Source organism: Juglans microcarpa x Juglans regia, chromosome 7D (genome assembly GCF_004785595.1).
Source record: "Juglans microcarpa x Juglans regia isolate MS1-56 chromosome 7D, Jm3101_v1.0, whole genome shotgun sequence".
NCBI classification, from domain to species: Eukaryota; Viridiplantae; Streptophyta; class Magnoliopsida; order Fagales; family Juglandaceae; genus Juglans; species Juglans microcarpa x Juglans regia.
In genome coordinates, this window is record NC_054606.1 from 8316740 (window position 1) to 8388499 (window position 71760).

The 71760-nt window shown below is 37.1% G+C and overlaps 7 protein-coding genes and 1 pseudogene across 12 annotated transcripts in view; 3 read left to right on the top strand and 5 right to left on the bottom strand.

The window, feature by feature from the left end:
• Positions 1-2847: 2847 nt before the first annotated feature.
• On the top strand, positions 2848-4841 carry LOC121239745 (annotated as a pseudogene).
• A 1008-nt stretch (positions 4842-5849) lies between these two features.
• LOC121239744 lies at positions 5850-8806 on the top strand. Its single transcript, XM_041137050.1, has 9 exons — positions 5850-5944; positions 6737-6811; positions 6895-6960; positions 7121-7218; positions 7337-7374; positions 7453-7540; positions 7668-7982; positions 8337-8402; positions 8485-8806. The coding sequence occupies exons 2-9, from the start codon at positions 6751-6753 to the stop codon at positions 8638-8640; spliced, it is 888 nt and encodes a 295-aa protein (XP_040992984.1). The 5' UTR covers positions 5850-5944; positions 6737-6750; the 3' UTR covers positions 8641-8806.
• Positions 8807-10452: 1646 nt separating this feature from the next.
• On the bottom strand, positions 10453-14166 carry LOC121239770 (ubiquitin fusion degradation protein 1 homolog). Of its 6 annotated transcripts, none has more exons than XM_041137087.1 (10): positions 14033-14166; positions 13625-13676; positions 13184-13295; positions 12814-12838; positions 12054-12086; positions 11804-11925; positions 11580-11710; positions 11234-11457; positions 10899-11143; positions 10453-10797 (listed from the first exon to the last, which is right to left on the bottom strand). In XM_041137087.1, the coding sequence occupies exons 3-10, from the start codon at positions 13262-13264 to the stop codon at positions 10702-10704; spliced, it is 957 nt and encodes a 318-aa protein (XP_040993021.1). In that variant the 5' UTR covers positions 13265-13295; positions 13625-13676; positions 14033-14166; the 3' UTR covers positions 10453-10701. The 6 variants fall into 6 exon arrangements, with proteins under 6 accessions (XP_040993021.1, XP_040993019.1, XP_040993022.1 ...); XM_041137085.1 differs by having other exon boundaries at positions 13184-13300; XM_041137088.1 differs by having other exon boundaries at positions 13184-13255; positions 14033-14159.
• Positions 14167-14427: 261 nt separating this feature from the next.
• On the top strand, positions 14428-18932 carry LOC121238826. The gene is made up of 5 exons (XM_041135872.1): positions 14428-14588; positions 14805-14905; positions 17346-17427; positions 17532-17605; positions 18565-18932. The coding sequence occupies exons 1-5, from the start codon at positions 14547-14549 to the stop codon at positions 18818-18820; spliced, it is 555 nt and encodes a 184-aa protein (XP_040991806.1). The 5' UTR covers positions 14428-14546; the 3' UTR covers positions 18821-18932.
• A 613-nt stretch (positions 18933-19545) lies between these two features.
• Positions 19546-22381, bottom strand: LOC121238825 (scarecrow-like protein 14). Its single transcript, XM_041135871.1, has one exon. The coding sequence runs from the start codon at positions 21919-21921 to the stop codon at positions 19804-19806; it is 2118 nt and encodes a 705-aa protein (XP_040991805.1). The 5' UTR covers positions 21922-22381; the 3' UTR covers positions 19546-19803.
• An 11467-nt stretch (positions 22382-33848) lies between these two features.
• On the bottom strand, positions 33849-36071 carry LOC121238097 (scarecrow-like protein 9). The gene is made up of 2 exons (XM_041134953.1): positions 35525-36071; positions 33849-35373 (listed from the first exon to the last, which is right to left on the bottom strand). Exons 1-2 carry the CDS (start codon positions 36069-36071, stop codon positions 33902-33904), a joined length of 2019 nt encoding a protein of 672 aa, XP_040990887.1. The 3' UTR covers positions 33849-33901.
• A 29778-nt stretch (positions 36072-65849) lies between these two features.
• Positions 65850-68592, bottom strand: LOC121238066 (scarecrow-like protein 34). The gene has a single exon (XM_041134923.1). It carries the CDS (start codon positions 68373-68375, stop codon positions 66090-66092), a length of 2286 nt encoding a protein of 761 aa, XP_040990857.1. The 5' UTR covers positions 68376-68592; the 3' UTR covers positions 65850-66089.
• A 2022-nt stretch (positions 68593-70614) lies between these two features.
• LOC121239559 (scarecrow-like protein 33) overlaps positions 70615-71760 on the bottom strand; it is a 2874-nt gene continuing 1728 nt past the window's right edge. The window contains 1 exon segment of the mRNA XM_041136824.1: positions 70615-71760. This exon segment is cut by the window's right edge and continues 1118 nt beyond it. Coding sequence (XP_040992758.1) covers positions 70858-71760 — 903 coding nt within the window. The 3' untranslated portion in view covers positions 70615-70857.

The following is a 71760-nucleotide window of genomic DNA, read 5'->3' on the forward strand; positions in this document are numbered from 1 at the left end:
TATTAACAATGCGCACACACACACACACACATATAGGTTCTGCGGCGGAAACCCTATTAGGTTCAATTATTGGGTTATTCGCTCAAGCGAGTGTTGTGCAAGTATTGAGCAAACTTTCTGTCTGAACCTCGTTCAAGCCAACTGACAAGTGAGTGTCGATCAAACTCTTTGTTTGATATTTGCTTGAGCTAACTGTCAAGTGAGTGTCAAGCAAACTTTCTGTCTGAACTTTATTCGAGTGATATGTCGAGCGAAGGAAAATAAGGAAATTCCAAAGAAGTATGAGCAACTTTCGGAGTAAAAGAGTACAACTATTTGCCTTGAAGCCTTAAAATGGTTATTGTTTTGGACATGTTTCGTACGTACCAGAAGGATTCTTCAGACAGCTAAGAGGTGGACCAAAGGACCTACAAACATACAAATAAAGAAGGGAGCTCAGGGGTGGTTAGGTGACCCTCCGATGCTTAAGTTAGTTTTTCCCTTTAGGAAGTGTTTTCATTGTGCCTCATGCTTCGGGCAGGTGAATATGTTAGGGGGCGTAATACCCTAAAGGAAACAATTAATGCGGCGTTGAGCTCTGACTCATGTCTTGGTGCCCCCCTAGTCAAGTTCGACGAGTCCCTCTCTCTCTTTGTAGGGAGAGCCATGGTTGTTCTTTCGGCACGCATTCCCACAGCTACTACTTCACGACCACCATTTTGGTTGAATCTTAACCTGCTGCAGTGACGCCCATCTTTCTTTCCTCAGTGCAAGAGTCATGGTTACTCCTCCCACACGCTTCCTAGCGACTGTTTTCTACGGACTTGAGGAGTCAGCGTCCCCTCGGCCTGTCTTGGTGGCGCCCACCTTCCAAGTGAATGGTGGTTATAACTTCTCCCACACGCTTCCTGGTAACCACGTGCTGGTGATGATTCAAGGCGGTTGACAGGTCGGCATATGTCACCCTTGGCCACCTTTGTCGGCTTCTCATTACTCTTGGGCTGGGCCGAACAAGCCCCTCACTTAGTGGGACAAGCCCACCACAAGTCGTTATTTTCTCTTTGCCAGACCGATGGGTCTCCTTTAGATCGTGGTGTCTCAGACTCTTGGGCTGGACCTTTTTACCCTCTCCAATTATTCTTTGAACCTTTTTCAATCATTGGATTGGGAATTTCAAATTCAGACATTGTTGTTTCTTGTTAAATGTTGGTTATTGAAATGTGAAACAATGTAGAAGTGTCATCTCAACTCTTGAGACATTTTTTCAGAGCTTCTGTGTGTTCCCAGGCACTAACTAACATTTAATAGATTTCTGTGTTTTAATTTTTCCTTGTTATGATTATACATTTTAAATTATGTTGCTTAGAGTCGTGCTGCTGAAAAGGAGGATGTGTGTGTAAACTGAAAGTAGCACGTCCTTTGTGGTAGCAATATGTTGGAGTTTTAGATGCCATTGGTGGGTTTTTCATTTGTTTTCTTTTAGAGAGTTTTAACATTGCAATGGTGGATGCTGTGAATTCTGGGTAGTTTTAATATTCTGGCTTACTTTCAACTCACCCTTGAATGATTTCTCTAGTTCAGCCAGTACAGATCATGGTATGGCAGGTTCTACTTTTGAATGAAAAGTCTAGTTTACTGCTCTGTACTTCTAGCTGCCATGGAATGTTTTGGTGGGGGTGGACTGAGGTGAGGCTTTTCTAATCCTGTGGTCTAAACTGTATTAAGGGCTTAAGGCTAAGGATCCAGGCTTTATTGTGATTTCATTTCGGGTTCTTACGCAACTGAAACAAAAAAGCATTAGAAAAACCTCCAAACTTCGTGCCTAGTGCACATGGATCAGTACCTGAAGTGGAGGAATGAATCTATCTTACTGCACTGAAGATTAAAGAGATTGCAGATCAAACTTTGCCAAGTAAACCATGTTCTGTATTCCCAATATATGCTACCTCCCTTCCTCAAACTCAAGTATAACTTGGATTGAAAAAAAATAAAAATTATGACTTTTCTTGTGTTAAATTAACCTTGGCATATCCTATGAACTTGTATTCTCTCTATGATGTTTTTATAGGAAAATTCTATATATAGATTACACTCTCGTCCCACTATAATGAGGTGACATTTCCATTAATTAACCTTTAGATTTTTTCTTTAAAAAAATAAAAAATGATCTGAGGGTGATGAGCGTGCCACATGATTTTTTCTTGTCATTGTAAGCTGTTTAAACCCATGGTTTATCTGATCATTTTTTCGTGGTGACTACGAGTTTTGAAGCTTTGTAATTTGTATTATCATGATTTTCATATCCATCGGTTCTTGTTGAGAAGCTTGGTCTTTTGTCATGTGGTATTTGAGAACTAAAAGACCGTTTTGGTAAAAAAAAAAATAAAAAATAAAAAAAAAAAAAGAAAAGAAGCCTCCGATGTTTTATTGACCTTGAATTAGTCGAGCAAACAAGTTTGAGTATTTGATTTGACCCTACTAATGTCAATTCAATCCGCACCATCGCTAGCTGGGCAAATCGACGACCCATTATCATCACGCGGTAAGAGGTAATTGTACGTTAGCTTTTGAAGTTTGAAATCTAAAAATTTGAATAGTCAGACGTTGGTTGCTTTTGATTTTGAGAGCTTTAAAAGGTACTAATTCTAACAATTTAGAAACTCTTTTAAAGAATAAAAAAATATTATGTTTGCTAAATTTATAGAAAGTATTTTTAGTTAAAAAACCTAAAATAAGTTGAAAATTCATCTTTTTAACAATCACGAAATTGAAGCTTCATTAATATTCTCTAATTCCTGTTGCGTTTGCAAATTATTTAACTTTAATCATATTCTTACATTACAGTACTGCACCCTGTTCTTTGAATTGCCCTCTACAGATTACATGGTTCAGAAACTTGGCGTAGAGGAAAAGCAAGTCCCTGAGATGAATCTGTACTGTACAAGAATTATGGAACAACACTGGCGGGTCTAAAGGTATAATATATATGTATATATAGTGATCTTATTCTCCTCTTTTCAAAAAGAAGAAAATTTTCTCAAACAGTTGCATTATTCTATATATTAATTATATTCCCTTTCCAGGCAATTGGTTACAACTTCGATTATGATGACTATCATAGGTACCAACTTGGAAATTTCCACCTTTCCTTTTTACTTCTGTATCCTTTTTGTAAAAATTAAGAACTCCTACCTTTGTTTTTACAATTATTTTCATTTCATTTCATCTCTTCATTATAATTTTTTTAAATTTTCGTATAAAGTAAAATAAATAATTTAACTTTTTTAAATCACAAAATAAAATAATATTAAAAAAAATAATCTAACAATATTTTATTCTATTTTTAATTTTTATCTCAATTTATCTCATCTACAAAAGTAAACGAGAACTAAGTTGTGTTAATCTCAGATATCCCATGATTCCCATTTTGCAGTTTTGTTCATGGGAGATTACCGTATGAAATACTAAAACCTGACCATGTTCTGAGGAGTTCGTTGCTTAGCTTGCCTATTCGGAAAGTTGTAAGTACTTGGCTAATTTCTTTCTGGCCGATACATTAATGAAGAAAAAACTTAGATAGATTATATAGCATGCATTGAGCTTAATTTCCTGTGACAAATGTTTTTGGATTGTTCAAATGTGTAGATTTTCTCAAATGCGAATAAGGCCCATGTCGCCAAAGCTCTCAGCAAGCTTGGATTGGATGAGTGTTTCGACGTGATTCTATGCTTTGAGACTCTGAACCCGACCACCAACGAGAAGATCAACAATGAATGCCGTAATATCATTGACGTTCCTTCTGATCAATCCAAGAATGCTGAGTCGGAGCTTCCGAAGACTCCAATCATCTGCAAACCATTCGAAAATGCATTTGAACTGGCATTCAATAAAGCCAACATCAATCCTCAAAGAACAGTAAGAAATCAAACACTGTATTTTAAATTATAAGGTATTGATCATCAAAGAAAGCTAGGATTGATAAAAGTACCCAAATAAATAGCCAGAAGACATCATATTGTATTGTAAGCATTTTCCTAGTTGACATGCTGGCAAAGTACGTACGTATCAATTTTTTATAGTTTTATAATTGTGGACGTAAAATGTAAAATCTCCATAATTTGAGAATTGCAGAGTGTAGTTTTTCTAAAGGAATTTATTATGCATAAGTTACTATTCACTCTCACATCCCATACCTATAGCTTTTTCATAAGATATAAGATGTCTGGTGTTTTTATAGTGTATGAGCATATTTTTTATAGGGTGTAGGATGATAAATAGTGACTGATGAAAAAAAATTTCTTTCTTAAAAAGATATTTTCCTTAAAAGAATATGTTTCATTGTAATATTGATGCTATCAGCTTCTTGCATGCTTTTCTTCCATTTTCAGCTCTTCTTCGATGACAGTATCCGAAACATACAAACTGGGAAGCTTATGGGCCTTGACACCGTTCTGGTAAGCCATTAATAATTAGTACATCTGAATGTAAACCTGCTAATTACATTATTCTGATCACTATATCGAATGTAATATATGTATGTATATATATAGGTGGGAACATCTCAACGAGTAGATGGTGCAGATTATGCTTTAGAAAGCATGCACAATATTAAAGAAGCATTGCCTGCGCTCTGGGAAGAAGCCATTGATCATGACGATCATCAGTCAGGAAGCATCGTTTATCCAAGAAACATTAAAATCGAGACACCTGTAAAAGCCTAGCATTTGAATACATATATAGTTTGTGTGGATAATATCATCCGAATAAAGTAGTATATCTGTTTAAGCATTTCAGCATATAATATAGCTGTATATGTATCTTTGAATGTGATCATCACGTGGTCGATCGAATTTGTTAATTAATTAAGTTTTTTATTGCTAGTAAATTAACCACGAGATCCTCGCGAAATATAATAGTATTCATTTAGTACTACTAGATCGGTATGAATATTTAATCTTTACTTGGAATTACCAAGTACTGTGTGCCTGAACACGTTGAAACTTCAAATAATATAACTTCTGTAAAGAAATCATGTTCATCATCTTGACGAGAAATTCCATCGATTATATACTCACAAATTTTTATATGATCCGTTATATTTATTTTATAATCAAAGAAATTATTTTACAATCTAATGTACCACAACAAATCATCACATTAGTTCTGTAGGATCTCTTAGTGACCAGGACATTTCTCCTCAAAATATTATATCAGGAAATCTCATACTACAGTAGTTCTAGAGATGTGAGTCTAGCCCAACTGTTGGTGTGAATTCAAGTTTGACTTTAAGATATCGTTTATTTTCACAATTCCTCTCAACTCGTTTTATCTTATTTCATCATTATAATTTTTTTAAATTTTCACACAAAATAAAATAAATAATTTAACTCTTTCAAATCTCAAAATAAAAATAATATTTTAAAAATTTTTAACTTTAATTTTTATTCATCTTATCTCTAAAAATAATCGAGACTAAATTTAAAAATTGAAAAACGTGAAGTAGAATCATTTTATATTTTAATTAGAACAATGTGGTAGGGGAAAGAAAAGAAGAAGAAATCTTGACGTTATTTGAAAATATTTTGCATTTGAATCAGTATTAAAGACGTCATTGCTGATTTTAATTACAAGTAAAAAAAATAAAATTTGAAAACTTTTCTCACCGCGTTGCCTCAGGGCATCAGGCTGTGGGGGGCGTGGCCAAGTTGCCAACCGTGTTCCCCCTGCGGTCTCCAATTTATGCGGAACATATATGGGAAATCAAATGTGAGAAATGACACGACTAAAACTCACGCGGGTATGTGACCTGTCGTACTATAATAGGTCCACGTAATAGTTGGTCAAAAATCTGTTGTTTCTACTTTTCACACAACGCTTCCGTGGCTTCTTATTTAAAGCCATCGACTCCACCACCTTCTTCCTCTCCTCTCTCTCTCTCTCTCATCTGTCGGCCACTTTTGATCTGGTAAATTCTTGCTCTCCTGGGTTTTTTTTTTTTTCTTTTTTCTTTTCAAAAGAATTCGTTTCACTTATTTTCGTAGCAGTTTCCAGTAATGTGGGTTAAATGCCTAGTAGTTTGAACTTTGAACTGCGATCTGTTGTCTGTTTGATGAGTTAATCTGGCTAGTGATTTTGGGTGATATTTTATTTATCAGTGCTTATTTCCTTTCCGTTCATACGTGCGGTTTTCTCTCCTGAAGTAGATGGGTGAATGCTTGGTGTTTTTTGATGATTCGAACCTCCCATGTCTTGTTTTATATAACAGTGCTTTTTAGGTTTTGGGCTGTTGATGCTTGGAGTTTCTGAGCGTTTCAGATGTTGTTTTGGAAGACGTTGTTTAGTTTTCTGAATTTGAGATGTCATTCTTCTCCGTTCGATGTTAGAACATCTGTTCAAATTCTTCTTTTAATGTGGATCTGATTACTTTAGTCAATGTCAAGTCCATGGTTTTCTATTTAATAAATATACAAGCCCAATCTTGCATTTTTGAGTTGTGTGAATTTTGAAGTCTACGTCTTCTTCTTCTTCTTCAGCACACACACATAACTTGTAGAGTTTCCTCTTATTGCTTTTTCTTTTTCTTCGAGCAATGGCTCTTTTTATTATAAACTATTTCTATCTTTCTCTTATTTTCAGCATAATTTTATTTAGGTAATGTAAATGGAGTTAAGATACAAAGTTCGTGCTTCAGTTACATTTGTAACATTATTTGGTTTAGTTCCTACATTAATGCTTATGCGATTTTTTAAATTTGAAGCCTTCGAGAACAGAATGGAAAATGAGGATCAGCTCAAACAAGCTTTGAAGCCAAAATACGAGTGTCTTGTATTCGGTAAGCCTTGATTTACAACTTCCTTTTGGTTCTGAAACCTTACCACGTTGGAAATCATAACAACTAGATATATCTAATTTCAGATCTGGATGACACTCTTTATCCTTTAAGCTCTGGTTTGTCGGCACAAATCACCAAGAACATCCAAGGTAATGCATGACCTTTTTTATTTCAAAGAAGTAATTTTTTAACTCATTCTATCATTTCTATTTATTGTTGGGTTAATTTAGAAAACAGATCAATGATTTTAATTGTTTTATATATAATGAAAATCATATGTTCATAACCCCTCCAAATGGCTTATCATAGAATACATGCTTCAAAAACTTGGCATAGAGGAGAATAAGGTTCCCCAATTATGTGTTGCGTTGTACAAGGATTATGGAACAACACTGGCTGGTCTCAAGGTATTATCTGGTATTCTATTTCACAACTTGTTTCTGAGAATATATATATATATATATATATACACGATTTAGAGCAGTTTGATAACGAATCCACTATGATGATCTTTCTTCTCTTCAGGCTATTGGCTACAACTTTGAATATGATGACTTCCATAGGTACCAACTCCTGGTTTCCACAAACTGTCTTTTGATGTAAAACATTAGTCTTTTCATCTCATGCTTCCTATTTTACAGTTATGTTCATGGGAGATTGCCCTACCATATGCTAAAACCTGACCCTGTTCTGAGGGGTCTTTTGCTTAGCCTGCCTATTCGGAAAGTTGTAAGTTTCTTCCTCTCATTATATACATACAGAGTGCTCCTTTAAATAGGATCCAGGGTTGGGTTGTTTAGAGAGTGGCTAGCGCTGACGCTTTCTCCTCATGTTGATGTATGGTCTTTTTGTATAGATTTTTACGAATTCAGACAAGGCCCATACTGTTAGAGCGCTTAGCAGGCTTGGATTGGAGGACTGCTTTGAAGGGATCATATCCTTTGAAACCCTAAATCCAACCCACAAAAATGGGTTTCCTGTTGAAGCAGATGACAAGGATGGAGACCCAAGACCAAGTAGCATTTCAAGCACTGAAGCTTTTGACATCAATGAGTATTTGAGCCATCCTAATGCTAGTTTGGAACTTCCAAGGACCCCAGTTGTCTGCAAACCATTTGAACAGGCATATGATGAAGTTTTCAAGACGGCCAACATCGACCCTCAAAGAACAGTAAGAATATTAATCCACTTTCGTGGACAATGGTGGTGCCAGATTGAATCTGCCGCTGCATTAGCCCTTTTTTCTTTTCTTTTTTTGGCATCTTTCTGGCCATAAGTGGTTATCTGATAAAGTAAATATTATGAAGCATTAATACTTTCTGTATATGTCCTGTATACTTGGGCTTTTACCTGTTCTTTTGATCAATAAAATCTTACTTGCGGATAAAAAAAAAAACTTTCTGACCAAAAGCAGCCTACCTGATAATGATTTTCACCATTTTTTTCTCACCATGATCTATAACTCTGCTGCATATTTTGTTCGGCCATTTTTTTTTATTAACATTATATCTTCTTGGTTTTGCAGTTATTTTTTGATGATAGCCTTCATAATATACAAGCTGGGAAACGCGTGGGCCTTCACACTGTGTTGGTAAATTCCTCTATCGGGGTTATTGTGACAGTGCTTGTGCATAGAATATGATTCTAATCTAATTTTATGTAAATGGCTGTAGGTGGGCACTCCTCACCGCACTCAAGGCGTGGATTATGCACTGGAGAGCATACATAACATTAGAGAAGCATTGCCAGAGCTCTGGGAAGCTGAAGAGAAGTCTGAGAGCGTTAGCTATTCTGGAAAGGTTGCAATTGAGACATATGTGCAGGCTTAGCTTGTATGTCCTTGCAATAAGGTTGGGTATTTCCATCTAGGCAATGTCCTTGGTACCTTTTTTTTTTTTAATGTACTATTTTATGCTACAGCCCTTTCCAAAGCAACTTTGCCACTGTACTATCGAAACTCCAACTACACATTTATCTCGGTTACTTTTGGTTGCTGTAACACTTCTTTGTCTGGTAGTGGACTATTTTTAACATGTCTCTCATTCTATACATCTCCATCCCCAAACCATGTTACCCTTGACAATCTGACTTTACTTGGCAAATACATTTCAATATGGTAAGATGGGAAAAATACAGTTTGCACCCCGACTGCAGGATGTTTTATACGTGTCATCTCGACCTATCGAGACTAACACATTACATCTTTCTTTTACATAAAAAAAGAGGTCGACACTTCAATTTTTTGATAAAACATTAGATACTAAATTATCAAAAGGTGGTAATATATATGCACTCTCCGTTAAGATTCAGTTGTTAAAATTGTGTCATGATCCCTGTTTTATGAATGTTTTATCCATCTATGGCATGTGTTAGACGAGAGTGATGGCTAAGTTTGAGTCAATAGTTTGTCAATTTTAATAGATTGGAGTGTTCAGGTGTAAAACACTTTATAGTTTGAGGGTGTAAATTCTATCATTATTTTTTTTCCTGATACGATTGTAGCGAAGAGAGTATACGATGACTGAAACATAAACACACTGAACTGCATATGCGTTGACACTCAGTAGAAAGCTGCAAATCTGATGACAAAGTGAGAGAACATTGTAATGTATTTTGTATTCATCCTTCTGTAGTTTAGGTGTTCTCCAGCTATGTGGTAACTACACTTTGGTAGACGATCTATTAAGACAAATATTTGTTCAATATATAAAGATTTCATAAAAGTAAGGTCACAAATTAAGGTAGCTTATTTTGATACATTAGATTGCAAAAAAGTCTTTGAAATATATATATGTAGATCCAACGTATTACATCTAGTGGCGTCGTTTTATGAACTTGTTTTTGTGAAATCTATTCGTGAACCGAACACTTCTTATCTATTAATGCTGATCTATCAATTCTACCGCCACAAAGAATATATCGAAACCGATTGATTTGGGATATCTTGGCATAGTTCCAATTACAGGGTCTTTACTTAATGCTCCCCTCACATTCTCCTGAAATTCATATCCATTAGCAGAATGCGTTCCAGTTCAAATATTTGCACTGGGGTTAGCACTATTATAAGTAATATCCACAAGCAGGTCAATCAGGCAGCCATGGCCCTTGCCCATGGGGGTTGTAGTTGCAAACTTACTAACGATGATGCTCGGATGCGAAAACTCTTCTTGAACAAATTCAAGTGACAGACGTGTTGTAAATTGCATAGTAAGGTTCTAAAGAAACTAACGAACAGATGGTATTATCATTTTATTACTCTGCTTGAAAAAGAAGTCTTTTACGTACTGCCCATATATACATTTATACAAGAAAAGGAAAGAAACAAGTGGAAGTTTCGGTGCAAAGTTCATAAATCTCGTTTAGGAAACGTTGTGCCGTTGGAGAGCTGTTTGGTTGGTGCTCTGCCTGCTTTGGAAGGTTGGTGCCTTTGAGTGATGTGCTTGGTCTTGGTTTGGAAACATGGTGACGTTGGAGCCTCTTGGTTGACCAGATTTTATTGCAATGTTATTTTCAGTAGAAATTATGTGCGACACTGCGAAGCTGAAGTCGTGTTCAATTACTAGTGACTCCTCGTATATCTGTCAGCTTTGGTTTGTGCATTAGGGAAAGTAAAGAATCCTCACCATGTTAAAGACATTCAATTAGTCAAAATCAATAAATGCTTAATATAAAATAACCTCTAGTCTTCTATACAATATGCACATAATATTTGAATCGTCAGAGTCCATCTCAACTCCAGAGCAATAAATTTTTGTTCATATGAACACGAGTCATGAAAAGAAGCAAATGCAGGAGACCTACTGGGTTAGGAATTTAGGATATTCCATTTCCAAACTGGCCAGATTTTATCTCTTATCTGTGGAGACAAGTGTGGAAAAGCTTCATTACGATTAGCCTTTCAGAGAATACTTTTTCCCTGTGAATGCTTGAAACTTTGGCTCTTCCACCTTTTGAGGCTGCTCTTGACTGTTGTTCTCTGGGGCAACCTGACATTACAGAAGTCAAAATGAAAGAGATCAGGTTTAGCCCCAGTTTCGCAATAAATAAGCAACAAATAGATATGAAATAAAATAAGGGCTAGACATACTTTTGGTGCTGCTTTTTGTGGTTGGTTGACATTTGAACCAAACACAAGCTTTCCAGCAGGTTGTTGCGAGGCAGGCTTAGATGACTTAGAATCCTCGGTACCATTGTGAGCCTCTGGTTGATGTTGCTTAAGCTTGGGAGAAGCAGCTGGTGCAACCGGTTGGGTTGAGGGTTTCCCATCCAAACGTCTGCCAAAACCGGTGAATGGGCTGAACTTGGGTATCTTTCTGGCTGGCTCTTCTTGATCTGCCATTGCATTAGAAAAAAATGAGTAAGAAATGCTGATCAAACCTTGTGTGCAAACATCAAAAAAGGGAGAAAAAGGAGGCAAAGAACCTTCTATGCGTGTCTTTTTCAACGGAGCTGATGGTGCCGGTTTTTCAGGTTCTTTATAATCAAGAGGAGGGGCAAAGTCAACCTCGCAGTCAGTTTCAATAATACTGACTGCGGAAGAGGGTTTTGTTTCAACTATATCAATGTAATACTTCTTATTGTTATAAGCAACCATGATAGTATCACCAGTGGTCAAACAAGAGTAGCTCCTTAAAGAAGTTTCCAAGCTGCAAATGAACATAGGGATAAGATAACCAAGATATAAATATACGTACTAGTGTGCATATGTGAGTGTAGAGATCAAGGCCATAGCTAAGGCACAGATGAAAGTGGAAATTAATCAACTAACATTGCTTTGGGGTTGGAGATATCTAAGAAGTCCTTGGTGTGTGGCTGCAGCTTCACATATGTTCCCTTTGCTAGGCTGGCATTCTTCACTTGCACTATCTGTCCCTCTTGCAGGAGCATGTTTTCCATCATCTAACAGTATAAAAAGAAAAGGTCGTAGTAAGAAGCAAATCCTGAGTAGAACCACAGAACTTTTTCAAAGAATAAAAGAGATAAAAGGCATACCCAGTATGGTAAATATATCAGTCCTTCATCAGCAACAAATTCTAGGACTCCACAATGAGTAACTCGTCCAGCAGAAAGATTGCTAAGCTCAAATAACATAGGGTATTCTATGCGTAAATATGCTGGAAGAAAAAAAATCAAATGTTGACGTTTCCTGGATAAAAGGCAGACTCCCTCAAAGGCAAACCCAGCTTACATCAGCAGAAGGAAATAAAAAGAAGGCAAAGTTTGAAATAGTTTTTTCACTTACATAGGCGATCAAGAGCTGAGGGAGGCATAATTACTGGAAGCAAAAAGAAATCCCATTAGTAATTTTTAAGCCTTAAGAACTACCACAACTTCGAGTCTGTGTATTAAACCCATAGGGGTTGGCTCAAGTGGTAAAAGCCTTGGGCTTAGGGGTATGCTCCCCTAGGTCTAAGGTTCAAATCCCCTTAGGTGCAAACAATCTTTAGGGCCATCGAACTGGAGGATTTTTCCCTCGAATTACCCAAGATGCACTTGCAGAAAACTCATTTCCGAGGGCCTATGTGTTGGCATTGTCCCATATCGGTTGTGGAAGGGGTTGGTGGTCAGTTTATAAGTGTGAGAGAAAGCCTCACCTCTTGAGCTAGCTTTTGAGGTTGAGAGAGGTCCAAGACCACCCAACACTGGTATCAGAGCCTAGGTATACTAACAATTTCAGGACCAACAGTCTATGGGAGAAACGGATTGTCGCTGTTCCGACCCAGGGCCCAATGTGTAAAGGGGAGATTGTTGTGGTTGTCCTACATCGGTTGTGGAAGGGGTTGGTGGTCAATTTATAAGTATGAGGGAAAACATCACCTCTTGAGCTAGCTTTTGAGGTTGAGAGAGGTCCAAGACCACCCAACACTATGCACCCCCGGGATTAGTCAGGACGCTGTTCCGAACACCCGGTGCCAATAAAAAAACAACAACTTTGAGTGTGTGTGTGTGTGTGTGTATAGACTAGGGATATCATCACAGAATTGGGCAAGAAGTAGACGTACTTTTATCACCCTTTTCCAGATGTGACTGCAAAAATTCAGAAAATAAGAAGTCTGGAATCAGAAACTTAGAAACAATCAAGGGACTGACAAAAGAGTATCTGCACCAACTAATGTCACAATTCTCAAACTAATTATGGATACAAACCGGTATTTTCTTCTGTTGTATGTCTTATTATAAATATTACACGGTGAACAATGCAAGTTGGCTAGCTTACAAATCAAATTACCTATTTCAACAGATTCTATAATTGGAATATAATGTTGTATATTTGGTTCAAGTCCAACGGCGATGATTCTACCATTTCCTGCTTGAACAACGGAATTTCTTATAGAAAAGTAAATAAACTTTGTCAAGAGGTAATTCTCAAACCTTATCAATGAAAGAGAGAGGGTAACAACGATAACTCTGTTGAAATGTTGAACTACGGACGTCTTGGAAAGCCTTTAACATCAGAACAACTGATCAGATTTGAAATCAAAACCTGAGCTAGAAGCAACATATAAAATCGAGAAGTTAGAGAGAGAAGATATATAAGCCAATCAATTGCCACCTACCAACTGTTGCTATTACCAAACCATCCCAAAGCAGAAATCTATCTTGTTCCACACAAGACATATATGCAAAGGGTTACTATTTTCTTTTCCTTTGTTTGCATTAATGCTAATCGGTTGGATTGACCAATATACAATGAATAAAATAAAATCCATTTCGGATTCCATCATGTTTTTTTTTTTTTTTCTTCTCTTTCTTCAAGAGATCAATCCAGCAAACATAAATCAAACAGAATACAAGCATGGGTAATTTAGATACCATCATTACTGGGCCTGAGAAGTTCCCAAGCCACTATAATACTTCCTTGAGCCTGAAAAATCCAAAAAAAAAAAAACCAAAAAATTAGACAATGACAAACACAAAACGCAATTTAAATAATAACCAATCCGAACCAAAACTAATAGAAGACATAAAAGTTTAAGCTCGTGATGAAGATCCCATCAACCATATAAGATCCATTCCATTGCCAATCCAATCCCATACAAAAAGGAAAACTTACCCACGAAAAAAAATTAAGATTAAAAGTGAAAACAGAAAACCCAGAAAGACAGTGTAGCGTACAGAAGTAAAAGCTAATTATATCCGATTGTTTCAATATATAAGAAAACAAAGTTGGGGTTTAGATCAGAAAAAGGATAAAAAAAAAAAAAAAAAGCTGCTTAGAACCTTTGAGAATGTGATGGACAGTCGAGGTATTGGAAGATTTTGCCAAATTGCAGGCTCACCAATGCAGGCTGAGTGCGGTGAAATCCGGTTGCGGTTTGAAAAGGTGGCTCTGGCATTTTATAGTCAAAGAGGACTGTCTAGAAAACTTGGGCCAAGTGTCTATTGGTTGGCCCAGTAAAGTTAAGGTCGGGCCGACTGCTACGTTTTCTTCACGCCCATTAGAGGTATTAGTTTAAATCTTAGATTGGGCCAATCAGAGGTGAATAAAACCAACTGTGGGCCGCCTGTAGTGCACACTCATGAATTAATGTATAGTTTCCAGTTGGGTCGAAATGGGCCTAAACTAGACCCTATACAGCCTAATAGTACTTCATTAAGGGAGAATCCTCCTCACCTTCCCTCCGTTTCATAATGTTTCTTTCTTGCGCCGGGAGAGGACCGGGGGACACAGAGACGGAGAGAGGTTGGTTAAAGTTTTTCTTTGAGCTTTAGTGGTTGAAACCCGGGCGCTTAAATGGCCAAGCGGGAGCTTTCTAGCACTCTGAGGAACCTGAAGGTGACACAAAAATACAAACTCTCTCTTATTTCCATTATTGATAGTTCGTACTAGCTTCTGTGTGCAAAATCTAGATATATTCGTTTGAGATTTGAACTAGGGTTTTCTTGAATTTCTACGGTAATGATGTAATTTTTGGCATATCTGCTACAAATTTCGAGCCCGTAAGCTTGCGTTATCTTACGGGGCTATTATCTTCTTCTTTTGAATATATAGTTCATGCAAAGGGCGGCTTCGAGAGAGGAAAATAAGAAGAAAGAGGAAGAGTTCAAATCTGAAGGGAATTTCTGTTCTCCTAGTACCATTAATCGAAAGTGGTATTTTTTTCTTTTGTACATATTTTCCCTTTCAATTACTATGAAGGCTACAAAGTTGTAGTGTTATTTCGTTTCTTGAAATTTTATTCACGTGTAGTTTCCGAGTTTTTTAAGTTAATATGCGACTGCCCTCCGGCATACCCTAGCATGAGTGTAAAAGTAGAATTATTGATTGATTACTTGATTTCTTGGCTGTGTAATATTACGTGGTTACTTTGACGGTTGCTTGATATCGAGTGGTTACTCTGAAGACTGATATTCGAGCAACTTTTGGCTCCTGTGCATAAGCTATCTCTTTGGAGTATGATTTATTTATTTATTATTTTGTAATTTACTCTCAGTAGGAAAGAACCGTTTGCTTCAAGTTGGAAGCCCTTTGTCTAACGACTCCAGGGCCTTCACAATTTGTATTTGATGCAATTCAGATATATGTAACCCTAAAGCAGAGGTCAAAGTCATTGTACGTGTCAAGCTGCTCCCCTTAATGTTGTTCTTTAGGATTCTTGTTTCGTGTACCACTAATGAAGCAATTATTGATTAATGTCTGATAAAGAGAATACTTATCCAAAGGAGCAGAGAGATAAAGCCACCAACCAATGGCATAATTAACATTGTGGCTTGGAAACGGGGAAACGCGGGGTGATAGTGGTGGAATGGTGCTGTATTTGTAACAAAGTGATGAGACTATGGATCATCTTCTACTACATTGCGAGATTGTTGTATTTGGAATTGTTTATTATATTTTGTATGAGAATTTGAGAAATTTGTAATGATTAGATGAGATCTACCAAACCAAACAAGGTCTAACAACTTGAGCTAAGATGTTTTTGGAACAAGAGGTAGTTAGAATGTTAAGATGATTTGGTCTTGCTGGACCCAAAATAAGCTTTCTGGATCATCAGTTGAAAAAGAAGAGAGTCAGGAGAAGTAGTTGGTGAGGGAGGAGGGATGATTCTATCAATGTAGCCATAATTCTTGACCACATCGTAGGGTACAAATTGAGCTTTTCCACGGGATATGTTGCGGGCTGAGACATGTTAGATTGTGAGATTGGAGAATTAGTATAGGATGAGTTGTTGAAGGCCATACAAAGGATGTGAATCAACTTCATGCTCTGCTACCATTAACAAACCAGCATATGAGTGTAGATGGAATTTAATTGGATAGTCTTTACATCTTTGTGGGTTTGATAAGAGCATTGCTTTTCAGTTAAATCTCCTCAGCAGTTTTAGCTTATGTCAGTTCAGCATTACCTGTTTTATCCTTTTGTTGTTAGATACACACCATGAGCGTCTATGTATCCCATCTCCATCACCACTAGTTCTCAAGAGTTTGCTATAGCTATTTTTGTCGATAAAATTATAATGGCATGTCACTAATTTAGCCATCAAGCAGGAGAATGGGGAAACAGGTAAAAATGAGCATGTTCTCATTTTTCAATCCCCAGTTTTTTGCCACAAAAAGACACTTGGTAGTTATTTGCCAACAAGAAATTCTCTTGTATATAATTAGACAACAACGCTGGTGTATGAATTTACTTCACCATCTGGAATTTGTTGCACAAATGTACTTATCAGCATTAGAACCAATTGTAGCCTTTTGAATAAGAGTTCTTGTTTTTCTAAATAAAAAGGGTAGGAGGGCGCAACCGAAGGTGGCTTCCCTACTTGGGCGTGACTATAGTAGCACCCTACCCACTAGGAACCAGATAAAGAGGGGCCTAGACAGCGGGAAACCGTAGGCGCTTCCTTGAGTCAAGTTTGAGCCCTAGATTAGACTCTAGCCTCACTAGGGAATTTAGTGAATCCTTATGTGGCTAATACCGATAGTCTAAGTTGAATGCATATTTGTATTCAAACCCAGGGCCTAGTACATGTCAAACCACTTGGTAGTAACCCAAGGACGTGACACCACCCTCGGTGATTCTTGAAGTAGAGTTCACATGTGCTATATTGGTTGCGCTCTTTGTGGCTGGTGTAGAATGACAATAGGAATTGGTTCCTTGATGTTGGTCTAATATGATCTCCCTTGAAAGCCTTTTAAAGTCAATTTTACAGTGATATTCTTGAAATCATCTGCAAATATATTACAGCACTGCTAATATATATATGGCCATGTGTATCTAGTAACCATCTCATGTTACAGAAAAGAGAGATCAGATTACTGTTAAAAAATGGTTGGAGATTGTTACACAAAAGATTTTTTTTAATCGACAAAACAATAGTAATGAAGAAAATAATTTATCAGTAACATGTACAATAGTTATCAGTAAAGTAGGTGCCTATTGTGCATTTGAGTAGCTTCATATTGTACAAATATCATCTTGATGTTGTTCAATATTATATTTCTGGGTATAGTAGAATTGGTGTGAACCTTTCTGACATGCTTTTGTCCATGTTTTGACTTTGTTTTTCATGGATGGCTGTCTGCATACTTGCAGTGTGGTTATAATGGAAGGTGATCCTCATCCTGGCGCAATTAAAGGCCGCATGTCATTTCAAAGTTTTAATCCTTCTATTGATGTGAGTATAAGGGTCAAGTGACCTGAAAAATTTTCCAGTGATTATCCACCTACTGTACTGCCCTTTGGCTTCTGTTCTCCTCATGCAACACCTTGTCATGGTAGAAACTGACTGAAGCAGCTGAAAACACAGTGTCTGCCACTTCTTTTGACGGTAAAAGTGGAGGACTATCTTTTCGGTGGGTTGACTTTCCAAAGTATCCCATGTCCTATTTTTGCCTAGCTCCTAACACATGTTGTAGATGATATATTGAGCTGCTTTTAAACTACCCATTTTTTAACTTGAGAGATTATTTTCATGAAAAATGATAATATGAATATTGGAATTTTCTACGGTAGGGCCACACTGAAAAGAAACTGAACTTACCAATAAAAAGTAATTTATAGAAAGCATAGCCACAGCTAAGATGGAACACAATAGTTCTTACTTGAGAAGGAGGGCATACGGCTTTGTTGAGCGAATTTGGGATTGTTGATTGATTTTGATAAAATATTTGAATGACTGGGTGAAGTGAATTATCAGACAACCCTTTATAGTGGGAAATTTTTTTCAATACGAAATAATAGCTTTTGTTTGCAATGGAGCTGGAAATTGTGGCATATGCGGTTTTTTCCCCCTTGAGACTGCTCAGCTTGTTGTATTTTAGGAATTTTAGTTTTCTGCATATTATCTGTCTGTTTTTTGTAAAATCACATTTAAAGTTTACAGGTTTGTAGGTCTGAAAATAATTAAGGATGTGTCTCTTTTTACCACATCTTTATTCACATGCAGAATGCAGTACCTTCTAACAATGATACAGGGAAAATCTTGGTGCTGGTTATTTTACCTACAGACTAGTTAAGTTGAGAAATTTGTGAATTGAACATGAAAAATTAAACATGGGTAAGAGAATATGAGGGATCTTTATATAAAATTTTAAGACCATGTGGCCAATGGGTTTTGGACTCAAATGGCGGTTCCAATTCCTGTAATGGAGGGTTAACTTGTGCGTTCAGAATCCAGTTGTGTGCATTTAACTTACCACACGTGTACACAACTAGGTGCTTGCCCGCATTCACAGAGGAAAACGTTTTTTCTGATATATTCTTTTGTACTGATGAGACATCTAATATTTTTCCTTCTGTTTGCATTTTACAGAGAAGATGAATCCTCAACTGATGGAGCAGGGTGCTCAAACATTGAAAAATCTAATTGCAAGGCTAATGGAGATCTTAAAAGAAAGCAACCTGAAGTAGTGTATGACACAAAAAACCCGAATAAATTACCAAAAGATGTTCAAGGTAGTCAACAATCATCGCCAAATAACAGTAAAGGCTCCTTCAAGAAGCCAAAGGATAAAAAACTTGATTGGAGCGTTCTTAGACCGTCGAGGGGTCGAAACAAAAAAGGGTGATTATATTAGATGATTGATATACACAATTGTGTCAATTTCCCTTGGATTTGCTTTGACGTCCGAAAACTTGAATCTATAGTCTCTTATTGTGTTATTGATCCTAGTTTTGTTAGCCAGTTAATAGTTTTAGAAAGTATGATTTCGTTTATGATTGCCTTTCGACTAAATCGGCTAGCTAGAGTCCTGCACTCAAGAGAGCAAGTGATCTGAACTCCATAACTAGAGGAAGCTGGGCAGACTTATAGAGCATACCCGGAATGAAGAATCGAAGGCTCTTGTCAGGCCTTTCTGGGATCTAGTGTGTAATGTTTAGGTAATAATTTCATTTAATAATTCTAGTCTTTCGCTAATGGCTACAGTAAAATATTTAGATAGAGATGAATTTTACCTGTTTGCCTTTTCTATTATTTCTTAATTGCCTCTTTAGTGCTTAAATCTTATCACCCTCTAGCCCACCCCGCCCCTCCCGCCCCTAGGCGGTGCCGCGGTAGTATATAATTTTGATTTTGTTTAGGATTAAGACACTCTAGTGGGTGGCTTTTCAAATATGGCTTTGGGGCAATTTCTAGTTTTCTTGGGATTTTGACCAAATGAACTTGGCTGCTACTTGACTCAATATAGATGGCAGCCTGGTTTGTCGAGAGATAAGCAGCAACTATACTTATCAATGCTGTGTTCTTTATGCTAATAGAACATGTTTACAAATAAATCTTCTGTATTCAACGTTTAAAATCAAAATTTATATATTCAAACATGGGAAATTAAAGAAAGGTTGGTTTATGAACAATGAACCATACCACGATCAAACTCGAACTCTAAAGTGACTGTAATTGCTACGCAATAAAACTCCCTAGTCATATCTTACCTTCTCAGGGAGCTAATCAAATTATCGAACACCAGTGCTTTTACATCCAAATCTAATCTGAAGTGGCTATGCCACTAGACAATCAAAACCTTGCCTCAACATTTACTAGTCTGAACTTCTAAGCAGGTCTCCAACAAGAAAGAGCATAGATAACCCGCCCCTTCCACCCCTGCAGCATCCAGTGTCCATCCACGTCCACCACAAAATCCTTATGATACTCCAATTTCACTGTCCGCTTCACTCTCTGCAAGACGTCCTGGTCCAAGGGAAGCTGCCTTAAGCCGGCCCTCAGATTCCGGACCTGCCACTGCTTGTATGTCTCTGGCCTTTCAACCCTTTCCAAACCTTCACACGCTATGACATTCATGGCATCCCTTCCAAATATCTCTTTCTCAAACATGAACCTCTGCTCATCTTCACGGGCAACGTTAGCATCAAACATATCAAACAATGCAGAGAAGTGGAAGAGCGCCTCCCGGAACCGTGTGGCGAAGAAGGGTGCATTGTACGTTCCATTAACAACCCCATGGACGAACAAATCTGGGTTTATTCTCTTGATCAAGTTTAGAACAGTGTCCCGAGGACTGTTTATTGCCAATGTTTCATCCGGCAGGTTCCTCAACCGGTACAAACAGTTAACAATCACTAATTCATCCCTGTCAATCTTGAGATCCTCAAGTTGAATGGTTTCCCATTTTTGTGCAATGACACTGTATTCAAAAGGGACATTGAATCTCTTGCAATAGTTTTCCAAGCGACGCCCTGTCTCTTCGACCCTTTCCGCAGGCCGAAAACCCGGTTGGGGAAGCTCAATCCCAGTTATACGAAGCTTGGGAGGGCCACCAGGTCTTTCAGAGAGACGTTGGATGAGACAGGGCCATTGGAAACCATAGAGAATGCCGAAATCAATGATATGCACTCTTGTTGCTTTCTGGGATAGCACCAGTTTCCTAATTGTTCGATTAGCAAAGAAATTTGACATCCTTTTGAAAGGGCATGCTGTGACATATACCTGGTAAGCTTTCAATATATCAGCTGCTGATGTCCCATTGCTCACAAGGGGTGTGTAAACAGGTGTCCTGGTACCCGCCAACCGCACCTCGAGGGCGTTTGCGAAGTAATGGGATAGTCTCTGGGTTCCGTCTCCAAAGGAAGAAGAGTGTTGCCTGACTTGCTTGAGCAGTTCGTTTGCAGTTCTTTGGTCACCGCTTGCCACAGTATGTGCACACTGTGTTAGCAGGGTCCATAAATCTACTACTTCCCCCTTGTTGCCTTGCTTCTTCGAGCGGGTTGTTTTGCTATTCTCTCCACTACTCCTATTTCCACCATTCTGAAATCTTCTGCTTCCTCCATTTCCTGTAGATTCAGGAAGACCACATGATGAAGACTCATCACCAACACCACGGCAAAGCAATACGTCGTCATACATCTCTAGTGACTCAGAGTCTCCAGCATAAACCGCTGAATGCTTGTTGCTTCTCCCTTCTTCTAGATAGTCCTGACTGTCCTCCCGATGATGGTTTTTCTTTTCCCTGGATCCATTTGGTGAGGAGTTCCTCCGGTTCTTCTCTGCCATGGCCGCCACATCTCTGGTTTGCTCTGCAGGTGCTGATCGGGTGCTCTCCAAATCAAAGGTTTCGCGATTTCTATTGGGAAAGGACTTGATTGTTCTCCCGCCCTTAGCCGTCCTAATTGGCTCTACCTCTCCGAATGAAACTGGCCGGTGACTTTGTACACAAGAGGATTCGGATTCCCATCTGGACTCCACCGAGTTGTCAGCAGCATGGCTGTTACTGCTATCGACACTGCTTCCCCCAGCAAAACTATCATCTGGCCGCTGTTCGAAACCAGTGGGACGTTGATTAGAGGATGGAGGAGACTCCCGAACAAGCGCTTCGTAGAATGATTTCTCAGCAGCCTGGAGGGCCAGACAGTCCTGCAACATGCAGGGTTTAGTCTCCAGGTCTTCTTCCATGAGCATCTCGTTCAAGTACTTGAAAAAAACATTGGGGAAGTCACCACTGTCTGGTGAATCTCCCTCCGAGCTCGTGCCCGAAGATGGACTTGAATCACTTGGATGGTGTGGAGGATCGGTTGAAAGGAAAGGCGGATCAACAAATCCATGGCTGACTTTAAACCCATTTACAAGATTTTCATTTAAACGAAGTGGAACCGAGCCACGGCTGAATATGGATCCATTCATGGATCCAGGAAATCCTTCAAGAATGGCATCCATAAACAATGAAAGATTAATCTAAACTACTGGCCGTCATTGGCAGGAAAGCCAAGTACCTACAGAAATGAGATATTCCGGCGGTCTGAAGTATGATTCTTCTTTTGGTCGGAGACGAAAAGAGAGCGCCTAAGAGGAATCGAGGTAATGGAATAAAGAATATCTGAAGGTATAAAGGTACTAGGGGATGATGGGCTCCTATTAAACGAAGATAAAAAGAATCATCTTTCTCTTGGATTTGAACCTTCTAGGAAACACACTGGATTCCAGACAAAGTCAGCCGCCAGCACTTTTCATCAGTGACCGAGGATCATGTATGTTGGAGCCAAGTGGAACAAGTCGTCGTGTTGTACACTTGGCAGAGAAATAGTGTATCTTGATCCGCAAGACATTTGACCAAGTTTGTGGATGATGTGAATGCAGGACTTGTTAACGATGGTGATGAAGATGTTGGGGGTTGTCCTTTCTCGGCCCAGAAAAAGTAAATGCGCCTCTGCCCTATGGCTATCATGGTGCATTAATTCAATCCTAGAAAAATGTACAAAAAGAAGAAGATTGTAAAGGATGGTAAGGTGCTGTTTGGATATTAATTCATTTTAATTTAATTTTAAATTAAATTTAATATTTAAGTACTAAATTATAAAATCATTAAATGGATCTCAATTTAAAATTTTTTAACACGTAAAATCTATAAATTTTTTTAATTCAATACTTGTTTATAAGTAAAATTTATAATTTTTTTTAATTTTTTATAAATATATTTAAATTTATCTATATTTAAATATATCTAAATTTATTTTAAATAAATTTAATAAAATTTAATCTATTATCTTAATTTATTATTTATAAAAAATTTAATTCATTTCAACTCAACTCAATCCCGTTACAGCAAACCTTTGGTTCTGTACTTTATGATTAACTCTCCTTTTGCCGCCAAACCTGTCTCGATTCATCATTTTCCAGTCAAATTATTTTATTCTTTTTAGATTTAAAACGATGAAGGTATGGAGTCGTGGAAGCGTGCGTTTCTGCTGCAAAGTGTTTGTTGGTTTAAGGCAAATCAGTTTGTGTTGTCGGATTTGACTCATAATCTCTAAATTAATATCAGCTTTGACTTCAACCGCTGAATCCAGTTTACTAACCGGACAAGTTTCCCTTCAAGGACTGCAAGTGGGCTCTCGTTAAAGTTGAGTGGAATTATTGGGTCATGATGATGGAACTGCTCGGCTATTGCTTTTTTGATAATCGTATAGAATAAATCTTTACATCAATTTACTGTTAATTATAACCACAACACATCTTATATATAGAACGACTGATATATTACAGACTTATTCGGTGATGTGATACAGTGATCTGTTCGGTATGTAGAGAAAAAAAAAAGTCGACTCAGATGTGTTACGGCTGATGTGTTACAATAGACTGCTCTATAATTTTACTCAATTGTATATTATGGCACCAATTTCGTTAGCACTATTTGCTTCAGTAGATTAGGTCTCGATTGCATTCAAAATTTACCTCAACTCATTTTAATTTATCTCATTTCATCTCATCATTATAATTTTTTTAAATTTTCACACAAAATATAATAAACAATTCAACTTTTTCAAATCTCAAAATAACTTTTCAAATTTCCACACAAAACATAATAAATAATTCAATTTTTATTCAACTATTTACAAACTATCATAACCCATATGTGAATCCAAACCACTCCATTTGGTTAGTGAGGTAATTTAAAGTTATTTATATATTATTATTTATAAATTATTTAATATTTATTATTATTATTTAATATTTTTTTACTACTATCTACATATAATCTAATATCATCTTAATATTTAAACGTAGTCTAAAAAATATAATTGAAATAATTAAATTTATTTCTTTATACAACTTAAACATTTTGCAAAAGGATAGTTCAGATTTGTTTGAAAGGAAGAACTTGATATTATTAAGAGAGATGGTGTGGTCGAGCCACCAACATAGCCATAAAAGGCTTTGTCCTTGAGGTGAGGACAAGCTAAAGCCCAATGGAGAAAGTAGACGTTGTCTCAATTGAGTTTAATGAGTAAATTAGAAACGTTGGTGAGTACAATGGTAGTAGATACTAGATGGCATAGGGTTGAGAGGGAGGAGAAGGTAAACCGTGGTAGACAATGAGGAGGTAGGCAACGAAAATATATATAATTGGAGGCATGTTTATATACAAATATATATATATATATATATTATATATAGGAGAGGAATTTCAAATTCTAAACATCTTTTTTAGAGATCGAAAGTTATGTCAATCAAATTATAGACTTTAGGCAGAGGGATGTTTGTTGGTTGAAAAACTTATATTTAATTATTTGTATTATATTTTTAATATTTTACATATATTTTACTATATACGAGATAGAATAAAATTAATCACAACAATGATTATTCTACTCATAAGTTAGAATTCTTTTTATCAGTAATTATTCAATATCTTATACGCATATCTTATAAAAAATACTCTTATATTATATAAAAAATTATAAATATAGAAAATGAGGTATCTACAATGACTGATCTGTAGAATCCGCAGAATGACTCAACTTTTTTATCAATACACTTCTGTTTTTTTTTCTTTATTTGAGACGAAAAGATGCACTGAATTGCCCACGATCTGCTTGACTTAAAAAATTGGAGAATTTGAATGAGAAAAGAGAAACAAAGAAAATAGGACAAGTTTACAAGGCCCTACCAAGAAGAGAAAGTCGCTGGTTTGCGTTTATGATCGAGACTAGCACACTTGAAAAGTAAAAATTGTATCGGTAATGATATTACCAGCAGACACAGATCGAAGACAGACAGACCCCTGGATGATTGAAGAGTTTTTGGCACATTTGATGGCGGCTATATCCAGCTCTACCAATCGACAGAGGCCTCCAAAAATTAACATTAATTACTGAAAGATTCGTTTTATCGACACAATCTGCTTTAGAGACCCATATATCGGACCAAATTCATCCCATGTAGCATGAATCCTTCCCTTTCCCTTTCCCTTTCTCAAAAAGCTAAAAACCTAATTTTCTAATACGTGGCTGCCCCCACCAACACCACCTTCTAGGAACCTTCCTGCACCTGTATCATTGTATCAATTAAGGCCCGATTTGAATACAAACAAAAATCTTCGATTGGATTTTGATAAATTTTTTTTATTATGAAAATATTTTTTAATAATATTGTAAATTATTTAAAAATATATATTTAAAGATATAAAAAAAAAATGAATGAAAAAAATAAAAAATGATTTTACTCTTATGAAACCTGTCTTGTGCTACATCTGTATAGCATTGCTAAAAGTCATTCTAACTCATCTTATAATAAATATAAGATGAGTTATAATTATTATTATAATTTTTTAAATTTTTTTATAAAATATAATAAATAATTCAATATTTTCAAATCTCAAAATAATAATATTATTAAAAAATATTATTATAATATTATTTTATTTAACTTATATTTCAACTCATCTAATCTCAATTCACTATTCAAGTATTTCTTAAATATCAAAATAATTTCAAATATATATGCGCGCGCGCATAATCACCTTTCAATTTTGTGATCTTTTCCTTCTCCCTACTTTTCTTAAATTTTTTAAATTTTATTTTTAATTTTAACATCGTACATATTGCAGTTGTGGTCCTAATTTAAAAAGAAAATTTTTATTTTTAAATTTGTTTTATACTTGTATACATAATTTAATTTAAAAAATAAATTTTAAAATTTAGATATTAAAAATAAAATCTTACAATTTAAATGATATATTCTATATATCAACTTTAAAATATAATTATACTTTCTAAATAGAATTAGTTTGAACGGAATTTACCTTAAAAAACCTGATCGAAAATCCTAAACAAAAACAAAATTAGTCTGCCTAGCTTACCGGTAGAGCACGAGAGGTTGTAGTGGGACGAGTACTGTGTAAAAGTTATATAAAGAATAAATATAGATAGAAGTTATTATTGAGAGTATCCATTTTGCACACATGATGTGGCATCATCTAGACTAGACATCTCCCCAAGTGAATGTTGAAAACAATCAACTAGAAGCAGCCATGCAGTGAGTGCAAAGTGTGCACTGCTACAATGACTTCTCTCTAGCATTACTCTTATATAAATTCAGCCAACACCTTATTCATAATTAATTAATCAATTTATGGCTGCCCGCGCTACCTCCAGTCACCCTTGGACAGTCCGAGAATCGAGATTAGTCTGTCGCGATAGGGCAATGGTATCCTTACACAAAATTCTCGTTTGTTATTTTATCTTATTATTTTAATTTTTTTAAATTTTCATATAAAATATAATAAATAATTCAACTTATTTAAATCTTAAAATAATAATAATATTTTAATAATATTTTATTCAACTAATCTAAAACTATATTATTTCATCTCATCTTATCTCAACTTACTATCCAAACGATACATTTATTTATTATTACTTTACTATTCAGTTTTTTTTACTCTTTAAATTTAGATTAAAATCTTACAATATGATATTTTTTACATAATTTAGAAGAAATAAATTTAATAACTAATATAATCATGTAATTTAATTAAAAATAAATTTAATTTTATAAAAATTAACATTCTAAACTTTTTAATTTAGATTTAAATAATAAAATAAAAATAAATAAATAAATAAATAATAAATGATGTGTAAGGATATATTAAAAACCGTTGATATAGATAGCAATATATATCCTAAACGTCGGAAAAAGACAAGCCATCCCGATCGATACGACATTGACCACATTTAAAGGTTGCGCCTCATTATTCAACAGAGAAGATATTAAACAACAATACTGATCAACTCATGAACGTCTTTAATTGTAAAATATCAATGATCATGAGCAAGTAATTTTGTCCTCGCACCCCGCCCCTGCCTAGTGGGTGCTATTTTTGGGCCTGGCCTTTCCCTGCACTTGTCTACCTCCGCCCCTTTTCATTGAACGGATGGATGGATTTTTTTCTTCACGTCTATTAAACCTGCATCCAAGTAAATCAACACTAAAATAACCCTTGATTAATTTCTTTTCCCCTGAAATAAAATCAAGATCAAGCCAACATCAAAGCAAACCTCCTCTACCTCAGGTCAAATCTCTTTTATCTTTCATAGACCCCCACAATGGCTCAAATCAACGCATCAAGGGAAGAAAGAAGATAGCCTAGAGGCTAGGAAAGAAGAAATGAGAGAAAGGAAGAAGAAGCATAGAGAGGGCGAGAGAAGAAAGTATACAGGAGGGAGGAACCCCTAGCGGGACGTGCAGATTAGGCGGCCTGGCCGGCTGAGTCTTGGTGACCAATATGTAGTAATTTTATTTTTAAGAAGAAACATTTATTAATGGAGTTATATAATAGTGATTGGGATCTGTCTTTATTATCTGTTTGTAATTGAAGAGAACTTTAATTGATCTACTAGCCTATGCGTAGGGCACAAACTTAGGCCCAAACCTGAAGTGGCCCATCAGAAAAGAGAGCCCATTTCATTCTAGCCCAACAAGCACGAGCACACATAGCACCGAAGAAGATCCCAAAATATCAGGGGTGTTGTAAACGGCTCAGAAAGCACAACAACCGCTTCCATAATTCTCGAACACTTTTAGGATTTTGGGTATGAGAAATTATATTTGCAATTTTAGATTGTGCAATTTTTACATCCTCTTTGTTAAAATGTAGGTAAATCTAAGATGCACATGAAAAAATCATTTTTTAAAATTTTTTTTTTACAATTATATATAGTATTACTTATAAAAAAAAAAGGCTAGTAAAAGGAAAATAATCTAACTTGACGATCGAAAGAATCCCTACCGAACAATCTCCGTCACCAATTATGTTAAGAAACCAGAGACATGGTATTGAACATAAAAACTTTGTTATTTCTTCATTGTTTACATGTAAATTTATAATACAAACCTATGAGCAAAATCCCATAAGTGGTGGGTTTAAGAAGGAAAGCGTAAACAGTAATATCAATCAAGAAACTATACATCTATACATGAGATGTTGCCGATACGGGAAACATGTATATGTGCGAGATTTCGGTAACTCTAATACTCCTCCTCAAGTTGAAGCATGAAGGTTTAAAATGCCCAACTTGCCAAATAGGTAATGAAATTGTTCACATCCCAAAGCTTTGGTAACAATGTCAACAAGCTGATGTGCTGAAGGAACATGAGCAGTGGTGAGGACATGATCTCATAGTTTTTCACAAATAAGGTGGCAGTCGATCTCGACAATATGTTTGGTGCGTTTATGAAAAACTGAATTTTCGACGATATAGAGAGCAGCTTGATTATCACAGTAGAGGTGCATGGGCTGAGGGTGAGGGACATGAAGATCATGAAGTAACGGTTTTAACCAAACTAATTCAAAAGTGGTGGTGGCCATGGCGCAGTACTCAGCTTTAGCTGAGGATTGGGAGACAGTAACTTGTTTCTCGATTTTCCAAGAAATGGGACTAGAACCAAGTTGAATGAAGTAACCAATGGTTGAGCGACGTGTAGTGGAGCAACTGGCCCAATCGATGTTGGTGTAGGCATGGATTTGGAAATCAGATGTTGATGAGAGGAAGATACCAGCCCCTGGAGAATACTTGATATAGCGGAGGACACAAACAACATCATCATAGTGAGGCTTGCGAGGTTGATGCATGAACTGGCTAAGGATATTAACAACACAAACAATGTCAGGCCAAGTGATGGTGAGATAAATCAATCAACTGACAAGGCGACAGTAGCAACTAGGATCGGACAAGAGGAAACCATCTTGATCAGTGAGTTTGATATGTTGCTCCATGGGAAAAGATGACGGACAAGCGCCAAGATGTCCATTGTCAATCAAGATGTCAAGAGCATACTTCCATTGGTTAAGAAAAGTGTCGATAGGGGAGCGAGCCACTTCCAAGCTGAGGAAATATTTGAGAGTGCCAAGATCTTTGATGTGAGACTTCTGAGATAAAAACTGCTTGAATGTGAAGATTTCCTGTGAATCGTTACCTGCAAGAAGAATATCATCGACGTAGACAAGTATTATGGTAAAAGAGAAACCATGAAAACGAGTGAATAAAGGGTGATCAACATGAGATTGAGTAAAACCAGCCAATTGAATAACTGAGGAAAGTTTGGAAAACCAATTTTGAGAGGCTTTCTTAAGTCCATAAAGGGACTTGTTCAGCTGGCAAACTTGGTTCTCCCCCTTCGGGGAATATCCTAAATTAAGAGTCATGTAGACTTCTTAGTCTAGATCACCATGAAGGAAGACATTGTGAACGTCAAGCTGGTGTAATGACCATCGACATGCAGCAGCAATATCGAGGTCAGATTGTGACAAGTTTGGCCATGGGAGCAAAGGTATCGTGATAATCAAGGCCTTTAGCCTGAGTGTATCCTTTGGCGATTAAGTGGGCCTTATGTCTCTCAATAGAGCCGGCGACCTTGAGTTTAGTCTTGAAGACCCATTTGCAACCAATGGGTTTTTTGTCGTGAGATAATGATTGAAGAGCCCAAGTGTTGTTGGCTTCCAATTCTTGAATTTTAGAAGCCATGGCATCACGCCAGGGAGAATGTCGTATGGCTTGGGAGTAGTTGTGGGTTCATCTTGTTGTGACAAAGCTGAGAGAAAAGCTAAATGTTTGTAGTTAAATGAGTATAGGAAAGAAAACATGCGAGAGAAAGAGGATTACTTGGTGAGGAGCAATCAGAAAGGGAATTTCAGTTGGACTCATGGAGTAAGAGAGAACATATATAGTCATTGAGGTATTGAGGACATGTAAGTGTGCGCTTAGGACGAGACAAGGTTGGTTGTGTGATTGGGGAAAGATCGAGAGATGGGGAAGGAATAGAGGGAGTATGAGCAGGGGTTGTGGGAAGTGGGAAGTGGGAAAAATGGTAGAAGAAGGGGGATTGAGAGGTCCAGAAGAGAGATGGGAATAGAAGGGGATATTTTTTTTTTTTTGGGGGGGGGGGGGGGCGGCCGGTAGGAGACTGATGTTGGAATGAAAATTCAGATTTGACAAAGGTAACATCACGGGAAACAAAGATGCGATGGGTATGAAAGTCATAAACATGATAGGCATTGTGACCATGAGGATATCACAGCTCTTGGGGAAAATTTATCACGGTTGGAGCGAGAAGTTTGAGCATAGCAAAGACACCCAAAGACACAAAGATGAGCATAATAGAGAGGTTTGTGGTATAAGAGTTTGTATGGGGATTTGTTGTCCAAGGTGGGTCCGGATTCAGTTGATGAGATAAGTAGCAGTGAAGATACATTCTCCCCAAAAAGAGATCGAAAGGTTAGCTTGGAAATGTAAGCATCGGGCAACATTAAGAAGATGGCGATGCTTACGTTCTGCAATACCATTTTGTTGTGGGGTGTCAATACAAGTGCATTCATGAATGATCCCGTGTTGGGAGAAAAATTGTTACATGTTGTGAGATAGGAATTCTTGGCAATTATTGGTGTGAATGTGATGAATGGAAGCTTGAAATTGATTTTGTGACATGAAAATGTTGAAGATATGTGAAAGTTTCAGATTTAAAATTCATAAGATAAATCCACGTGGAAGGTGAGAAATCATCCAATATAGTTAAAAAATAATGTGCTTCAGATATGGAAGGAGTGGGATAACCACCCTAAATGTTACAATAAATACGATTAAAGGAAAAATCACTTTTATTGCAATTTGTTTGAAATGAGAGTTGGGTTTGTTTTCCTCGAGTACAAACATCACAATGAAAAGGGTTACTAGACAAATTTATGACCTTATTCAAACATGAAACCGAGGGGTGGCCTAACTATTGATGCCATAAAGAAGAAGGGATGGTGTGGTGAGTATGAAACGTGGAGGAAACCTTAGGGTGGATGGGTTTGTAGTAGTAGAGTCCATTGCGAAGTTCACCCATTCCAATCAACTTCCTCATGTGTAGGTCTTGGAAGACACAAAATGTAGGAAAAAATAGGGCAACACAATTCAAAGATTCAGTTAGTTTGCTAATGGAGAGGAGATTAAAATTAAAATCATTAACATAGAAGACATTATCCAATGATAAATTTTCAGATATGTGAACAAGACCAATGTGAGTGACTGGAACAATCTCACATGCGGGAAGTTGAATAGGATTAGTATGACCAATAGGTTGAGAATTGAGGAAAAGAGAAGATAATGAAGTCATATGTTCACTAGCACCACTATCAATTACCCATTGGCAAGATGGTGAAGAAAAAATATCAATAAAATTGGCCGATGTAGGTGCAGATAGAATGAGTAAGTCCAGCAATTGACAATATTGAGTAGCAGTGAGGCCATGAATGGAACTCTCAGTAGGAGCACTTGAACTTGGAACGTTCGTGGCGTTGGTGGCAATGTGAGAAGACCCTAATTTTCCATTATGAGTGCGTTGAGTGCCATGAGAATGATCCTAATTGGGAGGATAATCGATCAATTTATAACATGTATCCTTCCAATGACCAAAATTGTCGCAATGCTCGCACTTGGTTTGACCACATCCACGTCCCTTTGACTTTGTAGAACGAGAAGAGTATCCAGAGGTGGAAGGTGAAGGAATCGTTGGCGTTCTTCTTGATTGAGAATGGAGTAAACTTTGCTGACAGTAGGGAGTTTGTCCATGGCAAGTATCTGATTGCATATGGAGGCATAAGAATCATTGAGCCCCATTAGGAATTGAAAAACACATTCAGTTTTTTGATGTTGTTGAAGGAATTTCGTGGCACCACAAGTGCATTGAGGGAGTGATATGAGATTTGCTAATTCATCCCATTAAGATTTTATGGTGTTATAATAAGTAGCAATCGACATACTTCCTTGCGTAAGCAGACCGACATCACATTTTAGTTTGAAGATATGAGGATTGGGACTTTGAGAAAACCGAGCTTTAAGATCAGGCCATACCTCTCGAGGGTTGTTGCTGTAAATAATACTGAAGATATGGGACTTATCAATGGCGTTGAGGAGCCAGGACAAAACCATGTCATTGCAACGTTCCCAAAGGGAGAGCTCATGAGGATCGGTAGGTGTGGAAAGAGTGCCATTGAGGAAACTGAATTTGTGCTTGGCTTTGAGAGCCATTTTCATGGCTCGCTTCCATGTGAGATAGTTGTCTCTAGTGAGTGGTGTGGAGACAAGAATGGCACCTGGATGGTCTGATGAGTGAAGAAGGTATGGAGAATTCTCGAGATGATTGGAAGAGGTTGCAGACATGATGGATGGCAGGGAATAAAATGAACGAGAGGATCAAATGTCTCTGATACCATGTTAAGAAACAAGAGACATGGTATTGAACATAAAAACTCTATTATTTCTTCATTATTTACATGTAGATTTATAATACAAAGCAAGTAGCAAAATCTCATAAATGGTGGGTTTAAGAAGAAAAGTGTAAATGGTAATATCAATCAAGAAACTATACAGCTAAACATGAAATGTTGCGGATACGGGAAGCGGGTATATCTGCGAGATTTGCGTAGCTCTAATAAATTACCTTACTTGCTTTGTGAATGCTGGTCGGAAAAGGCAAGAGATTGTGGCGTGACAGATAGATCAGGTCCATCGACGAATTTCTCGACAAGAGCAAGTCTTGTCCTGATCCACTAAGAGAAAAATGACCAATTATATATGCTGGCCACATCGAGCCGAAAGAAAACAAATTGAAGGAAAGAAAACTCGTATGTGGACCTCTTTTTGACCTTTTCCAGGTTCCCTACAATAGGTTTCGCTTTTGAAACCGGATATTGACCTTATGACAATTAACGTATGGTACTATACATCCTCCAAAGTCCAGAAAATAACCTCCAATGATTATGTTTTTGACAGTGTATGGCTGCTGGCCTACATCTTCAATTTGACTCGCATTTATTAAAAGTTTCCGAATTTTTCAAAAATACATTGCTTAAAATGGACCGTATTCATCCCATCTAGCTATATGGATGTGACATGGAAACAAAAGAGGCTTCCCCACCATCCGAGTACTACATTGCTCCCGTGCATTAATCTTAGAAAAATTATATTTATAGTTGTAAAATGTACTAGCATCGCTTATTCTTTAAAAAATAATAAATAAATATAAAATTTATACAAAAAAACTAATCCTTTTAATAATGGAGTCCACTTATTTTAAAAAGTGTGTGGAATCTTCGTATTCCTCTTGAATAAATATATTCGACAAGATACCAAAAGCTAATATATATAGAAAAGGAGGCTAGCTAACTAAAAGAAATCCCCATGTCCTATTGCCAGCTGAAGAATATAAAAGAATGAAATAAATCAAAGAATATCATAACCAAACAACAACCACTATCTACAACGACTTGTAGCTATAATATGAGAAACTGATGAAGCCTCTGTAGTACGACTTGTAGCTTGGCCTGTATCTTCTAACACATATAACTGTATCTAGCATCATTATTTTAATTTATTTTCATATATAAAATTATTCATTATTTAAAAAAAATTAAAATTTTAACACTGATCAGTTATCTGTTTGAAATTATATTTCCTTTTTTTCCCATTGCTTATCATCATTTTTGAGACTTGCGCGATCGAAAACTAGCTATACTGACGGTGGTTTTGATGTTGACCTTATAATTCAGAGACTACTAAAGAATCAAAGTACTCCAGAACCCATTGTAGATCAAATAGAACTCTCGTATTATAACGCAGCATACGAAAAAAGAAAAACGTGTGTATATAACACAAAACGTCAATAACTACACGTTCTTGCTATGATGAAAGTCTAAGGGATTGAGCCAGAGCAACATCCTACGGGCACGTAGTACGAACCAAAGAAAATGGCCAATCCATTGATCAAGATGTCACAGTGCAATGACACAAACTGCAGACTTGTTATTATACAAAGAAAACTCGAAGACATATAGATTAATAGGATCCGGCCTGAAAGGAGGAAAAAATAAATAAACATGTTAGGCAGTTTTCCAACAGGAGAGAGCACAGAGGATTCGACCTTTCCATCCCTGTAGCATCCAATGCCTATCTTCATCCACTAAGAAATCCTTGTGGTAACACAGCTTCACTTGCGTCTCCACTTTCTTCATGATCTCCTGGTTCAATGGAAGTTGCCTCAACCCAGCTCTCAGATTCCGAACTTGCCATTGCTTATATGTCTCCGGCCTTTCAACCCTCTTTTCTCCTTCACACGCTATGACGTTCAAAACCTCCTTCCCATATATCTCTTGCTCAAACACCATCCTGTCCTGATCTTCTCGGCGTAAATTGGCATCAAGCATATCGAATAATGCAGAAAAGTAGTGCAGTGCCTCCCGGAACCGTGACGTGAAAAATGGAGCATTATAGGATCCATTAACGATTCCATGGATAAAAACATCTGGTTTTATCATCTTAATCAACTTCAAAACAGTGTCACGATGACTGCTCAACACTACTGTCTCATCCTGCAAGTACCTAAACTGGTATAAACAGTTGACGACTATCACCTCATCTCTGTTAATCTTGAGGTCTTCCAACTGGATAGTTTCCCATTTCTGTGCTATGGCATTGTACTCGAAAGGGACTTTAAACCTCTCGCAATAACTTGCTAAGCGACGCCCTGTTTCCTCAATCCTCGCTGCTGGCCTGGAACCAGGTTGGGGAAAGTCTATACCAGTAATGCGCAGCACGGGAGGCCCACCAGGTCTTTCGGAGAGATTTTGGATAAGGTCAGGCCATTGGAAACCATACAGAATACCGAAATGAATGATGTGGAGCTTAGTTGCTTTCTTTGATAGGTTCATGATCGTTTGGGTTGCAAAGAAAGTGGACATCCTCATGAAGGGGCAAGCTGAAAGCAATAACCTGAAAGCTTGGAAAATATAAAGAGAAGATATATTTTTAGCAGCGAGTGCTGCATATACCTCGCTTCCACTGCCAACCAAGCGTGCCTCAAGAGCGTTAGCAAAGCAATGGGCCAGCCTCTGGGACCCGTCACCGGAAGGAGAAGAATGATGTCTAATCTGCAATAGTAGTTCATTTGCTCCCTTGAGATCGTTGCCTCCCACTGCTTCTGCACAGTGCGTGAGGAGACTCCTCAGGTCAACCAAATCCCTTTTATTCGCCCGTTCTTTCTTGCCGGTAGTTCTGCCATTTCTGGCTCCCATCTGTTTTCCACCCTGATGTAACATCGTTCCTCGTCCATTTTGCATTAAGGCTTCAAGAGTATAGGTTTCAAACTCACCTTCTTCAGTACTGCTAAATAGCAGTAGTTTCTCAAACATCTCTGATCGCTCAGGTGCCTCATTATTTAGTGCCAAATGCTTATATCTCCAGCTTCTTGGCTCGACACTCGAGTTGATAATAGTACTGGTGATCATTTCTTTCCATTCCATTCCACCTGGTGAGTGATCCCTCTTACCTTTCTCCGCTGCATCCACCACTGGTTCTGGATTTTTTTTCCATGAGCTCTAGAGGGAATAATCTGTTGTTCTCGAAACTTAAACTCGTATCATGCTTACGGCCATGTGGAAGAAATCCCCAAGTTTCCTTTATCACATCTTTAGGTTGCAGAAAAAATTGGCTCCCCCTAATCGAACCTGGAGCTAGGGGTGTACATAGAGGAGGGGCCGAACCATTAATGTTATTTCCAAAGTTGCTTGGAAGGCTGATTGACTGCAAACAGGACAGGGAGTTGGATTGGAAGTTGGACTGGAAGGTGAATTCAGCCGGAGGAGCTAGTACACAAGAGGACTTCTGCTGAGAAAGATCATAAATCAAGCTGGATTCAATAGCTTTATTAGCATGGACAATGCTCTTGCAACCATAATAATTGCAAAAGCAATTATACTTGTTCACTGTGCTCACTCTATTTTGATGGGAAGGGATTTGATTGATTAAGGATGGATATTTCTCACCGAGTACATCATAAAAGGGTTTTTCAGCAGCTTGAAGAGCAGCATCAGGGAACCTGCAGGTCGCACTCTCCAGGCCTTCTTCCATAAGAATCTGGCTTATGTAGTTCAAAACAGCAACGGGAGAGTCGCTTTCTTCTGAATGATGCCCTCCAGTTGAGCTCATGTTTGAAGGTAGTGATATAAATTCACTAGGGCCTGTATCAGTTGAAAGAATAAAAGAAAGAGCCATGGAACTATTATTTTAAGGAGTTTCAATAAATTGGCAAAATATAGCCTCAGGAAACAAAAAAATAATCGGCAAAATATAGACTTGACAGAATACAGATTCATATAAACTCAGAAAAACGAGGACTATATTTGAATATTAGATATACATCTGCCTGCAAACACGTACACCATAAACTGCAATTGAAGATTTAAGTTGGAAAAACCAGAAGCTGGAAATATAATAAGAATGAAAGGATATGCCATGTTAATTAAGTTCATTACTTGTACGTTTCTATGTCTCAAGATCAATCCTAACTGCAACAGTTCGATTGCATCAGGAAGTAAAACTTTGAGGTTGAGGAACAACCCTATCTTCTATTGAACAATGGCGGTTTTAGAGACCTGTTTCATATAGTAGAGCTAGGAATAGCAATGGACCTTCAAATAAAGGAGAGATCGAAGTTATAATACGAACATATTAGACATCTTGTAATGAGATGAAGATCATATGTGATATAACTCAAAACACATGAATTGCATGATAACATGCTTTATAGAAAGCACAATCAATAAGTTAAAGAAACAAAAGATCAGAACGCCATACCTCAGAGAAACCTGAGGACATGCACTGGCTCGTAGGAGCAAAGCTCTAGCTTCTTTAATAAGACATGAGTCGTCCACCAAAATTGACTGCAACAGCACATCGTTTTAACCTGTACGTACGTGCAGACAGAACAGTAGTAAGCCCTAGGGCCTCGCTGAATAAATAATATTACAGAAAGGTGAAAGTCAGAGCATCCACACCAACTAATTACGTCTAAAACTAGAGGTTAAAACCAAGTCATTTTTTAGTTAGGAGGCGTACACGAATACCATGCGACGGCTAGAGTTCCTGTTTAATTTTTATATACTTTCTTTCGCTATCATATTAAGAATCAATGCTGGTTTTTGCTGATCATGACCATGTTGGCAAGTGATTAAAGTTTTTAAGTTATCATTTCGATTGAATAATTATACAATATAAGATGTATATAAAAACTTATAATAATAAGATCATAAACAAGCTAGCAGGGGATAAAAACAAACAAATTATATTAATATATGCATTAATGGCTACTCATGCACGTCCGTTGAGTTGGCAACAAGAGTACTGTTAGTGTTACATGAATTATGCAAAACAATTTCACAAACTGACGTGACTTCATTTGATCAATTAGATCTAATTTATAATAAAATTAACTTTATAATCTGACAAACCATATTAAGCCACATCAGTTTATGAGATTGCTTTTGTATAATTCCTTTGTGGCTAGAGAATTTCTCATTATAAAATGGAAGTCCCCACATTCTATATATATATATATATATATATATATATATTGTACTGATTCTAGCTATAAGGCACAAATAATCAAATGACTAAATTCTCTTTCTTCTTATATATATATATTAAACTTTTGAGATAATTATCCATCAAGCTAGGTTTATTAAATGAAAAAGGCGAGCTTTATGTAATTTAGTTAGCATGCATGTTTTGATGCATTATGCAATAAGTAGAACCTTTAATAATTGTAATATATGTTAGCATGATTAATATTTCAGTCTCCAAAACTATGGCTAAGCAACTTAAATTGATTTTCAAACTTCATAAACTTTGCTTGAACGAAGAGATCAGATCAAAATTAGCTATTTATATAATATTCTAAAGTTAAGGATCGCATGCATATGTTGAGAAATTTAAAAGAAAATATATGTTGTGAAAACTTATAAAAAGAATGGAAATTTTAAATTAATTGGATATGTATTTTGTATTCACTAAATTTAAATTAATGGAATATAGGAACAAAGCTCGATTCATGCCTTAAAAATTCTACAGAGTACTGTATGGTATTGATGAGATCGATTTTGGTATCCAAATTAACGATGGTGATCTAGTACCTTTCAACTTTGGATTGGCACAGACTGGCGGACCACCAATTATTTCTACAGTGGACAAAATAAAACGAGGCCGTTTAATTTGCTTTTGGTAGGAAGACTGTTCCATGGCTCTTTTCAGAGAAAAAAATGTAAGGTTATTTGGCATTTTGGCCAGCCAGAGAAGATTCCTTTCATCTGAAATTAAAAGGGCAGGACTCCAAAAAAAAAAAAAAAAAAAAGGAAAACAAAAAAGAAAATAAAAAAAGAGGTTGAGGACCCGATCGAGGAAGGAGCTATCTAGGAGCTGCGAATGAGACAATATTGGCGTTGAAGTCGAAGATCAGCAGATTTGACTGTGGAAGGACCTAGTTTCTCCTGCGTTTCATTGGCACCAATTTTCCATAAGAAAATCAACCTCATACCAAATACGTTGACATATATATCAACTTCACTTACTTTAAATGGTTTGCATGCACATCCTGCATAGGGAACGAGATTTGATGTCCACATTATCAACATATATATGTGAATCCAACTTTCCCCCGAATTTTGCTTGCTAGCCAGGGTATGATTGGTATCTAGAGGCCAGCCGGTTCTATTTCCTTAATTCATAGATATTCCATCTTCATTGCCACCAATTAATTAAGAGTAATGTTATACACCACACTCTCATCCTATTTTGATCATACTAAAGGTATGTAGCACTTTCATCACCATTAGATGATACAGAAGCATGCAATAAATGATCATTTAATGGTGATAAATGTGACACATCATATTTAGTGGGATGGTAGTATGATGTATAAAATTTTTCAGAATTCATAGGTATTTCATCTTCATTGCCACCAATTAATTAATATCTGGTTCAGGTATATATGTACATTACCAAAAGGGTAGTGATAGAGTTACTACCCTATTACTATCCATTTACTACTCATAGTTCATTTCAAGTTTTTTATTTTTTTATCATTTTTTAAGTATTTTTTTAAATCCTTAACTATTAAGGAAAAATTAAAAAAATATATAATTTTATTAATAGTCACTTCCTTAACCATTAAGTAAAATAAAAAATTAATAAAAAAATCAAATATAAAATGAGTAGTAAGAGGGTAGTAACCCTATCATTTTCCTTACCAAAATTCTATATTCATCAACATTGATTAGTGTTATGTATTTGTTAGAATGTAAACTATTTTTTTCTTTTGAATTATGTTACATACAGTCATTTTTTGCGTACTGCACTAATATGATTGGTCAAAAGAGTTATTCTATATTAAAAAAAAAGTGACACACTCAATTGCGCGTTTTAGTGGACTAGTGCACAAAAAGTACGCAAAAATGACTGCACATAAAGTTATTGTTTTATTTTAAATAGATAGGATGAAATGAGATAAGAGTTGAAAGTTGAATAAAATATTGTTAAATATTATTTTTTAATATTATTTTTGTTTTAAAATTTAAAAAGGTTGAATTGTTCATTATATTTTGTATGAAAATTTAAAAAATTAGTTGTAATCATAATCTGATATGAGATAGTTTAAACTGTATAACCAAATCAGGCCTTAGTTTTTTGGTCGAGGATCAGTTTAATACGTTTAATTAAATAGATCCAATTAAGGTTGAACTAGATAGTTGCATGCTCATAACATCTCGGCATAACAAGATAAAACTAAATCCGGCCCGACCAATAAATTAATTACCTGAATAATTACCACCAATTAAACCCGTCTGATCGGGTTTAGTTTTATCCCCTTGGTGTGCGAAAGGTAATTAATTGGTGCAAGAAGTTGTTTTGTGCTACAATCACTTTGTCAAAGAATCTGACCAAGATCAGGAGGATCATGAATGTCATCAGTCAAGAAAACCGGATCATGTCCAACGTCTGACTCAATCCCCCCATGTATGAAACAAACCGTGCTAGTATATGCGAATGTTTGAAATGAACATGCATGCCGGCCAAAGTACCGCACCAGCTTAGACATGGCTTTGAAATTTAGGGACACGGCCGGGCAAATTAACCAAATTCATTTAAGAGAAATGATAGTTACAGTTGTGAGCACCGTACAATCATTTTAAAAAAATGAATAAATACGAGATTTATATGAAAAAAATTAATTTTTTAATAATAGAGCTCACTCTTTTTTAAAATGACTGTACGATATTTACATATTTTACTACTGTATATAATATTATTTTTTATTTAATAATAAACAGTAGTGGGCGGCTGCATGCTAGCTAGCTCTATGAGTAATCAAACTAACATGTTTCAACCGAATGATTTTAGTAATTACTTGCATATATATTGTTTCTTCACCCCTAGCTAGCTAGCTGGTTTAAAAAGTCGAAAAGTACAAAAGTCATCAAGCTGGCCGGCATCATCTCACTATTATTATTATCAAGCTGATGATTAACTAAGGACGCCATCCCTCCACTGAGAAAAGTCCATCGATCCGTTTTCTCCAAGTCATCACATCCAATTAATTCAGGACGTCAAAAATTAAAAGGCCTTCAACGTAACCATTATTGGTATAGAAGAAATTAATTAAAGAAGTGGATCAGTTGGTGTACCGCGTAGAACCAAGTGCATCCAGTAGAACTATGTATACATATATAGATACGTGTGTGTGGGGGTTAAAAGAGGTTTAAGAGTGTAATATAAAGAGTGATTCTAGCTAGGCAAAATTTATCTTTTTTATTTTTTTTTATTTTTTATTTTTATATTTTTTAACATATTTAAATATTTAAAAGATATCAATACATTAATCGTCACTTCTTTAATCAAGAACTAAAAAAAATAAAAATAAAAATATTAAATATATATGTGGTTAAAAGGGGTTTGAGAGTGTGTAATATAAATCATGATCACATGAAATTCAAAGGGTTTCTCCCGGACAGGCTGCTTACCACAAATGAACAGGAAACATGGAGAAGTAATCGGATTTCATGACTTTTGGCATGCATTTGATCAGTCGTGCGTTAATTTTCGCGTATGTACGTAATTAAGTGAAAATGACTATTGTTGGCGAAAGGCTGATGAGATTAGTCGGTTGATAGGTATTAACGACTACGTCGATTAGTGATCCTTTTTCTACATGATCCATGACAATTAGGTACGATCGCTTAAATTAATTATATATACCGGCAATCTCAAGTACTTACACTCTCAAATACATGAATTTCTTTTATAAAATAATCATGAAAAAGCGTGGATAAACTACAAAAGAAGTGACCATCTGGAGGATAAAATAATAACTCAATTAATTTGATAGACAAATAAATGATAGTTTCAAAGTTAAAAGCGTAATAACAATAACCCTAGCTAGTCGGGTTTACATTCATGTATCTCATGGCATCCACATGACGAAGTACTATCCTTTGCTTAATCTTGATCCAACTATATCAAAACAATAATACTAGCTACTCTTCTGATGTTGGGCAGAATAATAATTATTATGACGGCTAGCTAGTTAATCAACAAGAGAAACTAGGGACTGAAAGTGAGAAGGATGCAAAACAAAGAGAAAACTTGAGATTATGATTTTTTTTATAAAAATTGAAAACTGATTATTGAAATCCATAAGCCAGGCTTAAATAGAGAAAGAAATACGAAATTTTGATAATTTTGTCTGAAAGACAAAATCTCAATTATTGCATAAAAATAAAGGAAAATAAGTATCTTGCAAAAAATTTGGCTTGAATCGAAATAAGAATCATCTCTAAAAGTGACAGCGAAATATTAAAATAAAAAGAAAAAATAACTTAAATCGATGATTCAAAGAGGAAAATGGCTAATTTCAAGGTCAAATCAGGGGCCACCAGGCATAGCATGTGAGCACGACGTATGTGCCGAAAAGAGCTTTTCAAATTCAGATTATATACGCAATTCTAATACCTGTAGTCAAAGTTATGATCAAAATACTGGTGTGTGTGCAATATCGCCTCAATTCGAGATAGGCAAGGGCTAATCAACATGGAATCTGCCAACTCAACATTATCATATATGGATCTCCCTACATCATCTTCATTCTAAAATTTGTCATCCCAATTGCCCGTGATGTCACATTTCAAGTTATTTCTTCTATAGAAAATTTAACGGATAAATAAAACTCACTTCAAATGTGCAACATTACCAACCAGACATACTAGGTTTGACCTCCTTATGAGCCACAAGCCCACAACAACCTGCAAGAGCACATAAGGATCCTCCATGCTTTCATATAAGCTATGCTAGTGTCAAACTAAGAATTAAGAACAAAACCTCCCTTACCAGACAAGGAAATGGAAGACGATCGAAGTCCGAGAGTGAACATGTTTGAGAAAAGGGATACTTTGGACCTAGAACACTCAATGCCACCTTCGCTCAACGAAGGGATCCAGAACACCATAAAGGAATAAAGTTTTAGTTTGATAGGTAAATGAGGCCAAATCAGATTCCAACCTAGTCGATCGACCCTTGAACCATGGCATCCAGTGCAACTATGAGCATTTTTCTGTTAAAGACCAGGCCATTCATCCAAAAGCCTTGGAGCCTACTCTTTCAACATTGATCTAATAGTAATCCCTTCCCTTTTGGCGGCTTCGCTCATCCATTAATATTCAATGACTTAACATCTTGCTCATATATGATATCAATGTATTTTAATACAACCTATACATTGCCCCCTTTGTGACTTAAGCTTGTGATGTGATCACTACTCTAACACCAATTATTAAAGACCCAACGATTGATCCAAAAGTCATAGAACTAGTGTTAGATACAAATCTGGATAAGTCTTTAACCTTTAGGATCATATATAACATTTTCACAAATTGAAGAGAATGAGGCATGCATTAGGCGTTCAGTAAGAAGCCATTGAAAGGATTATTATGAAAATTTTAGTTCTTTTTCTCTTTTCTTTTTATAAGTGCAAAGAAAACAGGGCAAGTCGAATGTTGGTAAAGTAAACAGGTAAGAAGGGGAGGAGAAGAAACCCCGCCAGTCATTGTCTACAAAGTTACAAACTTGACTCATTCTGTTTTGCAAACAATGGTGGAACCACTTTATCTCCTTAAGATTACTTTTTTAAATTCAAAATACCTCTCAAATTTTTTCATAATTCTATATATATAGAAAATGGCCCCCTAGGCTCGGCCCCCAAAAAATTCATAATTCTCATATGCTCTCCAAAATTTCCTAAAACTCCTAATACATATAAATGTCTCTCCCTCTGCAATTTTTTTTTTCTATAGCCCCAAAACTTTTTATAATTTTCTATATATTATCTGTAATCTATGACGTGGCTCCTCTTGAATTATATTTGAGTTAAGTTTACAAGAAATAGCAAACTTATTAATTTGTATCCCAAGTCTTTTATTTTACAATATTAGGCCCCTTTGTTCCTATTCATATCCTTTCAGTCCTCAACCCTCCCAAAAAAGTCATTGATTCTATTCACAAAGCCTTTGTTAATTTCTTCTGAGGTGACATTAATGGTAACAATAATAAACATTAGATTTATTCGGATCACATCTGATGTCCTTCATCGGAAGGTGGTCTTAGTATTAGAAATTTACGTGACATTTTTTATGCTTTTCACTATAAATTGGCTTGGAGATTCGTTAACTCGAACTCTCATTGGGCTAACTTTCTTTACCAAAAATAATGAAGGCCCCTCCTTAGATCATATTTTTGCCAAAGCCTACGTCTCTCGTTCCTGGAAAGCCATTTACAACGAGAGTCAATGGAATATTCGTGATGACTCTATTAATTTCTGGCATGACAATTGGGCTGGCAATGGTTCCCTTATCCAAAAAGGTTTCATTATTTCTAACTCATGTTTACAAATCAAATATGTTTGTTTTCAAAATGGTTGGAACCTTAATTTGATCCATAACCTCGGTGGCTAGTCCCTTGTAAATGAGGTCAATCTCTTCCTTTAAATAAATAAAAAAATAAAAAAAAATAAAAAAAGCCCTGATATCAGTATTAGGAAGCACAAAAAAGATGGCATCTTTTCCTCCAAATCTGCCTGGAGTTTTCTTAGGGAGCACTATCCTACCTTTTCTTTAGCCCCATTCATTTGAAATAAAACCCTCTCTATTAAGATTTCTATTTTTCTTTGGAAGCTATGATTTAATGTTGTTCCTTTTGATAACAGGATCCAACCTTGTGGGATCCATATGGCTTCTAGATGTAATAACTGCACAAATGGGAATGGTGATACCTCTGATCACGTCTTCTCCAATTGTAAGCTTTCCAAAGAGGTATGACAACATTTCTCCACTATCTTTGGCTACATAAACACAATCTATCACAACTGGAAACTTAATGCCACTTATTGGTGGTCCTTCTTTAGAGGTGTAGATCAACTCGATTTACTCGTTCACCTTCTTCCTCTCCTTATCTTTTGGGAACTTTGACTTGCTAGAAATAAATTTCCTTCGTCATCTACACATTCCCCCAATCACCATCCGGAGAAAAAAACCCATCTTGTTCGTTGGATAGTCCCTCCTCGAGGATCTCTTAAGCTTAACATCAATCATACCTTTAAAGGTAATTCAGGGTTTGTTGGTTGTGGAGGGGATTCTTTAGTCCCATGATTGCTCTTTTGTTGCTAGTTTTTCTTGCTATCTTGGTATGGGTACTAACACTTTTGCATAGTTGTCTGCTTTAAAAATTGGGCTTGCTTTGTGCTATCAATTGAGTGTTCATGACATTCTTGTGAAAATTGATTCTCTACTTGTGGTGATTTTGTTTAATAAGAATTCTCATCCCCCTTGGAAATATGATGATCTTTGGAATAATATCATACATTTCAATCATTTTTTTTTTTAGCATTACTCATGTTTACAAAGAAGGGAATACTTTAGTAGATAGTCTCACTAATCATGGAGCTTTGGGTAGCACTGTAAGTTTCTCTTCTATTTTTAGACTTCCCAAACATATATAGTTGGACTTTTTGCTTTGGAGCGTGCAGGTATTACCAACTTTGAGCATTAATTTTGGCATTCTTAGCTTCTTCTTGTATCTCCATTTTTGTTTTGTTCCTAATAATGGTTTTCTTTTTTCTTAAGAGCCCAGTTTTGAGATTTCAGATGTTGTAACTGCCTTACTTTTTTTGTATAAAGTATTCATTTGTCATAAGTGAGTGTTTATCAATAAAATTGGGGTTTCAGCCTCTTCCTTAAAAAGAGGCTTCTTAATATGAAACTCAAAGTAAAATAAACTCAAGAAAATTATCTAATTTTGATGATCTATATGAAAAATAATTGAGAAGTTTTGTCCCCTAGACTTCATCGAGCAAGAAGAAATTTATTTAAAATCTCAATTGTAGCATTATATACTTAATGTGACACCAAAATATTTAGATTTTACATTAAACTCGATAAATTAACTTACATACTAGAATAAAGGACAAGCTTCTAAAAGACTACTTAATAGTTTAAAAAAAAAATTCTAGATATTTTGTTGCAAAAATTATAATGGACAAAATATATATCTATGAAACATTGTTGTCATAAATTTGAAGGAGATGTTAAGTTATATTTTTAGAATGTTATCTTTGCATGTATATCGCAAATTATCGAGATCTATTTTTATATCTAGTTATATTTTTATGATTTTCAGTGAAATATTAAGATTTGTCTTTTGTTATTTTACATAAACGTGTCATACATTAGAAAAGTTGAGCCCTTTTTAGAAAAATTTCTAGTTCTACCACTGTCTGCAAAGATTGGGTTGACTAGCTATAGGGTCAACTGTATCAGATTTTATACTGTGTAGACACTTGGTAAATTAATGTAACACCCCACTCCCCATAGTTAATAATAACGAGCCTATAACCCACACAATATGCTGATTGTTGTGTATATTGTGTATGAGGGAGAAAGATTTAGAGAGAGACCGAGTTTTATAGTGGATAAATTCAAAACGGTTTACTTGACTAAACAATATAAAGGTTGAAATAGTGGATTTGAATGGAGACTTTAATCGGGTTTTTTTTTTTTTTAAGGAACCTCTGGATCTTTATTGAATAAAACCCTCACTTTTGACGGAAGAATACCCTGAATACAATGACAATAACCAATCAAAAGATTTTAAACCAACCAAACATCATATATATACCAAAATAAAAAAAACTCTGTGTAGACCGTGTAAACCTTCTACCATGCCCCTTCAACCCGAGCGGCATCTAACCTTCCGTAACTGTGCCAACCCACTCCGTTCCGTTCGAATAATACCCTTCAGCCTGTATGGACATTCCTCTGTTGTGTACCAGTCCATATTGCAGCCACTACTTCCCATTCGAGCAAGGAAATCTGCTGCCATATTCCCCTCCCGAAAAGACATGTTGAAGTCGAAAATTCAGCCTAGATAGAACACTTTTGACTTCCTCTCAAAAATCCTCCAAATACCATATGTTGCATTTCCCTTTTTTAATCCAATTAACTACCAACATTGAGTCCATCTCAAGAATAACATTTGCATAACCCATACTATGACACTTCGGAATTCCCATCAACAAAGCCAACATCTCCACCTAATTATTGGTGCCTCGACCCTTACTAGCAGCAAAAGCAAGCCTCAAGTGTCCACATGAATCACACAAGATTCCACCAACACCTATGTCCCCTGGATTTTGCAAACAACTTCCATCAACATTGAGCTTGAACCACCCAGGATATGGTTTATGCCTAGAGATAGGAATAATCATTTCTTTTCTGCTGGATCTAATCAGCAAGTGCAACAGAGAAAGCACCTATGCATCTCTTCTCCCCAACCGAGACCCAGCTTTCAACTTCATTCCTACCCAGTTGAGCCAGTACTTGACCGAGCGCCACAAAGAAATTGTAGAAGCTTTGAACCCTTCCATTCTTGCCAAGCAATGCCAACACCATAAACTCCAAGAAATGATTACTGGAAAAGCCCCAATCAAATTTCTCACATGCGAACACCTCGATGCACGCTAAAACCAAGCCACAGTTGCTTCTCTCCAAGACCGATCTACAATATATGGGATGCCAAAAAAATGAGAACTAAATTTCCATATATTCAAAGCCATTTTTCCTCCATAAAGAACATGATTTAAATCCTCATATACTCCCTCCGGACAACACTCGCACTTAGACACCAAAGGAACTCCAACTCTTCTAATCCGATCATCCACACCTAAACTGTTAGTTAGTGCTTTCCACATTAAAACAGAAAATATATTAGGCAGTACCTCGTTCCATATCCATTCCGACCATTGAGTTTTTGGAGCTACAACCCGGACAAAATTCCAAGCACTCTTGGAAGTAAAAGATCCTTCCGGAGTTCCTAACCAAACTAGTTTATCCGATCCACTTCGTAATCCCCCTATCATAGAGACTATAGAATCTGCTTGTTCCTGTCCCACCAACTGCAATAAATGGCCAACATTCCAGCTATTTTCATCCATGCACTGATTTACCACCAACTCCGTATCACCAATGAACTGATGCTGTTCGCAAAAAGGACTAGAGTCCAGCCATTGATCCCTCCAAAACGAGACCTTTCCTTCTCTGATAAGCCATTTCAAATTCTTCAATACAGTTGGGATTTCTTTAATAATCATTTTCCAAAAACTGGTGCCTCTAGACTGTGGAATTGTCAAAATATGCTGATCTTTAACATACTTTTGGCAAAAAAAACTCGTCCACAAGGAATCCGAACTCAACAACTTCCACGCAAATTTAAGATGAAGAGATCGTTGCACATCGAATAAATTCTGCAATCACATTTCCCCCTCATCCACTGGTCTACAAATGCAATCCCAACTAATCCATTTTCTTTTAACTTTACCATTGACAGAGCCCCCATAAAAGGAACTAAAAAGCTTGTGCAAGGTGCTGATAACTGATTTAGGAACTGGAAGAACAGCCAACAGCTGTACCGGCAAGCTTGATAAAACATGTTTCAAAAGAATGAGACGAGCACCCGTTGAAAGAAACTTTACTTTCCACCCTTCTATTTTCTGCCGAATTTTCTGAACCAACTCCTCAAAATAAATCCCTTTCATTCTACCAGTAATAATCGGTACTCCTAAATATTTTACTGGAAAGCTGCCTTCTGAAAAACCCGTAAGCGATAACAACCCACGACATCTCTGAGCAGAAATTCTCTTAGAGAAAAAATAGATGATTTTGCCGCATTCACCTGCTGTCCCAACCATTGCGCGTATAATCCAAAAGTATCATTAATCTCCTTAACTGATTTTTTTCCTCCATTTGCAAAAATGACCATATCATCTGCATAAAGTAAATGGGAAATGAAACAACCATTCCTAGAATGAACAAAATGCCCAATTTTTCCAGCCTCAAATTTTTCCTTTAAGAGGCGAGAAAAAACCTCATCTACAACGATAAATAAATAAGGGGACAACGGATCCCCTTGTCGAAGCCCCCGACCACCTTTGAAAAATCCTTTGGATGTCCCATTCATCACAACCAAATACCAAGGCGTAGTAATGCATTGAGCTATCAACTTACAGAAATCTGTAGAGAACCCAAAGGCTCTTATCACACGAAATAAAAAATTCCAATCAATAGTATCATAAGCCTTAGCAATGTCAATTTTCATCATAACATTTCCGCCCCAAACATCTTTATTTAAATCGTGCACTAGCTCTTGGGTCAGACTAATGTTATCAAAAATGCTTCTTCCAGGTAAAAAAGCACATTGCTCTAAAGAAATTATACAATTGAAAATTGAAGTGAGGCGAGATACCAAAATCTTCGAACATATTTTATACACCACAGAGCAAAGACTTATCGGCCTAAACTTTCCAAATGAGGAGGGGTTAGGCACTTTCGGAATCAATACAATGAAAGAGGAAGTATAAAGCCTCGGTAGACTTGCACCCCGAAAAATTCCTCTATTGCTTCCAATAAATCACCCTTCACCAAGTCCCAACAATGTTGGTAAAAACCATATCCAAATCCATCTAGCCCAGGACTACTATTGACAGGGATAGAAAACAAGGCTTCCTTTACTTCCTCCATGGCTGGGACACCACATAAAAACTGGTTCTCTGCAGCATCCACTTCAGCATTAATTAAATAAGATAAAACGGGAAGAGAATTACCCGGGTGTTGCTCTTGAAGGAACACTTTAAAGTGTAACACGACGACATCGTGAATGGCCTCAGGAGAAGATAAGATACTGCCATTCTCTAAAACCATTTCACGAACAACATTGTGATTCCAAACCTGGATTACTTTGAAAAATTTTGCTGAAGTCCCACCATGACTAACCCAATCCAGTTTGACTTGCTGTGCGAGACGTGTTTCTTCCCGTTTCAGCCAAACATCGAGCTCCACTTTAGAAGCTAGGACATCCGCTTCTATTTCATCCGAGAACTCCTGCTGCAAGCGAGTTTCCCCTGCCTCCACCCGATCCTCCAAAGTTTTTATGTGGGCACCAGTCCAACTGAACACTTCCTTGTTCCAGCTACGAAGAACCACTTTAAGTCTTTTTAATTTCTCAGCAAGCTTCCATGACCCCGAACCTTCTGTACTATCCTACCATGATGTTGTAACACAGCTCATAAAATCCTCATGCATGGTCCACATTTGTTGAAATTTGAACGAGCTCGGACCATACTTTAAAACTGGGCTCAACAATCCCAAAATCATGGGAGAATGATCCGAGGTACGTCGAGGCAAATACTTCAATGACACAGATGGAAAGACCTCCAAACATTTAACGTTACATAAGGCTCTATCCAATCTTGCCCAACTTCGCGCCATACCTCCCTGACCATTACACCAAGAAAATTTGTTTCCACTAAAAGGAACCTCTACCAAGCCCCCATTATCAATGAAAGAACAAAAATCCTCCAAAGCACAAGGAAGTCTCAGACGCCCACCCCGTCTTTCTCCATCTTCACGAATCACGTTAAAATCACCAATAATCACATATGGCATATTATTCGAAGGACTGTCCTCAATTAAATTCGACCATAACTCCCGTCTCTCCAAATACCGACATTTTGCATAAATAGCCGATACCATCACTGAGGAATTAATAGAAAAAGTAATGTGCTGGCTGGATGTCCCCATGATACAACGCAACCCAAATTTTACCAGACTGATCGACATTTGAGAAGCATGAATCAAAATGTAATAAAGTCTTCCAACGATCCAATTGACTATCTGTGGCGCCCGCAATCCCCCTTACATAAATACACAGGGATCGAGACACCAGGATGGTGACAACACGGTCACACATCCCAACGAAGTGCCAGTGTGTGTACATGCAACAGTGTACAAATAAAATAACGTAGCGGATAGTCAACTAAGTACCAGAATTGATTTATAATCAAACATCAGTAAAAATTTAAATAGCAGTTATACAGTCATCCATAAAAATATATTACAATAGATTTCAAATAAACAAACGAGTGATCCCAGATCACTCCTCGGGCGGAGCCGTCTCCTCAGGCTCTCGCTCCTCCTCCTCATCTGCATCAAAATCTGCGTTACCACAAAATGGTATCGCAGGTAAGTATGGCCCCAAATAACAACGTAATATAAAATGCATTAAATGCAACTAACATGCATGCAAATGATGAAATATGCATTTTTCCACAAGACATTATTTTCTCCGAAAATGATAATTTTCCAACACACGCCAAAATCCCATTTTGGCCCAAAATATCCGTAAAACATTCCCCCAGAAAATGATTTACCCAGAAATCCAACTCGCACTATTTTCCTAGAAAATAGTGCATTAATTTCATATGCACCATGGCCTCCCCTATGGACCATCCGCACGTCCTGGCTTCGTAGCGGTGCTCAGTTCCGCGCCCAGCGCGTACATGGCCAAGCACCCACACTACGCAACGAGCGATGCCCAGTTCCGCGCCCAGCGCGTACGTGGCCATACATCCTCTAGTCCCCGCCAGCAGAAGGACCACGGAGTCGGCACGAGACCATCTCGTCCGATCCCATTGTCGCCCGGCGACAATCCAGGAGACGTTACTCAGTATATTCCGCTCCCGAGTAACCAGAGGAGCTCCACCGAGATAATACCCCATCTCGGCTTGGGGTCGTGTTACACACGCACCCAAAATCCATTCTCACATGAAAACCCAGTTTTCATAAACACATGAACATGAATGCAATACACAAAAACCCAATTTTCTTTACAAACATGATCATGCATGAAATAATGAAATGCACATGTACCAACACCAATCCAACGTCCATCCAGAACCAATCCCAACAAATCCAATCAAAACAACTCATCAACAACCAAACCAAATAAACCAAACCAACCAAACAACTCCAATCACAAATCCATCCGACCCCCGAACTCCTCGGACTCAGTCCGGCATGCCAAAAATACAGTGAAATGGGTTAGTGCAAAAATACATATAAATTACGAAAGTTCTTTGGAGAAATACTTACAATGCTATAAAGCAATTTCCGAAGTATCACGAAGCCGCAAGAAGTGGAAAAACAGCTACAGAACAGTGTAAAATACACTGTGGCCGTGGGTCACAGATACCCACTTTTCAACGGAGACAAACGAAAACCCAAAAATGATAGGGTAGGGCCTAGGGAGGTCGGTGAAGCTAGTGATGGTGGAGGTTGGCCGTGGGTGGCGGCGCAATGGGCGGTAGAAAACCAAAATACCCAAATCGAAAATGTAGATGGTGGAGCTTCACCGGTGGCGGATCGGAGCTGGGGTTGGGTCCAATGGGTTGCCAAGAGGTCGAGGATGATGTGGTAAGAAGATGGTGGCCAATGGTGGTGCGACGGCGGCGCAACGGGGCAAAGAATGCTGCGACTTCGTGGGGTGCGTGCGGGCTACCGGCGGCGAGGTAGGGGCTGGGATTTGAGGGTTGAGGTCGCCGGAGGGAGGGGGAGCTGGTCGGCCGGGCGGTGTCGCGCACGGCGGCACGACGGCGGCGGTTTGGGTGAAGGTGACGGACACGGGGAGAGAGAGGGAGAGAGAGGGAGCTGGGTCTGCGCGCGGGGAGGGAAATAAGGAGGAAAAAAAGAAAAAAGAAAAGAAAGAAAAGAAAAGGAGAGGAAAGAAAAATGGAGGGAAAAGAAATGAGGTTCAATCCTCATAACTTGGGTCATAAAAATGATCCAACGGAAACGATTTCAAAACCTCAAGTTAAATAAAATAATTTAAACGTAATGGTAAAGTCAAATTGAAATAATTAAATCACACAGTAATTAATTAAATATGAAAAATAATTTAAATGCACAACAATAAATAAATATTAAGAAAGCACATAAAAATTAATTTTTACCAATTAAAAATCCTAAAAATAATCCAATTAAAATCCAATAATTTTAAAACAAGAGAATAATTTTGAATAAAATAAAAATAATCATTCAATAAAAATACACTAAAATACGGGGTGTTACATCCTCCCCCTTAAAAAAATTTCGTCCTCGAAATTGGCAAGGTCAACATTAAGACTAAGACAGGAATAAGATTCAACTAAGAGCAGACTTAAGAACATATCACCAAAATAGTCCGGTAAGACCACTCTATAAGCAACCAGCCAAACCTTCCCTACGATCTGAAAAAAGGCCAACATATCTTGGGCTAAGTTTTCCTTTCTTATCAAAGCGCTTAACTCCTCCCATAGGAGAGACTTTGAAATAAACCCAGTCATCTAATTCAAAGGATACGTCTCTTCTTCTCGTATCTGCATAACTCTTATGGCGACTTTGCGCTTCCGCCATTTAGTCCTTATAAACTGAACTTGATCATTCATTTCTTGAATTATCTCAGGCCCAAACAGTTTGCTCTCGCCAACTTTCATCCCAACACAAGGGCGATCTACACTTCCTTCCATACAAAGCTTCATACGGGGCCATCTAAATGGAGGAATGAAAACTGTTATTATAAGAGAACTCAATAAGCGGTAAGTGATTCTCCCAACTTCCTGGGAATTCCATGACACAAGCCCGCAACATATCCTCCAGAGTCTGAATAGTACGCTCTGATTGGCCGTCCGTTTGGGGGTGATACGCCGAACTAAACTTCAATTTAGTGCCTAATGCTGCCTGCAAACTCTTCCAGAAATGGGACGTGAATCGCGAGTCCCGATCTGACACGATACTCTTGGGTATTCCATGCAAGCGCACTATCTCCTTGACATATAATCGAGTCAACTTACCCAAAGAGTCAGTATTATTAATGGGCAAGAAATGAGCACTCTTGATCAACCAATCAACAATCGCCCAAATTGAGTTCTTCCCACTATGAGTCCTCAGCACACCCACAACAAAATCCATAGAAATATCATCTCACTTCCACTCTGGAATAGGGAGAGGTTGAAGTCTACCTTGATGCTCAGCCTTAACTTGACGGCACGTGGCACATTTCTCAATAAACATGACGATATCCAACATACTCATTTTAGTCCCCCAATGACACATCACGCCCCGTAATCCCAGGGTGACTATGCTATCCAAAATCTCATTTCCTCGAGAACCTTAATACAACATCCAATAAATTTCAATGATCAATAGATCCATACAATAATATGTGCTAACCTCAATCAACTCCTATGCTCCAACTTCTAAACCTTCATTGAATTCTACTATTGGAAACCTAATAGCCACTTCCAATGTTAACCATCAATAACAAATTGCACAACCAAATGATTAATCTCTAATTACAAGTATCTTCTCAAAATTCAAGTCACCACTAATTCTTCAAATCAGCACAATTTGAACTCCTGACTACAACAAAAATACCACGCTTCTGTTGCGCACTCTGATATTCGCCACATGCATAAAACTTACGTCCTCATGAAACTAACACCATCGAGTACAAGGTGGCTCCATTCCTACTAACCAAAACTCTTATCACAATTTGGTAGAAAAATACTCTCTCCCAAAACCACGAGTTATAACTCAAATTCCTCAATTAACTTCTGCTGCCTTGATCAAAATCAAATTCTATAAAATACATCCATGATCAAAGACAGAAACCCAATATCAAACAACCTCAGCATCCCAAATTGAAAATAAACAACCTCAACCCAAAATACACTCATCTCCTCTAAGATAAGAAACATACTTTAAAAGACTCAATTCCAACCTAGCGAATCAAAAAGAGTGCCTAAAGACTTCTATCTAACAACCTAAACCCGAAAGCTCATCATCTACATTCTAAACAACATCTAATCTAACGGTGACTAAACTCACAACGAACCACCATTGACTTCACCAAAACATTAACAAAACCTCCTTGGTAACTCGCCCAGCTAATTCTACTCCTATAAGCTAGTATTAACACAATTAGTTCCTTCAATAGTACATCACTATTAAACCTCAAGGCAAGCCATACTGCTCAAATATTCAATCCACCAAAAGCCATTGTACAACACCCAAGGATCCTAATGCTTTATTAACCCACATACTTGATCATATTATCCACTGTTGATGCCTAAGCTTCAACTTCGAAGATCTTTTCATACACCATGCATGACATCCCATCAATCTCTCTTCAAGTTAAATAACAATGTCCTTCATTCAACCAACTAGATGCTCAAACTCCAAAAGAAAGTATAGTCTCAAAAATTTAAATTCCTAGGTGACCTCAAGTCACAATTAATTCCTGAAGATAATCACAATAACTATTCCCAACCATGATTTCATTGAGTAACCCACTCGACTACACACTTCGATCAACTCACCAAAAACTCCAAGCCAAGGTCTCTTAAATTACTACTATTGTGTCGACTCCTCTTCCACACCTACCAAAACCACTTCTTTCAAACCAAAATGAGACTAGGACCTGAACTCTCCGAAATATGCATAAACACTCACCACTACCATGCATCGATCACATGCACCCTTAGCCAAAACCAAAAATGCTCCAAATGTGCAAGTGATCATCATTACCATTTCCATCACTAAACCTATATCCTCGAAATCAATAAGAATCATTTCTTAAATCATCACCATCTATTATCCTTAAAATTGATATGGATTAAATCATTAACCTGTCACTGTAACCTCAAGCTAAAAATAATTATTAACCGAACTAGATCAACATCTTCCATCTCCAAAGAAATTCTCTCCTAAAAAAAAATTCTCATATCAGTAACTTAACTCAGATCAATCCTATTTTAATTCAGCCATTCAACTCTGCAATTCTAAAACCTTAACCCAGATATAAATCATTTCCTGAAATCCTCAAGATCGATGAACTCAAATCTAAAACATTCGCCTTATAAAACTTGTAAATTCTAAAACCCCAAATGTTATCAAATTGCCTATCGAGGTCGGCAAAATCAAAAACTTCTAATCTAAGTAATCCTTTAATTGCTTGTTGAACCTACCAGCTTAAATCTCAAAACTTATTTTCTAAAAACTATGGGGCCTCAAACCTTAGATGAACTCCTCATAAATCTAACCTTGAAATTCGTTGAACTTACAACCTCCTACCCCAAAGACTCATTACCTAAATTCTACGGAACCTAAATCCTCAATTATCCTAAGCAATTAAAAATTATTCCCCTCCTTAGCAGCAACTTGAGTACCTAATCCAAAGAGTTCACCCAGACCCTGATGTTCAAGCCTTGATATTAAAACAACCAATCACCAAGAGTTCAGGCCTACTATACCAATGTTTAAGCCTAACAATAGCCTTCTCAGTCGTACCATCTTCCTGTCATAACATAACCCTTAACCCGCCTTTCAATTTCGAACAAAACAAAATAAAATAAAATTCCATAAATAAAATAACATACGACAAAATGCATAAAACCAATGAAGTAGTTCACAATAAAATAAATAAAACAATAAAATAATCCGACATAAAATAAAACAATTAAATTAAAATGACATACAATAAAATAAATAAACAACAAAATTATTATACAATAAAATAAATAAACACCAAAATTATTATACAATAAAATAAATAAACAACAGAATTATTATACAATAAAATAAATAAACAACAGAATTATTATACAATAAAATAAATAAAGCCAATAAAACCATACTCAATCAAAGGTAAACACTAATTAAAGCAATAAAATCAAATAAATCAAATAACATCAATTAACATAAAATAAAATAGCAATAAACTCATAATATAAAATAAATAACTTAACTTACACCACTTAAACAAAAATTTTATTATTTTAAAATAATAAAAATAATTTTCTGGTACTATCCTAAGGGACATGTGGTTTTACCCAGAGCCGAACTGCTCTGATACCACCTGTGGCGCCCGCAATCCCCCTTACATAAATACACAGGGATCGAGACGCCAGGATGGTGACAACACGGTCACACATCCCAACGAAGTGCCAGTGTGTGTACATGCAACAGTGTACAAATAAAATAACGCAGCGGATAGTCAACTAAGTACCAGAATTTATTTACAATCAAACATCAGTAAAAATTTAAATAGCAGTTATACAGTCATCCATAAAAATATATTACAATAGTTTTCAAATAAACCAACGAGTGATCCCAGATCACTCCTCGGGCGGAGCCGTCTCCTCAGGCTCGCGCTCCTCCTCCTCATCTGCATTAAAATCTGCGTTACCACAAAATGGTATTGCAGGTAAGTATGACCCCAAATAACAACGTAATATAAAATGCATTAAATGCAACTAACATGCATGCACATGATGAAATATGCATTTTTCCACAAGACATTATTTTTCCCGAAAATGATAATTTTCCAACACACGCCAAAATCCCATTTTGGCCCAAAATATCCGTAAAACATTTTCCCAGAAAATGATTTACCCAGAAATCCAACTCGCACTATTTTCCCAGAAAATAGTGCATTAATTTCATATGCACCATGGCCTCCCCTATGGACCATCCGCACGTCCTGGCTTCGTAGCGGTGCTCAGTTCCGCGCCCAGCGCGTACATGGCCAAGCACCCACACTACGCAACGAGCGATGCCCAGTTCCGCGCCCAGCGCGTACGTGGCCAGACATCCTCTAGTCCCCGCCAGCAGAAGGACCATGGAGTCGGCACGAGACCATCTCGTCCGATACCATTGTCGCCCGGCGACAATCCAGGGGACGTTACTCAGTATATTCCGCTCCCAAGTAACCAGAGGAGCTCCACCAAGATAATACCCCATCTCGGCTTGGGGTCGTGTTACACACGCACCCAAAATCCATTCTCACATGAAAATCCAGTTTTCATAAACACATGAACATGAATGCAATACACAAAAACCCAGTTTTCTTTACAAACATGATCATGCATGAAATAATGAAATGCACATGTACCAACACCAATCCAACGTCCATCCAGAACCAATCCCAACAAATCCAATCAAAACAACTCATCAACAACCAAACCAAATAAACCAAACCAACCAAACAACTCCAATCACAAATCCATCCAACCCCCGAACTCCTCGGACTCAGTCCGGCATGCCAAAAATACAGTGAAATGGGTTAGTACAAAAATACATCTAAATTACGAAAATTCTTTGGAGAAATACTTACAATGCTATAAAGTAATTTCCGAAGGATCACGAAGCCGCAAGAAGTGGAAAAACAGCTACAGAACAGTGTAAAATACACTGTGGCTGTGGGTCACAGATACCCAATTTTCAACGGAGACAAACGAAGACCCAAAAATGATAGGGTAGGGCCTAGGGAGGTCGGTGAAGCTAGTGATGGTGGAGGTTGGCCGTGGGTGGCGGCGCAATGGGCGGTAGAAGACCAAAATACCCAAATCAGAAATGTAGATGGTGGAGCTTCACCGGTGGCGGATCGGAGCTGGGGTTGGGTCCAACGGGTTGCCAAGAGGTCGAGGATGATGTGGTAAGAAGATGGTGGCCAATGCTGGTGCGACGGCGGCGCAACGGGGCAAAGAATGCCGCGGCTTCGTGGGGTGCGTGCGGGCTACCGGCGGCGAGGTAGGGGCTGGGATTTGGGGGTTGAGGTCGCCGGAGGGAGGGGGAGCTGGTCGGCCGGGCGGTGTCGCGCACGGCGGCGCTACGGCGGCGGTCTGGGTGAAAGTGACGGACACGGGGAGAGAGAGGGAGAGAGAGGGAGCTGGGTCCGCGCGCGGGGAGGGGAAATAAGGAGGAAAAAAAGAAAAAATAAAAGAAAGAAAAGAAAAGGAGAGGAAAGAAAAATGGAGGGAAAATAAATGAGGTCCAATCCTCATAACTTGGGTCACAAAAATGATCCAACGGAAACGATTTCAAAACCTCAAGTTAAATAAAATAATTTAAACGTAATGGTAAAGTCAAATTGAAATAATTAAATCCCACAGTAATTAATTAAATATGAAAAATAATTTAAATGCACAACAATAAATAAATATTAAGAAAGCACATAAAAATTAATTTTTACCAATTAAAAATCCTAAAAATAATCCAATTAAAATCCAATAATTTTAAAACAAGAGAATAATTTTGAATAAAATAAAAATAATCATTCAATAAAAATACACTAAAATACGGGGTGTTACACTATCCTCTCGAAAAGGTTCTGCAACAATGAGAATCTTTGGCTTGTGAATCTTCAGCAACGACTTAAGTCGTTTTTTCAAGGTGCCAAGCCCTCGAACATTCCAAAACATAATTTTACTAATCATAAATTCAGCCTCGGGGGCTTGCTAGGAGCCCTTAAAGAACTACGAAGAACTCGACCACCCGAAACTAATTCCGAGTCAGACGAGTTATCACGAACCTTCCCTAGATGAGGGAGTGCTTCTTCACCATCAGACTTCGAGGCCTCACCATGTAGACCCCCATCAAACACAACCACTTGCAGCTCCTCTTCCACCAAATCCCCCTTGTCAGAGACCAATGGCATTGAACCCGTTTCCAAATCACTCACCCCAGACTTACTCAAAGCAAACCCCACATCTGACCCTAAAACTCCAAAATCATTTTTTTGAGGGACATCACTCAGTTCTCCTCCATTTTCCACGACTAAAACATTCGTCCCCTGTGCCTCACCCTGCAGACTTTAATTGGTTTATATCTTTATATGTAAGAAAAGAAATAAAACTTAAAAGTTACAACAGTTCATAATGAAACATTACTTTTAAAAAGATTACTGCTACATAAACATAACACTTCAAGTTTAATAGATAGAATGCCAATTTTTATGGGTAGAATGCCACATCGGAGTCATATGACTCTGCTTAAAATACAAAATAATATAACTGTTGAATTAGTATTTTTGGGTGGAGTCTTGAATCGGTTTATATCTTTATATGTAAGAAAAGAAATGAAACTTAAAAGTTATAATGGTTTATAATGAAACATTATTTTTAAAAGGTTTGCCACTTCATAAATATAACATTTCAAATTTAATAGGTAGAATGCATACTTTTATGGGTAGAATGTCACGTCGAAATTTTATGACTCCGCTTTTATATATAGTAATAGAAGTCACTTGTAAAAATTCTTGAGAGCCAGAGTGCTATTACTGAACTAGAGATAAAAAAATAAAAAATAAAAAAAAAAATCTTTTCTTATACTTGCGCCAGATAAAAATATTCTATATAATAATTAAAATCATTTTTTATTAAAAAAATATTGAGATCGTAAGAGAGAGTGCATGTAAGTATTTATAAAAATTTGCGTCATAAAAATCATAACTTAAAATCTCTATATATGATCTAGGCTACTGTCACGCCTCCCTAGACTAAGTCTCATATGCAACTCTAGTTTCATAAATATTCTGATTTGGGTGGTTTAAAAACATAAAAACAAATTAAAATGAGCCGATAACTCAATAAGAAACTCATCATTACGTAAAAATACTTAACATAAGGTTTTCAGAAAATATTTCAAATTGAAAATTAAAATCATGACTAATCATACTGATACTTATGTTATGCATGACTGATTTATCTGAATTAACTGACTAATATGATTTATCTGACTTATTTGGCTGGCCAACCCACTTAAACTTGTGTGCAAGGTTGTGCATTGACTTCCCTTCTTGCAGCATAGGAAGTCGACTGTGCAGCACTCTGACATACTATGATGGACCACGCTTGAGTCCTTAGCTTGCACACCCACCCTGAAAATGCATTGATACCATGCATCTGAATGATCATCTGATTAACTATTATGAGTTTATCTTACACTTAATTTTATAAAAACTTATTCGTCATATGCAACATGAGATGCATAATACAAACATAAGTATAATATGTAGAATGAAACATGATGAATGACATGCTTACAAATATCATGACATGCATGGTACATAAACACTAGTTTTAAAAAAATGGTTTTAATAATAATATATGTAACTAACTAATGTATGTTAATCTTAATTTATGATCAAACTACTTACCTTGTAGTGTTATTTTCTAAAATTTTTGACATAAAATTGATCACGGTGCTGGACTAGGTATCTTGGGTTTGGCCGTTGCACTTTTGGAGGTTTATGATTTTGTTTCAAAAAAACACACGGAATGGAGATATTTATAGAAAGATTTGGAAGAGGGTGCCGAAGAGTTTGAGTTAGACTTGGTTAATACATGTAGTGACACTAATCTGCTGAACACTCATTCGTGATCATCTAAGAAGAGAGTTTGAATTTAAAAACATGATATAGTAGTTCATTCAATGTAGAATTGACAGTGATTGGGACTGCTTAAGGGACTTCAATTAGTGATATTTTAAATTGAAATAAATTTTTAATGGCCGATCTTTAAATTCTAAAAAGAGTCTAACTCATTCAATAAATAATAAATGAGATTTAACCTAGTTATTGAGGCTAATTAAAACTCATAATCAACCTCAATAATTTATCGCTCGTGGGCTTATCGAATATGGCCCATTAAATGTAATTTAAGCTAATAAAAATTATCAATATTCTAACCTTAGAATTATTGGGCTGGATCGTTACAATTAACTATAGAAACTTGGTGAGCAAATGTTGTGGCACAAAGGGATAGACACATCAACTCAGATTTGAAACGAGACCATGACTGAAAGGCTAAATCACAAAGGAAAAGGAAAGTTGGGAAATGGTAATTATATTTCTTAATTGGTGGTGGCAGAGTTCGTGGTAGTTATGTGGCAACATCCAATACAGGTGACTGGTGAGCAGGTTGCATGAGGCAGCACTTCAAAATCTCTTCATTCTAGAAAGAATTTCAGCATGCTCGATCTCCTTTGCCAATGCACTAACTTATGAATCTAAATAGTTTCTAAAAAAATCAAAGAGGCAATCCCCAACCCAGCATGCATCCCATAACCAAAAAATAGGCATTAAGCAAGCATTTGTTTGGATTAGGCATGTTCATCCGAGTTGGGTATTTTTCCAACCTGGTCCAGAACCCAGACAACCAAGTTTTGGTTACGGGTTCCGGCCCAGAACAAATCCTATCTAATACCCACATAGAAAAATTCGGGTACACCCAATACCCATTTTTTTTTTCGGTTTGATGATAATGGCCGAGATGATTCCTTAAGGCGCAAAGTGAATCGTGGATCAGCAAGATCCAGATGCAAGGTATGGGTTAATGAAGGCAATCCAGAGAATGAACAAGTGTTAACCTCACCAAGAACTAGTAGTCGATTGGGTCAGGGGTGGAGTACAAAAGATAGGAGTTTTTCAAAACATTTAGATGTGAAACAATTGCCAGATGCTAGAAAGACTTTTGGCAGGATCACATCTGATGTTCTAACTGTCGAAAGAGATGATAATGATGAATGCTTCCAGGAATGTAGAGCTGGAAGTAAAGACATCTCTGATATGGTAAAGAAAGCAGTTATAGCTGCCGAAGCTGAAGCTGAAGCAAGAGCAGCCAATGCACCTAAAGAAGCTATCAAAGCAGCGGGTGATGCTACTGCTAAAGTTGTCAAAAGTGCAACTTTTGAGGTATGCAACATACTCTCTATTTCTTTCATTTGGCATATATTATATTGAGTAATAGAGTCTTCTACTTCTTAATGCTTTGTTACTCTATATGCTAAGGAATTTAAAAGCACGAGTGATGAAAAAGCTGCAGTTTTGGCTGCTTCTAGAGCTGCATCCACTGTTATTGATGCTTTTAATTCAATTGAGGTTTCAAGATATGTACTTTCATATCTAAGCATGTAATACAAATATTGAATAACAATGTGCTGCTTATGAATGCTAGCATCATTTGTTAGTTTGACAATAGTCTAATAATACTTCCATGTGATGGTGTCAAGAGTTCTAGTAACATCAATGATGAGATAATGAATCCACGTTGTACAGAGATAGAAACTAATGAGGATGTTGAAGAATATTTTATCCTGGATTCTGAATATCTTGCACAACTGAGAGAAAAATAATGTATTCAATGTCTTGATGTGTATTGGAGTTTGATTAAAGCAATGTATGTATTTTGTAATATTCTTAGCAAATTAATTAAAAAATGTAATATGTAATATCATGTATGTCACATTTTTTTTTATTTTATAAAATCATTCTAATGCTACATCAATATCATATAAAAAATGTAGGCTTTTATGTATATAAAAAAAGACAAACAAACAAAAAAACCTGGTTTAACCCGGAACCTAGAATCTGGGTATTAAGAAAAGCCGGATTCATCCGAGTTCTGGCCCAGGTCTGCCGGAACCCTAATGAACAATCCTAGTTTGTATCATCACTACCAACACAGGCATTTTCCAGAGATATTAAGCAAAACATAGTACCACTTTACAGTTGAGTTGTAACACTCGGGCCTAGCACCAAGTCGAGGCCAAGCCGCAATCTAAAAACTTTTTTAGGTTATTATTTATGGGAAGCCCATTTAATATTTATTGGGTAATTTTTTAATAGGTCCGGGCCTAAAATATTATTATGACGAAATATGAATTTTATTGAACTTGATAATTAGATTAAAGCTCATTTACTATTTATGGACTAAGTGAGCCCTAAATAATTAAAAATTGACCCAAGAAATTCTTCTAAAGGCTCGGAGATATTATTGGAGGATGGATTTATTTTGGACATGAAGATTACAGCTAGTTTAAATATTTGTGTTCAATTTCAAACAGATTAGGTTTACAACTCTAGAGTCCCCTTCTCATTAAAATTTTTAAATCAACTACTGATGTATATATTCATCCCCATGCATCGTGGGTGGTTTTATTCTTTTTCAAAACCCTAGTTTAGTTTTCTGGTTACTTCGCCCAAGTTCACCACTCCAGCAGCACGATTCTCTTCTACGTCAAAAACTCCACCGTGATGCACTATAGTTGCACCAGACTAGCGCATGTCAAAACGAGCCCTCGGAAATCCCCTCAATGTGAGAGCAACAAAAACCAGCATAGTTTGAGCCCCAAGCATAGCAATTAGCAGGCCACTCCTAGTTTCTTGCCTCAAGTACTCAAATGGAGACCACTACCACCTTTGCTTGGAAGCAGAAACAGAAACCACCCCCAACAGCCAACACAACTCCGGTCAAGCTTCACGAGTTGCTGCCAACCACCATCATAAAAGCCCAAAGCCCCACTGTGTGCCACTGCCTTTGACCGAAGTGGACCGCGGTGAAGCAGCACCACCTTCACTCCCTCCCATAAACTGCAGCGACCCAAACACACGGCAACAAGCCACCAGCCCCACATCCGTTGACCTATACTCCTCCGCCACAGTACCTGGACATGCCGAGAGAAAAGAAACCCACCCACCACGAAGCTTCCCACCACGACCAAAGAAGCCTCCACATCTCACGACATTGCACCCTCACGAACTTCCCTCCGCCCCTGTAGCACGGAACAGCAGCAAGCCGTTGCAACGTGAAAAGACCCCACTGTTGCAGTCTGTTCCCGACAGTAGAACAATCATACCGTAAGCCCTTTCCTCCATATAAAACCGATGCCATAGCTCGGCCATGAGCCACCTAGTTGCACCACCACAAAATCCCATCTTGCACCACATGAAAACAGAGCATGGCCAAGGGAAAACAAGACCCCACGTTCCTCAGTTTCAACCAACCCCCACAGATCGGTCATGCTACTCCCTGCGCCACCATGCTCCACCGTATGCAGGTCTTTTTCTCTCTCCACATTCTTTCTCTCACAGCACTCTCTCTCTCTCTCTCTCTCTCTCTCTCTCTCTCTCTCTCTCTGTGCGAGTCTTCGTCACGGCGGTTATTCCCTTGAAACCATAAAGTTTCTCTAGTGGATCTGTTTTTCTTAGAATTTGCATGGGGCCTTCAAGCTTTTACTTCCTTTCAATCTAGCATGTCTAAAACCCACTAAGCTTTTTTATCGTGTTGTCTTCCTGTGAAACCATAAAGTTTTTATGTAATTACTTTTATGTCCTTGAGTTATAGTCCATGGCAGAATTATATTTCCATTGAGCTCAAATTTGAAGTAAAAACATGTTTTGAGTTGGGTTTTCATTCGGTGGGCATCAGGGATTTAATGAATATATTTTGGTAGCAAGTTCATATGTTTGCATGGACGATATTATAATACCAATTTTCAAAATAATATGATCTTATGATTTGACCGTGAAATCGTTTGGAAAATTATATGAAAATTAGAATATTTGGAGACATAAGATTTTTAGGGTTCAAGGATTTTAGGTTTTGAGGAATTAAAATAGGTTATTTAAGTATTTCAAATTTAATTACGAAGTACATGTTCAATTGGGAATTTACGCAAGTTACGTAAATATTTTATAGGTGATGATTGATATTTGTTTGATATTGTTGTGAAAAAATTCAGAGAGAAATTAAGAAGTCCAAGTAAGCGGAGTTCCTATGCTAGACTTTATATAAAAGGAAAATGAATTGAAATTGATTTTATGAAAAATGTGCACGATATGTTTTGAAAATAAATGTGAAAACAACCTCAATTATATATTTTGCATTACTCATGAAATTTTTATAAAAGAGAGAGTGTTTTCTGACATGACTAGTGTAGACATGAGCAATATTTTGACATTCTGTTTCTGAAATATACAAAAGAGCAAATATGAAATTTGTAAATTTCGTACATGTTATATGAAGATGCTTTGAATCCGTTTCGATTATGTTAAATGATATGAAAATGTTTAGTACTCTATTTGATATGATATGGCATCTGAAAAATTGTTGGCATGACTTTCTGATTTTGTTCTAATTTTGTTTCTGGTTCTGATAAGATGGCTTTGATTCTATTATATGGTTGGTACCAACATTTCTGATACGAGTGCACCCACTTTGAAGACAAAATGGTTTTTATGTGTTTTCTTTCTTGTGTGAACACTTGGGGCTCCGAGAGTGAATAAGAGAAAGCTTTACATTCTGATATTGTCTGGTTTAGCCACCAGGGATAACACAACCCTACCATGGAGGTTAAACATGATATATGATATAATATGATAAGATAAAGTTGTTCAGTCTTGTTATGCCAAAGGATCTTTGAATATAAATAGCTGATTTTTTACTATGATCAATCTGAAATGTCGCTGAAGTTCAAGAATGAGAGCATGGGTAAGGCTATGTGAGCATAATGGACTAAATACAAAGAGAGAGTACTTTGGTTATTGGAAGATTTTATTCAATAGTTTTGTTTTGCTCTATTGACTTGATATTTTAGAAGGTTGATATTTATTTTGAGACTTAGTGGCGTTTGTTTTCACAACTTTTCTCAACTCATCTCATCTCATCTCATCTAATCATTACAACTTTCTCAAATTCTTACACAAAATAAAATAAACAATTCAACTTTTTCAAATTTCAAAACAAAAATATTCTAACACTATTTTATTTAATTTTTAATTTTAATCTCAATCCATCTCACCTGTAAAAACAAACGAGACAGATTTATGTGTAATTGAGAATTTAGAGTTTATATATGTACTGAAAGATATGATATTAAGTGACAAGTAACTCTCCGACCCACCCGGGATCGGAGCGTTACACGAGTATTGAAATAATTTTGGAAATATAAAAGTTTTCTAAGATAATTCATAACCAAGTTGAGGTTCTCTATATAAACGTCTATGCAATAACTTCAAATAATAATTTATAAATTATATAAATATATATTTTTTAAAACTACGCGCAATTGTTGATATGGTTGCATGGTAAACTTGCAAGAGAGGAAGACATTGAAAATTGTACGAGAATTATCATTTGCAAAGTACTTAATTAGAAGTATGATCACCAGCTCAGCACTTGATTGTTCACAAACACCCATTGCAAGATTCCTAAGCCGGCACCCAGCAAGAGGAAGCATAGACAATCCGACCCTTCCATCCCTGAAGCATCCAGTGGTTGTCTTCATCAAGTACAAAATCCTTGTGGTGCCATTCCTTCAACTTAGACCTTAATATGTTCACAATGTCCTTGTCCAACGGAAGTTGCCTGAAACCAGCCCTCATCGTCCGGACTTGCCACTGCCTGTATGTCTCTGGCCGCTCAACCCTCTCCAAGCCCTCAGATGCTATGACATTCATTGCCTCCCTCCCATAGAACTCTCTCTCAAACAACAACCTCTCTTTGTTTTCCCGGGGTAGTGTAACTTCAAATATGTCATACAGCGCAGAGAAGTGGAAGAGTGCCTCTCGGAACCTTGTGACAAAGAAGGGAGCATTGTAGGCTCCATTACAAACTGAATATACAAAAATATTGGGATTCATCCTCCTGATTAAGTTCAAAACTGCATTCCGAGGACTGGTCTCTACTTCAAATATCTCATCAAGCAAGTTTTTAAACCGGTACAAACAGTTCACAGCAAGCATCTCATTCCCGTCAATCTTGAGGTCCTCAATTTGGATAGTTTCCCAGTTTTGTGATGCAATGACATGGTACTCGAAAGGAACATTAAACCGCTCACAATACTTTCCCAAGCGACGACCAGTCTCCTCGAGTGTCTCTGTTGGTCGGAATCCAGGTTGGGGAAGCTCTATGCCTGTAATCCGTAGTTTGGGAGGTCCCCCAGATCTTTTAGAGAGTTTCTGTATCAGAATTGGCCACTGGAAACCATATTGGATACCAAAGTCTATTATATGAAGACTAGTTGCTTTCTCTGCTACTTTATAAATCATTTGGTCAGCAAAGAATACTGAGATCCTCTTGAAAGGGCAGACAGAAAGATGAACTTTATAAGAGTTTATTATTTCATAAGTTGAGATCTTCTTAGAGACTAAAGCTGTGTAAAAAATCTGAGTTCCAGTGCCAGTACCAGCCAAGCGTGCCTCAAGGCCATTAGCAAAGAAATGGGCCAACCTCTGAGACCCATCACCGAAAGGGGATGAGTGCTCCCTAATCTGCTTTAGTAACTCATTAGCAGTTCTATTGTCACCTGCTGAAACAGCTTGTGCACATAGATTCAAAAGAGTCCTCAAATCAACTATATCCCTCTTCTTTCTCTGTTTCTTTGTGCGATTCTTGCCACCATTAGCTTCTTGTGGCTGTTGATATCTATACGAGGCACTGCTTGCTTCATTCTGCTCGACCTTATTGTCACTCCCTAATGTAGAAAGTGCATCAGTAGAAAGCAAAACCTTATCGAACAAGTCGGATAATTCGTTCTCTTCTGCAGAAACCGCGGGCTGCTTATTAATCCTCCCTTCTTCTAAACCTATATCTTCCCTCTCATGATTCTTCCTTCCCCTAGACACAATCAGCAAATTTCCCCTCTCACTCTTCTCCACCTTTTGACCCTCTCCCTCCCACTGTTGTGACACCTTGCTGAAACTTCCAGGGTTGTATCCATGTCTTATATTGCTTCTCTCCAAATCAATAACCATCTGACTACTCCCAGGAAGGAACTTACTAGCTTCTTCTAACCCTCTCCTAAATTGCAACATAGATTCAGTATCAGTAAAAAAGTTCCGAGTCAAAAGCTCTAGCCCATCACCAATGGTAGACACACCATTCGACGGATTGGCGAAAGGCTGTGACTCCCTATTGGACTGCAAATCGGGCTGGGAAACATACTGACCAGGGAGAGTTGCTTGTGAAAAAGAGTAGTTGTACTCCCCAAGATGACCAAGCCACTGAGGATCGGTGTTTGTAAAATTACTTTTGGGACCATTGTGACTCCTGTTTTTAGTATCGGGATTGTGAGTGATATAAGGTGGCGGCTTGTATTGATTGGGAGTAGGAGGATATTTCTTACCGAGAGCATCATAGAACGATTTCTCGGTGATTTGCAGACCCAAAGGATCGAAAAACATGCAGGGCTTGTCCTCTATGTTATCTTCCATAAGTATCTGGGTCATGAACTTGAGAACCGTTTCCGAGTACTCGCTTTCGTCCGAGGACGAGTCCGAGGGAGGACTCGCACCCATAGACGTCGGCCTCAAGCTACCAGCAGCGGCGGACGGAGCATATGGCTCTGCCGCCGGGGGAAGAGCAGGTGGAGGAAATGCATTTCCGAGGAAATAAAGGTCCCGGGAGTAATTGGAATTGGGTAAGACCGTATGGCCAGGGACCATGATATCTTTTACGAAGTAGGGTAATCCAGAAAAGCTTGGATCCACAACCATATACAGAGAAGAAATTAAACGGTAAACTACCTAAATCAGATAATATACTAGAATGTGTTTATCTAAAGCATGAATAAAAGGATCAGTAGATGAAGCTAGAGAAGAACGAAAGGAAATAAAAAATAAAGAAGGGAGTGAAAATCAAGAACCTTTATAGATATCCATTTCTGCAACGCGGCTAATAGTAGCAGAGAAGGGTCAGATATGGAAGAGAAAGGGAAGAACTGAAACTGAAGAGGATAGCTCAAACTCAGAGGGACACTCAGCTGTTTGTCAGAGGAAGTTAAAGGTGGCTGTTGTAACGCTCACCAAGTTTCAGAAACTCAGGTTGGAGTCCAAACTCCTGTGGTCTAAGACTCTAAAGGCCTCGACTAGTCTTCTGAAACAGATGATGCGAATCCGGAGGGTTTGACCTCATTCTGGGAAGACTATTCTTTCACTCAATAATAATGTTTCGTCGATAATGTTTATGGTTATGTTGTTAAGCTTAACCAAAAACACAACCGTTGAAAAATTAGTGAGAGACTTTTTTGAACTCTGCTATAACATGGTCAGACCTGTATCACTCCACCGGTTCATCGAGGCGATTGGCAGCCAAGCCACTCCTTTTGGTCTAAAAATAAACAGTTTATAATTCTTTTACAATTATTTTAGGCCTCATAATTTCATTTTGTCTTTACAAATTATAAAATAAACACAAAATAAGTTATAAAATAAATTGTAAAAGAGTTTGTAGGTGTATAAATGTCATTTTGTCCTTATAATATCAATCTTGAAGAGTGACTTTGATGCGAATGAAAATGACAAAATTTAAGTAGAACAACTATATTTCTTAAAAAGATAAAAAAGTTTAGGAGGGCTACAGTCACAAAGTAATTATGTAAAAAGTAATCCTACAAACTGACGTGATTTCATATGATTCGTCGGACTGTTTTACAATAAAATTAATTTCACAATCTAACAAACTACATTAAGTCACATCAATTTGTGAGATTATTTTTATATAATCATTTTGTGACTAGAGTATTTCTCAAAAAAGTTATCTTAACCCATCTTACAAGTGTGTATAATATTATCATTACTTGTTTTGTTACGAAGATAAAAGCCTTCTAATTAATTATTTCATCGAGGGTTTTTTCTGTGTTATTACCATCACTATTTCTATTGTATTTTCTGCATATGATAGATATCTTTTGTCTTTCTCCCATAGCTATGTTTAGATAGTAAGATAATTTTAGATATTCTGTGAATAGTAATAAAAAAATAATGATAGAATAGTAAATAGTAATAAAAAATAAGTAAAAAGTAATAAAATAATAAATAGGAAAGCTTCGGGTTATTATTTTATCTATAATTAAATCAAATTCCAATCTTTGTTGATATAGTTTACTTGGTCAAAAAAAGTAAGTGAAATTCCATTAAGATAAGAAAATAGAAATATAAATATAAACAGGTGGCCAACTCTAGACGGGACCAACTGCACAAGGACAAGTATTTGAACTACTTGCACAGGCATGTCGTCAATTGCCGCCGTAGATAAGTACACATCATGGATTGAGGTTTCGTGTCTTTTAGAGATACGAAAGCATTTCGATTTTCAAGTGACTACTTATTCATGTAATCATTTCCCAGGAAGCGTCAATTCCTGCTGTAGTGCAACTTTTCATCGATATTTTTACTCTTTTCCGATATGTGCACATTCCCAGATTAAGGGCGTTAGGAATGTAGACCGATCCTATTATATACATTTGGTTAACAGCGACGTGGAGAGATGGCCATGAACAACATGCAGATCTGATTTCTGCAGCGCAATTTCTGCATCATTCATCATATTTGTCTTTATGACCGCAATTTACATCAGATTAATACTTCATACTATTGTACAGTATATGAATACCATGTAGTTATTTTAGAAAAGAGTAAGATTTACTGTTTAAAAATTAATTTTTTCATATGAATTCAATATTTATTCATTTTTTTAAAATAATTACACAACACTTACGCACTCACGACTATAACTATAATTTCTCTTCAATATCCTCTTTGCGAAAAGCTGGTCCACATGAGATTTTTGCATTAGGTAGGAGCTGTGTTATGGTTTATTTTTCGATATTTCTCAGTTTTTTCATTACGTAGGAACTGTGTTTCATGGTCCACATTATCCGTTTTTTATTTTTTGAAGAAAATGAGTCGAGTTCATGTTATCTGTTCAATTCATATGAAATTTTGAACTGTCAAATAGAGAAAAGTTCTATTATTTTACCGCTGCTATTAAGTATCCAACATATTATACAAACACCTATAGATAGTTGAAGAATGTAAGCATACACGGACTTTTGGTACATAAAAAGTGAAGTTACAACACAGAGAGGATAACACTAAGACTAGAACGAAGATGATCCCTTGCACACTACCTAATGTTTCATAGCCGGCTGAGCCCTCCCTCGATTATGAGCTTTCAAAAACAGCCAGCGCAAGATTCCTAAGCCGGCACCCAACAAGAACAAGCATAGACAATCCGGCCCTTCCATCCCAGAAGCAACCAGCGGTTGTCTTCATCAAGTACAAAGTCCTTGTGGTACCATTCCATCGTTATAGACTTGAACATGTTCACGAGCTCTTGGTTCAACGGAAGCGGCTTGAAACCGGCCCTCGTAGTACGGACGTGCCACTGCTTGTATGTCTCCGGCCTCTCAACCCTCTGTAAGCCCTCACATGCTATAGCATTCATAGCCTCCCTCCCATAGAACTCTCTCTCAAACATCAACCTCTCCTGGCTTTCATGTTTTATATTATTCTCCAATGCATCATACAATGCAGAGAAGTGGAAGAGTGCCTCTCGGAACCTTGTAACAAAGAAGGGGGCATTGTATGCTCCATTAACAATTGAATGGACAAAAACATCAGGATTCATCCTCCTGATTAAGTTCAAAACCGCATTCCGCGGACTGGTCCCTTCATCAGTCTCATCAAGCAAGTTCTTAAACCGGTACAGACAGTTCACAGCAAGCATCTCATTCCTATCAATCTTGAGGTCCTCAATTTGGATAGTCTCCCAGTTCTGTGAAGCTATGGCATGGTACTCAAAAGGAACATTGAACCGCTCACAATACTTTGCCAAGCGACGACCGGTCTCCTCAATTCTCTCTGTTGGCCGGAATCCAGGTAGGGGGCAATCTATCCCGGTAATACGTAGCTTGGGAGGTCCACCAGGTCTTTTAGAGAGTTTGTGGATGAGAATTGGCCACTGGAAACCATATCCAACACCAAAGTCTATAATATGAATGCTTGTTGCTTTCTCTGATAACCTATAAATCATTTTGTTAGCAAAGTATAGAGAGATCCTCTTGAAAGGGCAGGCTGAAAGGAGCACGTTGTAAGCTTT

What these genes read in the sequence shown, in the direction of transcription:
- LOC121238826 (XM_041135872.1), top strand. Translation starts at nt 14,547, where the DNA reads ATGGCCAAGCGGGAGCTTTCTAGCACTCTGAGGAACCTGAAG. An exon ending in GCACTCTGAGGAACCTGAAG is followed by an intron (nt 14,589 to 14,804) that starts GTGACACAAAAA and finishes TTGAATATATAG; the next exon opens with TTCATGCAAAGGGCGGCTTC. An exon ending in AGTACCATTAATCGAAAGTG is followed by an intron (nt 14,906 to 17,345) that starts GTATTTTTTTCT and finishes GCATACTTGCAG; the next exon opens with TGTGGTTATAATGGAAGGTG.
- LOC121239744 (XM_041137050.1), top strand. Translation starts at nt 6,751, where the DNA reads ATGGAAAATGAGGATCAGCTCAAACAAGCTTTGAAGCCAAAATACGAG. An exon ending in ATACGAGTGTCTTGTATTCG is followed by an intron (nt 6,812 to 6,894) that starts GTAAGCCTTGAT and finishes ATCTAATTTCAG; the next exon opens with ATCTGGATGACACTCTTTAT. An exon ending in CAACACTGGCTGGTCTCAAG is followed by an intron (nt 7,219 to 7,336) that starts GTATTATCTGGT and finishes TCTTCTCTTCAG; the next exon opens with GCTATTGGCTACAACTTTGA.
- LOC121238066 (XM_041134923.1), bottom strand. Translation starts at nt 68,375, where the DNA reads ATGGTTGTGGATCCAAGCTTTTCTGGATTACCCTACTTCGTAAAAGAT.
- LOC121238097 (XM_041134953.1), bottom strand. Translation starts at nt 36,071, where the DNA reads ATGGCTCTTTCTTTTATTCTTTCAACTGATACAGGCCCTAGTGAATTT. An exon ending in ATGTACACCCCTAGCTCCAG is followed by an intron (nt 35,374 to 35,524) that starts GTTCGATTAGGG and finishes AAAAAAATCCAG; the next exon opens with AACCAGTGGTGGATGCAGCG.
- LOC121238825 (XM_041135871.1), bottom strand. Translation starts at nt 21,921, where the DNA reads ATGGATGCCATTCTTGAAGGATTTCCTGGATCCATGAATGGATCCATA.
- LOC121239770 (XM_041137087.1), bottom strand. Translation starts at nt 13,264, where the DNA reads ATGTTAAAGGCTTTCCAAGACGTCCGTAGTTCAACATTTCAACAGAGT. An exon ending in CTCTCTCTTTCATTGATAAG is followed by an intron (nt 12,839 to 13,183) that starts GTTTGAGAATTA and finishes GAATTTTTGCAG; the next exon opens with TCACATCTGGAAAAGGGTGA. An exon ending in CACAAAAAGCAGCACCAAAA is followed by an intron (nt 10,798 to 10,898) that starts GTATGTCTAGCC and finishes CTGTAATGTCAG; the next exon opens with GTTGCCCCAGAGAACAACAG.